This window comes from Alexandromys fortis, unplaced genomic scaffold (genome assembly GCF_014885135.2).
Source record: "Alexandromys fortis isolate MF-2015 unplaced genomic scaffold, M_Fortis_MF-2015_v1.1 scaffold_39, whole genome shotgun sequence".
Lineage (NCBI taxonomy): Eukaryota > Metazoa > Chordata > Mammalia > Rodentia > Cricetidae > Alexandromys > Alexandromys fortis.
In genome coordinates, this window is record NW_026067918.1 from 10947462 (window position 1) to 11018512 (window position 71051).

At 49.2% G+C, this 71051-nt stretch overlaps 2 protein-coding genes across 4 annotated transcripts in view; both read right to left on the reverse strand.

Moving 5' to 3' along the window:
* Positions 1-8235: 8235 nt before the first annotated feature.
* On the reverse strand, positions 8236-41046 carry Usp36 (ubiquitin specific peptidase 36). 3 transcript variants are annotated; one of them, XM_050140292.1, is made up of 21 exons: positions 40835-41046; positions 38795-38947; positions 36595-36856; positions 35705-35926; positions 31777-31887; positions 31245-31347; positions 26434-26501; positions 25937-26007; positions 25182-25264; positions 23960-24071; positions 22538-22678; positions 21855-21955; positions 21072-21210; positions 17786-18454; positions 16982-17112; positions 13822-14364; positions 12572-12768; positions 11853-11972; positions 11214-11329; positions 10696-10847; positions 8236-10277 (listed from the first exon to the last, which is right to left on the reverse strand). In XM_050140292.1, exons 3-20 carry the CDS (start codon positions 36845-36847, stop codon positions 10716-10718), a joined length of 3312 nt encoding a protein of 1103 aa, XP_049996249.1. In that variant the 5' UTR covers positions 36848-36856; positions 38795-38947; positions 40835-41046; the 3' UTR covers positions 8236-10277; positions 10696-10715. The 3 variants fall into 3 exon arrangements, with proteins under 3 accessions (XP_049996249.1, XP_049996251.1, XP_049996252.1); XM_050140294.1 differs by having other exon boundaries at positions 40750-41046; XM_050140295.1 differs by having other exon boundaries at positions 11853-11954; positions 40835-41044.
* Positions 41047-55364: 14318 nt separating this feature from the next.
* Positions 55365-71051, reverse strand: part of Timp2 (TIMP metallopeptidase inhibitor 2) — a 46879-nt gene continuing 31192 nt past the window's right edge. The window contains exons 2-5 of the mRNA XM_050140125.1: positions 66668-66768; positions 63786-63894; positions 57573-57697; positions 55365-55673 (exon numbers count right to left, since the gene is read on the reverse strand). Of these exons, the coding sequence (XP_049996082.1) occupies positions 55476-55673; positions 57573-57697; positions 63786-63894; positions 66668-66768 (533 nt within the window). The 3' untranslated portion in view covers positions 55365-55475. The remainder of the gene's footprint in view (positions 55674-57572; positions 57698-63785; positions 63895-66667; positions 66769-71051) is intronic.

The window sequence follows — 71051 nt, forward strand, 5'->3', positions numbered from 1 at the left end:
ATAACTCCAAATATCCTTGTGGGAAAGCATCCTTAGAGACAATCAACAGGGGACAAGCTGAATATGTTTGGATTGCTTTGTATACAGAGTGCTGGGAGCCTTCGAAAACACTGAGGCAGAGTCAGGGAGATGGCTCAGTGGGTCAAGGTGCCTGCTGCCATTCTGCCGGCCTGATTTCTGTCCCAGGGGCCCCAGAGGATGGAAGGAAAGAATCAGCTTCCACATGCTGTTCTCTGACCTCCACAGGAACACTGTAGCAACCACCCTGAAATAAATCAAAGTTTTAGTGTTTGCTTTTTGTTATTTTTGTTTGGCAGAGAAGAGAGTTGGAGACATGGCTTAACTGCCAAAAGCACTTGCTGCTCTTACAGAGGACCTGGTTCAGTTCCCAGCACCTGCATCAGACAGACCACACTCTAGAGTCAAGGGATCAGATACCTTCCTTTGGCCTCCTCTGACACCTCCTGTATGCACATGGTGCACAGACATACACTCAGAGACACACACATGCATATTAAATAAATACATATTTTTGAAGAGTAAGAGCATTAAATGGTTTTACTATGCTGTTATTTTTTGGAAAAAAAGATTGAGACAGATTTCTGTGTTTATGGATACAAGATGATTTTTAAGCTGTAGGAAGTGGGGAAAAATAAAAACAGAACAGCATGGAAATATTTATCATTATAATACACATTCAAAAATAAATAAAAGTTTAAAAAAAACCCACACATGCAAGTAACATACATTTGCCCTCGTACATCCAGTCAGTCCACATGCAGAGTTTCTGGGAAGCCCTGTGCTCTGAGTTCCCTAACAGAGCCTTTCTACACGGTCATGGCTTGAGTTGTGTCCCATAAAAGATGTGTTGATGCTCCAACCCCCGCTGCCTGCAAACACAACTATATCTGGGGACTACATCCTTGCCGTGTGATCAAGAGGATGTTATAGTAGACAGTGGGATGTTTAAGATGGTGGGCTGGACGCCGAAGCAGCCAAGAGAAGCCACGTGAAGAGGCACGGGCTGGCGTGACGCCCGCCCGAGATCACCTGGAACAATAATTGAAAGGCGGGAAGGATCCTTGCTCAGAACCTCTGGAGGGAACACAGCCCCGCAGGCCCACACCTGCCCTCCAGAACCTGAAACACATTCCTATTGTTTTAAACCAACCGGTTTTGGACACGCTCCCCATAGATTTCTGTGGTTTTATGACTTATTGAGGACTGGAAGGATGGATCGGTGGTTAAGAGCATTTGCTGCTCTCCCATCCAGAAGAACCACATTCGGTTCCCAGGACTCACATTGGGCTGCTCAGAACTGCCTGTAACTCTACGGAAATTCCCTGCCTGTAAATCCAGGGAATCTGACACAGGCTCCTGCACACTTGTCGTACACATAAACTCATGCAGGTATACACATATGGGAATAAACAAATATTTTAAATGTTTATTTTTTATTCTGTATGCAGAGATAGGTGCACATAAACGCAGGTGCCAGTGGAGGTCACACAAGGAAGCCAGATGGCTATGCTCACACAGTGTGACCAACACGGGCTACTGGGCAGGGGCCCAAGGAGGACTGACGCAGTTTTGGGAGAAGAATGACAAAGCCTGAGAAATCATCAAGAACCTGCTTCATGATCCAGTGAGCAAATGCCATACCTGACCCTGTCCGGAGTCCTCCATGCTCCCCAAGGAAGGAAGCAAACGAACCGAAGCAGAGCAAGCTCTCCCAGGGGCCAGCCTTGGGTCTCTCCCACCTAGGTGGAATGTGTGGGCATGCCTTTGATTCCGACCTGGAGGCCTTCGCGCTCAGGCAGGAGCCATCGTGGCCTGCACTTACCAGCTCTGGGCTTTGGAGAGCCTGGAGGCCTGGGAGTAGAGGGTGCTTACGCAGAAAAAGGCTGCACAGGCTCAGATGGGGCACTGTCTTGCTCTGTAAAGCCCCAGATTTTGTTTTGCTAAAGCGCGCAGTTTCTTCCGTGTGTGAATGGCACTTAAAACGTGTTTGTAATGGAACTTGATTGTATCCAGCTGTCACCAACTGTTCCTATGCCACCCAGAAGGCAGCTGGCCACGGGCCACATTGGGGCGTTCACTTCCAATAGAGGAATTACTGCTCTGGTTCCAGCTCGACTTCACCAAAATGTTTCCAAGCATGAAAAAGGCAAAGGGGGTGGGGTGGGGTCTCGGAAGGCACAGGAAAGCCAAGTGGGTAAGGAGGCTTTGGAGACCTAGCTTTGTGTGTGTTGGTGCTGGGGGGAGGGGCTGCCTGTTTCCTGAGCCGTCTAAATCATGGTCACAGTCATGCTTCTTCCCCAAGCTTTTCCAGTTCGTGCATTCAACAAATCCTACAAGGTAGCTAGGCCCTGGCTGAAGACAATGGGAATGATTTAACTGTAACAGCGTAGGACAGAAATGTCAAAAGAATACAGCAAGGTGTGGGGGAAGTACACTTAACGGGGTCACTTCTAACATCACAAGAACAGAAGGATCATATGCGGGGTGAGCCGGCTCTGAGCTCTATCCCTGGAATCCATACGGTAGAAGAGAACGGACTCCCACACTCGGTCTTCTAACCATAGTATGTGCCCACACCCCACAAAATAAATATAATCCAAGAATAAAAACCAAATCATCTAAGATATATCTTAAGAATGTCCACTCTTAGTATGAGGTGATGATGATTTAGATTCATCTGACAATACAGCTATTAGAGGCTGGAAAGATGGCTCAGCAGCTAAGAACCTTGGCTATGATTGCAGAGGACCTGGGTTTAATCCCCAGCACCCATACCGAAGCTCAAAACTGCCTGTAGGGGTCTGGAGAGATGGCTCAGTGGTTAAGAGCACTGCCTGCTCTTCCAGAGGTCCTGAGTTCAATTCCTAGCAACCACATGGTGGCTCACAGCCATCTGTAATAAGTAAGATCTGGCGCCCTCTTCTGGCAAGCAGGCATACATGGAGGCAGAATGTTGTATACATAATAAATAAATAATGAATCTTAAAAAAAAATAAAATTGCCTGTAACTTCAGTTCTGATAATCTGTAATCTTCAGATCTGATAACCCTCTTCTGGCCTCTGAGTTCCAAGCTAGCCAGGGTACACAGTAAGACACTGTCTCAAATAAATAAACAAAACAATAGTTAAAAAAATCTTGCTGAGAGTAAAATCCCACACATTTCACAGGTATTTGCTATCTACATTAGATGCTGTTAGAGGATACCCAACCATAGCAAGAAGCTACTCTGATTCCAATGCTTCTATTGGCGGCAGGGGCCGTCCTAAACGAAGGAGAAAAACACTGAAAACAAGTAGAAGATACCCCAGTCATAATGGTGTGGCTACACCCCTGCACTTTAGAGTAGAACACAGGTGACATCATTGGCAATGCTGACCAGTATAAGATCCCATCCCACCCTGATCTAGATTCCTGTCCTTCTGATTGGCAACCTCAGTCCAGCTGGGTAATGGTGACACACACCTTTAATCCCAGCTCGTAGGAGGCAGAGGCAGACAGAGGATCTCTGAGTCTGAGGCTAGTCTGGTCAAAGAGTGAGTTACAGGGCTATATAGACAAACTGTCTTTTTTTTTTTTTTTGAGACAGGGTTTCTCTGTAGCTTTGGAGCCTGTCCTGGAACTAGCTCTTGTAGACCAGGCTGGCCTCGAACTCCCAGAGATCCGCCTGCCTCTGCCTCCTGGGTGCTGGGATTAAAGGCGTGCGCCACCACGCCCGGCTAGACAAACTGTCTTGAAAAACTAAAAGGAAAAGAAAGAAACAAAATCTCAGTCCAACCTGACCTCAACCTTGGCAGAGCTGGAACAGGCGAAAGGAGGTATCCTTGAGGAAGTGTTGGGCCTAGGCAACTGCCTCCGGCTGGTCAGCAGGGAGGAGCCAGTGTCTGACCCAAGGCACCTGGTAGAGGTGGACCTTCCAGACAGGAGCTCCAAGGTCACTGGGACTACATCTGATCGTGTCCTCTCACAGGCAGCTTGTCCATCCCACCATTCAGGCAGGGGTTCCTGTTTTAGGAGACAGTGAAATTGGAGAACTAGAGGGGAGACCGAATCCAGGAGAAGGAACTGTGTTCATCAGGCATTTCAAGACAGCGGGCAGTTAGATCAGGTGTTTAAGATAGATGCGTGCATGTATACAGGTGCACAGAGGGGAGGAACTCCAGGCTAAAGTCAGAGATTCTAACCAATCTAACTACAGGAGTAAGCACAGATCAAGACGGGACTTGTGGGCATGGTGGAGAGCAGGAGGCACAGGAGGCAGACAGGGTATGAAGGCAGTAAGGTCCAACCCTGGATGAAAAAAAAGCGGAGGGCCCAGCTCAGCCAAAGGTACCTCTTCCTGAGGCTGCAGGCCACAGAGGATGGAGGGCAGCGGTGTCCATAGCTTCGTTTCATGCACACAATGGTTAATATTGCCAGCTTGACAGGGTCTAAAAGTCACCTAGGAGACACATCTCTGGGCAGGCCAGTGATGAAGTTTCTAGCCTGGGTTTACTGAGATGAGAAGATTCACTCTAACTGGGGGTGGTGGCACCATTCTATAGGCTGAGGACGAGTTGAGCACCAGCCCCCATCTGCTTCCTGAAAGCAGACACAGCGTGACAGCTGCCTCATGCTTCTGACACCATGACATCAGGAAGGGCCGTAGCTTGGTGGTCCAGAATAAACCATCCTTTCGCAAGTTACTTCTCGTTGGAGGAGCTCGCCTGTTGGTTCCCGGCTGCTCAGCCCCGAAATAATCACACACAAACCATATTATTTGCAATACTGTTATTGCCAATAGCTTAAGCGTATTTCTGATTAACTTATATTCTAAACTAACCCATCTCTATTAATCTGTGTATCACCACGTGGCTGTGGCTTACTGGGTAAAGTTCTGTCCAGTGGCTGTCTACAGTGGCAGAGCGGGGGCAGCGCTACATGGCTTCTTCCTGACTCAGTCTCCTTTCTCCCAGCATTCAGTTTAGTTTCCCTGGCTTATCTAAGTTCTGCCCTACCAACAGGCCAAGGCAGTTTCTTTATTCACCGATGGTATTCACAGCACATAGAGTGGAATCCCACATCGACTTCTGTTGGTACTTTGCCACAAGAAAAGTAAGCATTTAGCTCTGGGCTCCCAGTCTTCTTGGCCTCCCACAGGCCTGGTCATCCTTACTGTGTCCTCTGTACTCCACCCCTCTCCAGGTGTATAAGTTGTCAGCTCAGGTGTCTAAGAGGCCAGTCAGACCAGGTTAGCCAGTATCACCTGCCTAGATCACCTTTATCACTGCCTGAAGTCATCCCAGGAACCCAGCTGACCCCATGTCAACACTCTCACAACTATGCCTCCTTCAGGCACTTCCGGTAGACCCGGCCACACCTTCCTCCATCCTTGTGGTCTTTTTCCAAAAGTACTCATCCTACATTGGAACCACCAGTTCATCAACCACAAGTCATCGGCTTGGCTTCACATTCATGCCAGAGCCAGCCAGGCTTTGGCAAAGTGGCAATAAGAGGGTGATCCTAGTACCCTTGTCAGCACTGTGCCCCAGAAGTGTCAGCCTGGCTACTGAGAAGTCACTGCACGCTTCTCTGGTTTGTGGCCAGCAGTGACCGCACTCATTTCACCCATGCTTGCTTTTCTGTCCTCATATTGTCTGGATAAACAGCTGAGAACACTATGCCAAAGACCAAATCCCTGCGTCTATTAGACCAGAAACTTCCGGGTCTGAGCCACGGGTTCAGAAGGTTGGTTTTCCTGATTGGAACCCTCCTGCTCACAGGCAACTTTGGAGGGAACTGCCTGATCCCAACTTTCAGGACAGATGCTCTGCTGAGCAAAACCAGTGGGGTTGGGATGGCCATTTCCATAGACACCTAACAAAGTCCTGTGTCAATGGAAGAAACGCAGTCCACACAAAACACAAGTGTCTTCTCATCACGCCTCCAACCTGTGGCTGGGGAAGCTGCTGGGACATCGTGCCACTAGATCAGAAGGGACTATGCTGATATGAGCATTATGGTATTGTACAACACTATCCTTGGAATGTAACAGCCACTGTCAGAGCTGGGGCAACTTTTTTTTTTTGTTTGTTTGTTTTTCGAGACAGGGTTTCTCTGTGGTTTTGGAGCTTGTCCTGGAACTAGCTCTTGTAGACCAGGCTGGTCTCGAACTCACAGAGATCCGCCTGCCTCTGCCTCCCAAGTGCTGAGATTAAAGGCGTGCGCCACCACCGCCCAGCTCTGGGGCAACTTTTAAAAGACCCTCAGAATTGGGCAGTTGACAGTTGATATTCCTGCTAGATGGGCCGAGGAGCATCACCCCACTCTCATCTATCTCAGTCATGGTAGAGGCAATTCATTTGTATTTTTAATAAAGCTTGCCTGAAGTGCAGAAAGTAAAACAGCCACACTGACCAGCCTTACAGTAACACACACCTTTAATCCCCGTAGACACACTAGTTGCCATTGAAACCGGGCAGTGCATGCCTTTAATCCTAGAACTAGAGAGGATTGTAAAATGGGAGACAGCTCTCAGTCTCACACTGAAATTCCTGGAGGCAGGATCACCATTTTGGCCTCAGGTCAAGATTAAGAGCCAGTGGCTGGCTGTTTTGCTTTTCAGATCTTCAGGCTGAGCCCCAATTTCTGTTTTTATTAATCGTGTTTCAAGTCATCCTTTCAGGGCCTCCCAGACACCTGTAGGTAATTTTGCCATAACTGTATGTAAATGGAGACTGCATGTCTGTTTCCTGGCCGTCCAGGCCCGAATAGTCTCACAAAAACCATATTAATTACAACACTGTTTGGCCTATTAGCTCAGGCTTCTTATTAATTGACTTTTACATTTTAAGTTAACCCATATTATTAATCTATATATCGCCATGAGGTTGTGGCCTATTGGTAAGGCTCAGGTGTCCTATTTCCTTCAGCAGCTACATGGCATCTCTCTGACCCCCACATACTCTCTCTCTCTCTTCCAGCCTGGCTATATTCTGTCTGCTATAGGCCAAAGCAGCTTTATTCATTAACCAATAAGAGCAACACATCTGCAGAAGGACTTCCCACATCGATTGTGCATGAACCTGTCTCAGGACTTAGTTAGAGTATATGCCCTGTGCAGGGTTGGCAGAAGGGTGGGAAGTCACCATCCATGCCTGGGTGTGGTTCCCTTCTAGTCAATCAGATTCTGTAGGCAAACCCAATAACCTTTCTGGTCCCCAGAGTTGGGCTCCAGTGAAGTCTACAGTTTGTCTCTGGCACCCTATGAGGTGGTGGACATTTGTTTATGTCTCCCTAGAAAATGTCCCACACAACTGGTGACAACATTCTACACCTGACAATACACCTAGGGGAAACAACACTTCTCTGAGTTTCCTTTCTACGGTGTTCTTTAAAAACCACCCCCAAGGGCTGGAGAGATGGCTCAGTGGTTAAGAGCCCTGCCTGCTCTTCCAAAGGTCCTGAGTTCAATTCCCAGCAACCACATGGTGGTTCACAACCACCTGTAATGAGATCTGGTGCCCTCTTCTGGCCTGTATACTTAATAAATAAATAAACCTAAAAAGTAATTAAAAAAACCACCCCCAACATTTACAGAACCAGAAGTTGTCTTTTTTTATTTTCTTTTATGGATTTTTGAGACAGGGTTTTTCTGTATAACACCTCCGGCTGTTCTGGAACTCACTCAGTAGACCAGGCCGGCCTCGAACTCAGAGATCCACCTGCCTCTGTTCCCAAGTGCTGGGATTAAAGTAGTGTGCTGCCACTGTCCAGCCACCTTCATTCTTAAATTTAAACCAATACAATTATGGGATAAACTGAGGCTGGAGAGATGGCTCCGAGGTTAAGAGCACTGTCTGCTCTTCCAGAGGTCCTGAGTTCAATTCCCAGCAACCACATGGTGGCTCACAACCATCTGTACTGAGATCTGGCGCCCTCCTCTGGCATGCGGGCATACATCGAGGCAGAATGTTGTATACATAATAAATAAATCTTAAAAAAAATTATGGGATAAACTTAGATACATTTCTTTAAATCTTTTATTTAAAACCATTCTTTTTTCCCTGAGAAGGGGATCCCAGTACATTGTCCAAGATGGCCCATAACTCCTAGGCTCAAACGACGATCCGCTCTGATCCCAGCTGTGGATGGCCGCCTGAGAGTGCAGCATGGAGACACAGCCTGGCCATTGCTGGGGTGAGCTTTTTTAAAAAATGAAAAGACAGACACAGAGAGAACTCACAAAAATGCATTACTTTATTGCACCAAGATCTTGGCAATATCTGGGAGCTCTTGAGAGAGAGAGTGGAGAGTGTGGGGATACCTGTACACATACAGACGCAGCCACACAAGGATGTAGGGTAAGAACAGCCCCCAAACAGGCTGGTGAGCAAGAACAGAAACACCAGGGAGACAGCCCTCTGCACATGGGCCCAAACCATATCAACTGCCAGACACAAGGTTCAAACTGATATGATTTGATCCAACAAAATGGCTACTTTTAGAAAAGCCTCAGTTACTTATGTCAGGATATGTCGCCTAGAACTCTTGATGATTTTTCCAGGACCATTGTGTCCCGAGCCTGTTTCTAATGGCTTCTAAGGAAGGAAAGGACTTGCCTTCACTGATGTGACATATGCTGCCAGAGGTTAGGATGTCAGTTGGGGGATCATGACTATCCAAGAGGCAGTGGGTTACACCCCCTGGAAGAGATTTTACAACGGATAATCTAGCAGACAAAGGAAGGAACCAATGTAGAGGAAAACACAGGAGACAGATCAATTCTGTGCTGGCAGCTTCTATGACACTCAACTAGAGAATGTCATAGGAAAAAACAAATGTGGCCTAGAAGCAACTGATACAGGAACAAATGACAATTCCTGCCCATGAAGGTGGCTGCCTCCCTCCAAGACAACGCATGGAGTCCTCACCCTTCCTGGACACGGTGTCCAGAACTCAGTCCACACAAGACTAATTACATTCGGCTGGAAGACTCAGCCAGCAGACCCATCATGGAACTGCTGCTCCCCCCCTTTGGAAATAAAGGGAGGGACACAAACAGGAGGGAAACACCCACATGGAAACAAGACCTGACCTCCTCACACAGAGAACACAGCCTCTTCCACATCGCAACACCAAGGCCCTGACTGGGCAGCTGGATAAAACGCTACACGTGGAGTTGACAAGGCAGCCCCCACCCCTCCCAAGAGGCCCAGACTGAGGAGGCCAGTCCAGAGCAGCCTAGGACTTCGGGAAAGAGACGTGCCACATGAGCAAGAACCTTCTGGAAACTCCCATTTCCTGGGTACTGTCTTCCCTTGGAAATATGGCCCTCACTAGGGAGTCTTGTTAAACCAAAGTCTGCAGGGACAGCTTGAGCAAGACAGAAAAGGACTCTTTTTGAGTCATACAATCTTCTCAATTTCAAAGCACTCACAAAATTGAGCAAATGAAGCCAGTATTTGCATATCAGGGAACATATTGCTACAGGAAGCCACAGGCCTGGTCAAAAATAAATGCTTTATCATAAGTAGTAAAATAACGGAGAATTCATCTCTAAAGACCACCACCTTGACAGAGACCCGTAGGTTAGTGCAGATGCAGGAGAAGCTCGTCAAAGTTACCTCGGCAGGGATAGCAGCCTTAGAAGCAGAGGCGCTGGCACGTAGTTCAAGGCTCTCCTTTGCCTAGAAGCTGCTGATTTCTAGAAGGTACGGAGGCCTTTCGGCCTTTCGAGGAGATGCACTTGGGGGTGGGGGGCAGTGCAGTCACCAGGGGTTCTGCAGCTGACAGTCAGTCATACAGAGGCCCTTTTGAGGATAGGGCCACAATACAGCTCCAGCAGGAGAGTAAAGGAGGGCTCACCAGAAGAGGCACTAACATGCCGCCATCCTGAGTGAAGGACATGCTGGGAGATGCTGGCCCCAGTCTTGTCTCTGACAACCCCAGACCAGGAACAGAGGGGTTTCCTACCTAGACCCCAGGGTCTATAAGGATGCTCAGCCTTTGCAGATGTCTCCTGCATTACTGTCGGCATGACACCACAGGCAAGTCTTTCTCTTGCGAGGTTCGTTATGAATGCCACCAGAGGCCCTGAGCTAAAGCCCCAGGGCTTCTACGTTAGATCATCTGTGAACAGTGGCACCAGGAGCCTCCACCATGGCAGGCTCACAGTGCAGTGGAGTCTGCACAAGGCCCCTCCTCCAAATCAAGTGGACAGTTCCCAGGATGTGATGTGACAGCTTTGGGATGAAGTGGCACAGGTGCACTGGTCTTCCTGGTGAGAAGAGAGACCATGACAATCTTATGACATCCCTGGGTCCTTCAAAAGACAGGTCGGCCACATCTACAAACAAACATAAGACACACACACCACAAACTCATGCACCAGGCAGACACACTACACACATACACCAAATGGTCACAGACACCATATATACCACAGGTCACACATGCCACGTACATACCAGCCATACATACCATACACACGCTGCAGACACATAGCACACCCCCCCACAGATAAACATACACACAACAGATTATACACCAGAGACTACACACGCTACACACATACCAGACATACAATCAGCTACAAGAGACAGATGTACAAAATAGAAGTACACACTGACACGCACACCATATGACTAGACATACAGAGCACCACGCACAGCAGACAGGCACACACCCAGGCTGACCTCTAACAAGCACAGCGAGCTCAGCGGCGATAGCTGAGACTGGCGACCTTAGCCGGGTGAGTCACAGACCAAAAGTTCCGTCTGCTCTGAAGCTTCTGGAAGGCATTGAAGTTTCTCTTCTTTTCTCTCTTCAACTTTTTAATTTTCTTTTCCTACATTAAGAACCACAGTGTCACACAGTTCCCAGAGAGGGCTCCTCCAAGCCTCAGAGACTTCTTGCTGCATACACGGCATATGCTTCCTAGACACACGTGCAGTTACCGCACATGGATGGCCTCTGAGGGAGGCTCTTGCCACCCTCGTCTTCCTGAGGATGAGACAGAAGGAAGAGACCCACACCTGCCCAGAGTACTGGATGCACGGAGAAACAGTTCAGCGGGAGGGAACCCAGGAGGCCGACTCCAGCCTTGCCCAGCTGCTCTGTGCACACACAACTGCACCAGAAACTGCTCTCAGTGCTCACGCTGAACCGTGCCCACCTGCAGCCCCAAGCCTATGGTCACAGCCGCACACCATACCTTTCCTCGATCAAACTCCTCATCCCAGTCATCAAGCACGGTCTGGGTCCGGGCCAACCTGCTGTCTTTGATGGCATCCTGACTGACTGCTGAAGGCTCACCATCCCAGGTCAGAACTGTACAAGACACATCCTGTCACCATCCATCTGTTCTAACCACTGTAGGGTTCTGACTGCCTCTCAACACAAGAAACATGGAAGGGGAGGTGGGTGTGATCGGTGTGAGCTCCAATTCCAACTGCAAACTTCTCTCTAACCTGGGCTCTCACTTCAGAAAAAGGGTTCATGCTCCAAGTCTGCTTTGTAAAACAGGGCCAAAGTCAGTACTGCCAACACGAGGGCTGGAAGGCTTCATCCCTTCCAGCTCTTCTGAACTGGGGACCGGATATTCTACTCAGGTGGCCCAGGGTTTATGCTCCTCACTTTGCCCTGCTCTTGGGTCTCAGATCTTTCGGATCCAGGGAGAGAATCTGCCTTTCTGCCACAGCAGAGGTCGTGTTAAAGTATATTCAACAACTGTTGAAGTTTTATAAACCTGAGCAGTGTGGTCTCCACATCTCATAGCACACCAAGACCCACCTCACCCCCTCCCACAACCCAAATCAGTCAGTCCCTAGGAAGCCCTGCCCCAGACCCGTACCTTTTTTCCCATAAGCCTTATCAGATGAGTCCTGGAGCAACACCTGGACCACATCGGGCTCTTGATCTCTGTTCCAGCCAACAAGAGGTGCTTGTCCCAGTCCTGTAATCAGAGGACATACTAAAACAAATCACAGAAGAAACAATCACACATCCTTGTAATGGCACCAACAGACAACTTTCTAGTGATAATCCTACCTCACTGTCCAAGTCCATTTGTGAGAAAACAACAAAAAGCCAGCACTGAGATCTCTGTCCTCAGCTGACAGAACCACTTCCAAGTGCAATCTAACTACCCAGCCACAAAGGGCCTGCTGCAGGTAGGACCTTCAAGTGTCCCACAAGCCCATGCCCTGTTGCGGGAAGTGTTTCAGGGCACTGGGTGCTTGCCCTCCCCAGGAGGAGTAGGTTCACAGTCACCCTTTTGCTCTCTGGCTTCCTGACCGTCAGTGAGCAGCTCTGCTCTGCATGTGCCACAGTGATGAGCTGCACCACAGGCCCAGAACTACAAGATGCCCAGAACCTAGACTAGAGCTCTGCTCCTGCCTCCCTCCTGAGCTGTTGGATTACATGCTCATGGCTATGCTAGCCATGCCTTTTCTCTGAAATGACTGAGAGATTAGCTGCTGACAGAAAGATGGCATGTGGTGAGAGCTCCCAGTTGCCTGCAATAAGGAATAGTGAGAGGCCACCTTTGTGGCTATCAGCAGCAGTCCTCACCCAGGCGGTCACTACAAAGATGGCCATTCACGCTCAACTCAGGGACTGGGGTGACACTGGGCCTCGGGCTCCTCTGGCCTTCTGGGTGCTGGCTTTCTTCCTCTTCCTGCTGTGAGGCATGTGTCCTTTTTCTCCTCTTCTTCTTCCTCTGCAACTCTGTCCTGGCCTCAGGCTCACAGTCGTCTGCAGGGCAGCAGCTGTGGGGAGCCAGAGGAGGGGGACAGTCAGCCCTGCAGGCACACCACAGGCAAGAGTGAACCTCCTTGATGGCACCACAGCTCCACCTCATGGGCCTGAGAAACAACTCAGCCTGCTGACCCGAGTTTGATTCCTATTCCCTCAAGTTGTCCACTACACATGTGCCATAGTGTGTGCGAGCATGCTCACATGCACACACACACACACACACACACACGTGTAAACAAGTAAATATAATGCTTAAAAAAAGTTGTTGATATGGCTCAGTGGGTAAATGTGCTTGCTACCAAGGCTGACAACTTGAGTTTGATCCCCAGAACCTACATGGTAGAAGGTGAGAATTAACACCTGCAAGCTGTCCTGACCTCCATGTACATGCATGTGCACGCACACACAACACACACACATACACAAATTAAATTAAATTCATTTAATTACAAGGGGAAGGGGGCCTTAGAAAGAAACCAAAGCAGGGCTGAAGAGATGGCTTAGAATTTAAGAGCACTGGCTGTTCTTCCACAGGACCAAGGTTCAACTCCCAGCACCCACATGGCACATCATAACCACCTGTACCTCTAGTTCTAGGGGCTCTGAAACCCCTCTATCAATGCACATAAAACAAACAAATAAATAATAAAACCCCTGAAAGCTCCACCCCAACACTCCTGAGACCGCTGGCAATGCCGTGCAGATGGGAGTTTACTCCACACCGAGCTCACTCCACCCTGTGTGAGGCTCGCTGTCCACAATGACAGTCAGCATGATGCTGAAGATAACACACAATCCTTGCTTTATCTGGGGCACGTATACTGCATCCACAGGATGTTGTTGCAACCTCATCTAAACACACAGCCTGGCCTGGGGCCACATGACCCTGTAATTCTTGGCCCTTCTTATGCACAGTGATATCCACGGCCTGGATGTGGCTATCTTCTTTCAGCCTTTGGCATAAACTCACACAGGACACTTTCCACCCCACGTCAAGGCCAGCACTGTACTGTTAGCCCACACCACCCGGGAAGGCTATGGATACATCCCAGCCATGCTCTTACCCATGCTGTAGAAGACTCTGGGAGAGGATGGCTTCCTGGCTAAGTCTCTCTGATCTCTTCCTCTTCCTCCTTTTCCTGCTGCTTACATGGTGACTGTCCAGGATGTGACTCACTTGATGGTCATTTACCTGGGGCTGTGTACCCTCTTCCTTCTGGTCCTGAGACTGGCCTTTCTGCTGGGGAGCCGTGGTAGCCATATCCTCCACGCACTTCTTCTTCTTCCTCTTCTTGCGTACTGCTGCAGGTGCTCCCCCGAGGCACTGTGGGAGATGTGTGTCTATACCCAGTCTCTGGGGATCTCCATTAGGGGTCTTTTTCCTCTTTCTGGAGGGGCTGTGCGGGGCCTCGCTGGCCTCTGGCAGCTGGTGTAAGTGGGACTTGAAGTGCCCGTTGACCTGAGGCAGGGGCATCCAGGCAGAGGAGCGGCAGCTCTGTGGCTCTGATGTCCCTAAGGGCTTGGCGCTACTACTGGACAGTGATGCAGAGTGGGGGTGGATGGAATGCTTCGGGAGGGTAGATGGTCGGGGAGCAGGTGCAACAGCCCTGTAGACAGTGTACAGGGAAAGTCACTGTAGAAGACCTGCACAAGTCATTCCTCTGCCAACCCTCACCCCAGCTCCCTTCACGTGTTAGGGTTTGAGACGAGATCTCTCTATGTAGTTCGGGCTGGTCCAGAACTGGCTAAGCAGACCGGGCTGTTCTCGAACTCACAGAGATCTGCTCGCCTCTGCCTCCTGAGTGCCTGGGTTAAAGGTGAGTGCCACCCTATCCAGCTCACCCTGGAATTTTAAAAGGTTATTCTGTCTCTGATTCTTAGATACACATGCAAATTCCATAGCTTTTAAAAGCAGGCTAACAAAATTCAATCTATGTGCCGGGCGGTGGTGGCGCACGCCTTTAATCCCAGCACTCGGGAGGCAGAGGCAGGCGGATCTCTGGGAGTTCGAGGCCAGCCTGGCCTACAAGAGCTAGTTCCAGGACCGGCACCAAAAGCTACAGAGAAACCCTGTCTCGAAAAACCAAAAAAAAAAAAATTCAATCTATGTAAAATCAAAGTTAGTCCATGTCACAGTTTCTTGTTACAAAGTTTTTTGGTTTTTTTTTTTTTTTTTTGGTAGGTTGAAAACTTAACAGGAACCTTGGGCATGCCAAGCAAGCACTGTACCCCTGGGCTACAAGCAGAGCACAGATCTGAGCATTATACATTCTATTCTTTTTAAATCCAGGCATGGTGGCACATACCTGCAATCATAGTACTTAGGAGGTTGAGGCAAGAAGACCAGACAGTCGAGGGCAGCCTTTACCACTTAGTAAGTTGAAGAGCAGCCTGTGCCATTTGACAGCCTTTCTTCAAACAGACTGATAAATGATACAAGTGAGTGTGTCGACACTTGCTGTGACCCAGAACTTAGGGAATAGAGGCTGGAGGGTCATAAGTTCAAGGTCATCCTCCAACAATCTTCAAATCTGAGTTATGCAAAGGCTACAGCAAGCAAGATCAGCTGGGCAGCTCAACATAAGCCTCAGTCACAGCTCGTGGGAGGCAGAGACAGGTGAGCTCCTGGCCAGCCAGGGCTATGTAAGTGAGATTCTGTCTCAAAACCAAACCCCCAAACCCTCCCTTCAAACAACAAAAGCTAAAAGCAAAACAAAGGAACCAAATCCTTACGTTTCCAAGTTTTCAACTCAAATGTGTTAAGAGCTAAAATAAACAAAACATCCTGTCCAGGTTGATTTTCCAATCTCCAGAGGCCACAATGGTTCCCTTGGGGACTGAGCATTCCAAGAGCAGCAAAACAAGCTATGCACCATCCACAGTTATGTTCCTTTGGATCTGGGCTGGGGACTGGGGACCCAATTTCATAGAGGCAACTATTGTAAGAGGAATAAAGTAGGGACTGAGTATGTGAGGCATGCCTGTGTGGGCACTTCAAAGGCTGAGTGGATTCGTGGAGGCTGCACTTGTTATCACCCAAGTGGAAGACTAGCTGTGCCACCCAAATTAGTGTCACTCTCAGTGTCTGCTGGAGCTTTAAGAAAACATTTACACTGAGGCTGGAGAGACGGCTCCGCACTTAAGAGCACTCGTTGCTCTTGTAGGTTCAGTTTCCAGCACCCAAATGGTAGGTAGCTCACATTCACTTTAACTCCAGCTCCTCTCTTCCAACCTGTGGGCACCAGGCACACATGCATGGTGCGGATATACATGCAAGCAAAACATCCATACACTGAAGCCTAAAAAAAAACAATTAAAACAAAATAGCTTGTTAGCTTGTGCCAAGTGTGGTGACGCAGCTTTAATCCCAGCATGGAGGAGGCAGAGGCAGGAGGATCTGAGTCTGGGGCCAGCCTGGACTATATAGGAAGACCCCATCTCACACAAAATCCTGACAAGGAAGGAACAACTCCCCCCAGCGCCTCAACATTTGGGAACCTTAATATTTAAGAACACACCAACAATGTCATGCTAGAGACAGGACGTATGCACACTCAGGGTGGGGGTGGAGGCAGCAACAGATGTAACGGCCTCCTGGAATTGGAGGAGCCCAGCAGTGACCCAGGACCTCACTCTTGCCCTCTCTGTTCCTATCTCCCAGCTGCTTAGGCATTTGGGTCCCTGTGAACCCAGATAACCATAAATCTTCACATCATACCACTCAATACTCCTAAGGGACACCAGTACCATGTGTTCCTGCACCGCACTGGATCACAAAGATCGTCTACAGATGAGATTAAAGGGCTCTGAAGAATCCTAAAGCACTTAAGGTCTCCCTGTCCAGCCTGACATGCAGCTGGCAGCCTGGATGCTTTACAGAGCTAAGGAATGGAAGCACTGTTGGAGACCAAGTCATGACCCTGGCAGGAAAGATGTCCCTACAGGGGTTCACAAGCCTCTGGACTCACAGGGTCTAACTTCTTGAGGAGGTACAGGTCAACATAGTGCCCAGCACTCCAGGTTACAACGTGCTGTGGCAGGCAGGTGAAAACTTAAGACTTGGAACTATGAAGACGATCAACTCTGATCAACTGAGGTTCTTTTACCAGACAGGGATGATAAGAGGGGCGTCTGTCCTCGATGACCCATGGCTCTTCACTAGCCAAGTACACGTACCCACAGGAAGGAAGGAGTCGGCACCCCGGGGCCTGTGCCCAAGCTCACCTGGTTTTACTGACAGGCCCAGAGGAGGCAACGACGGGGTGGGTGGCTTTCATGGGGTAGGTGAGGTCGGAGAATGCTGAGGGGGGAGGTGAACGGATGTCATTGCCGGTCGCCCTCCGCAGGGTGCTGGCCTGCAGTTATTGACATAAATAAAAACTTGGTGGTCTAAAAAAGGTTTCCGTGAGTGAAGAGGGAAAATAAAATTGAAAAATAAATAAAAATAAAATAAAAGAGCCCAGAAAGATGAATAAAGGGATAGAAGAAAAAAAAAAGGAGGAGGGGGTAGGTGGAGAAAGGGGATGGCAGAAGAAGAACCAGAGAGTGTTGTTGGTTAGAAATAAAAAGGAAAAAGGGAGGAATTTAAACAAGCACCCAGCACAGTTCCCACCTATCACTCACTGCCCACGCAAGCTCTGAACGGGAAACTCCTTCCCAGTCCCCTACGTCCCTCCCGCCACCATGGCTCAGCTGTCCTTCCCACCCTGAGCAGTCCAAGAGCCCACAGTCCTTCCTCTGTGGCTCAACTAGCAGACTCCGTTTACAGAGAACTGGTTAGTACTCTTAGCATAGACTCCTCAGACACCTGTGGTGGTAAGTAACTGGTGTCCCCTCAAACCACCACCTCCACCCTAGACAACCTGCTCTCAATTGGCAAAAGGCTGGGAACGCCAACAGACACTCTTCCTCTGGATGAAAGGAGAGGAGGCCACAGTTCTTTGTGATGTTCTATCTTCCTATGCCCACATCGAGTCCCAAGTGACATTTTACAAGTTACTTCCAGAGAGGAGACCCCCACAGACCCACCTTCTTGGCCGACAGGGCCAGTTTTTTGGCTGGTGGAGGAGACATGAGGCTTGTGGGCTCAGAGGCGGTGCTGCTCAGGGCAGGGGACTTCAGCTTCACTATCTTGGGATCTGCTCCATTCAGCAGTGCTTTGGAATGGCCAGTGGTGGGACAGTCTGTTCCCTGAGAATCACAGAAATGCGTAGCTCTGCCCTCTGCGGTCTGCGGAGCCTTGGCAGGGTCACTGCTGGCAGAGTGCTCAGGGCTTGAGCCGCTCGAAGCCCCCTTCTCCAGGTCCACATCACTGCCTTCCCCCTTCAGCCTATGCCCGTTAGCAAAGGCTTTGACCAGGAACTTTGGGGAGGTAGAGAAGATGGTGTCCCTGCTTGCCCAGGACCCAGGTCGCTGACTCCTGGATTCGCTGGTCCCAGGAGAGCCGTGAGAAGTAGTGGGGGATGCGGTGAGAGACTGTGGGGGAGCTGACTTCTTCACCTTCTTTCCAGGCTCATCCAGAATTGTAGGCATGTGTGTGGGTGTAGGGGTGAGTCTTGGGGAAGGAGACCCAGCAGATGTCTTTGCAGGAACACATCCATTCTGTAACTTCAGGGCTGGGAGGGAGCCATTCCTGGATACAGGCACACCAACCTCCTCAGGGGCCTGTGGCTTTTTCATCATCACAGAGTCTTGTCGCTAAAGAAGAGCAAGAAAGGAAGCCTTCAGAGTCCAAGAGAGCACTGCCCAAGGAATACAGCCAAACCAAAGCAGGCATCCCAATCAAGGGTAGCTTCTGGGAGCCAACTGGATTAGAACGGCTAATGGTAAATACTTCAGGACATGTATACAAAACAAGCCGCACTTTAGGACTGCCTTCCTATAAAAGCAACAAGGTTTCACCAAGATCTGAGAGAATACACAAGGAAAGAATGTAGCAAGGCTCCATCATGTAAACATTGTCTTCCACTGAGTGTCCTCTGTATCCATTTCATCATAGTGCCACAAGCTATAAGGCTCCTCACAGGATAGGCCCAGTCTTCAGTGTCTCACTAGCAGCCATGTATCTCTTCATGGCTTATACTATTCCCTATACCTTGACTAAAACAAGCAAACAAAACATTTGATAGTTTAGAAGTCATTTTAGAAGTCCAAGAGATCAATCTAAAATTCCTGGAGGTTTGGGGGGAGGGGGAGGGAAATGGGAGGCTGGGAGGAGGCGAAACTTTTTTTTCCCTATTCTCAATAAAAAAAAAAAAAGAATTTTGTATTTAAAAAAATAAATAAATAAAATAAAATTCCTGGAGGTCAATGGGAACTAGTTTTGGGGACTGGTGGGACGGCTCAGTGGTTAAGAGCACACTGGCTGTACTTCTAGAAGACCTGGGTTCAATTCCCAGCATATGCAGGTGGCTTCTGGATTCTGTGAGCACTGCATGTACATGGTGCACAGATATACTTGCAAGCAGAGTAAGCACCCACACACAGAAAATTAAAATACATCTTTAAAAAAGGGAGTCATTTTCTTCTGCTACCTCTTTTTTTTTTTTTTTTTTTTTTTTTNTTTTTTTTTTTTTTTGGTTTTTCGAGACAGGGTTTCTCTGTGGTTTTGGAGCCTGTCCTGGAACTAGCTCTTGGCACAGAGATCCGCCTGCCTCTGCCTCCCGAGTGCTGGGATTAAAGGCGTGCGCCACCACCGCCCGGCACTTCTGCTACCTCTTAAAGAACTGAGGCCCCCATTGCACCACGGCAGCCCTCCAGTGAAGTTTTCCTTCACCGCCCTTGGCCCCACCTCACTACAGTCAAGCAGGACAGAAGAGGGCACCAGATCTCACTGCAGATGGTTGTGAGCCATCATGTGGGTGCTGGAAATTGAACTCAGGGCCTCCGGATCTTAACCACTGAACCATCTCTCCAGCCCCTCAGTTTTTCTTTTTCTTCTTCTTTTTTTTAAAGATTTATTTATTTATTATGTATACAACATTCTGCCTCGATGTATGCCTGCACGCCAGAGGAGGGTGCCAGATCTCATTACAGATAGTTGTGAGCCACCATGTGGTTGCTGGGAATTGAACTCAGGACCTCTGGAAGAGCAGCCAGTGCTCTTAACCTCTGAGCCATCTCTCCAGCCCCCGCCCCTCAGTTTTTCAAGACAGGGTTTCTCTGTGTAACTGACCTGGCTGTCCTGGAACTCACTATCTAGAGGCTGGCCTCAAATTCAGATCCACCTGTCTCTGCCTCCTGAGTGCTGGGATTAAAGGTGTGAGCCAACATCACCTGGCAATTTTTATATTTATTTTATTTTGCATACAAAACTTTACATTTTACTTTAGCCAATAGCTATGTTTCTTATCAATTAAAAAGTTACAAAGCCGCCTTTCAGGTTTAATTACTTCTGTCTTCTGAGTTTTTGGCCTACATGTTATGATAACTTACTCATACAAAGGCTATTTCCTGACATCTCTCTCTGCAAAATCAAGTCATTTGTTGTATATTACATCTGCAAGTGACTTCAAGTGAAATGATACCAGGTGTGAGAGCTCGCATCTGTAATCGTTACATCCCAGCACCCAGCAGGCACAGGTGGAAGGAGCACTCCAAATTCAAGGCCAGCCTGGGACACAGAGGAAGACCTGGCCTCCTCCTCCAAAGGCGGCTTTACAAATGTGCAGTATAGGAGCGTGTGTGCTGAACTGGATCATGCAAGTAAAGCAGCCTTTTCCTCGTGGCTGTACCTGCCACTGCTTCTGCATGCCCAGGTTTGCCTCCTTCAACCAGGGACACCTCTGCAAGCGAGGCTGCCAGCTTCCCAAATGGCTGCAATGACTTCCAACTCTGCAGTTAAATCATGTAGATTAAAATTCAGAAGTCCACAGCTGACTAAGTTTTATTACTGTGTATATGTGGGTATATGTTTGTGTGTATATAGACATATCCATGCTTTTACTCTGAACCATTTGAATAAATGCAGACTTCGCATCCTTTTACCCACAGGTATGCCTGTATCTAGCATCAAAGAATTATAAAGAAACAAGGCCATGACTACAACCAGGATACCAGCATTAACAGAAAACAGCGGGTGTTTCCCTGGGAGTCTGTCTAGCGCTCTGGGCAGCAGCTGAGTCCTATAGTCCTATCTTTCCCTTCCCAGGGCAGCTGCTAACCACCTGAAGAAATAACATTGTTGGTACAGTGCCACAGCCTACAGCTTCCTCTCACCATGGCAAGGTCCCTGAGAGAAGACCCCTAGACTTCTGCAATGTTCAAAGCAGGAACCAGAAGAGCAGCCAGGCAAGTTCTTCCACTTACACAGTACCTTTGCCATCAGTGGGGAAGAAACGACCCCATTGCCAGGGCTCTTCTTGGGGTGATCTGGAATGATACTGGGACGACTGGGAAGAGTGGAGCCCACCCTGGAGACAGGGCCCTCAGGACTTTTCTTAGAGCCTGGAATTCTGCAGGGGGAAGAAAGGGATTGGGGTTTCCTTACTTGTGCCAAGAAAGCAATGCAAGGAGCAGCAGAGGCCCTAGTGTCTCAGCAGTCTTCTAGAACCCCCGCCGCGCCCTCTGCATTCTAAGGCTTGACAGAAGCCTCGGACAGAGCCCTTCTAGAGCAGATTCTCAGGAGCCAGAAAACCAAAGAGCCCCAAATCTGCCAGACGTGGCAGTGTGGCACCAAGTGACAAGAACACCTCAGGGATAGCCAGTCTCTGCTGGTGCCTTCTTAAGATCTGCTGCATGCCTATCCCCAGTGTGAAATGGGTCACTTCACTGGAGGAAGTTGCCCAGGCTACTGTCACACCAAGGCAAAGGCCTCATTAAGGTAACAGCATAAGTGACAATTACCTACCCACTGCTGTAGGCAGTCAGAACCCTCCCGCACTGTCATCCAGTTTTCACCCACCCACTAGCAGGGCTTGGTTGAAAGGTCCTTCCCAGGACACAAGCTCCCTACATGTGTCTAGAGATGGTCTGTTCAAGCATTCCCCCTCCAGCCAATCCCCAGGAGCTTACAGACAGGAAAGCGCTGCCGAGAACCCTGGCTCAAGCAGAACACGCTCTAGAGCAGGACAATCCAGGGAGGGTGGAGGCTACTCACCGCAGGTAGAAGAGCACGTAGGCCTGCTGGTTCAGAACCACCTTGACATTGCTGGAATGGACCAAGGAGTCATTCATCTGGTACCACTGTCCATTGCTAGCCTGAGCAGCAGTGGGAGGGGATGGTTATAGAAAACAGCAGTCAACAGATGGGCCACAAGCACACTTCTCTTCAAGTGTAAGGCAGAGCCGCACAGTGTTTTCAGTTGAGCTCAAACTCTCAACCTTCCAGAATACTGGAATTACAAAGGCATGGTTTACCATACCCACTAATGAACCTTAAAAAAACCTCCTAAAATTCACATTTATTTATTTATTGGGGGGGGCATGTGCACATGCCATGCAAGTGTGGATGGAAGTCAGAGGACAACTTGAAGGAGGTCAATCTGTTCTCCCGCTCTGGGGGTTCCTGGGATGGAACTCAGGCTTGGCAGTGAGCAATTTTCCTGCTGAGCCATTTTGCTGGCGGCAGGACCATGGTGTAAAACTCATTTTTTCTATACATTCACGAAATGGAGGAACAAAACACAGATGCAAAGGACTGCTGTTTCCCAGAAAAAAAAAAAAAAAAAAAAAACCAAAAAGTACAATGGCCTTGTTTAGATTTTATGGGCACTGGTCACTTGCCCCAGAGGGTGGCACAAGTTCACCTGCCCACAGCTGCGCTCAGGCGTCAACACTCACCTTCACATAGCAGTAGTAGTGCCCAGCGTGGCAGCTGTAGCCTGAGTGCACCAGGACAGCATAGAGCCCATACATGACAGGGTCACCACTGCTCTGCGACATGTATGGGCGGATGTTCAGGAACTCGGGATAGCCAACATCCTGGTTTAAAAAAAGAAAAGCTAAGTAACACGCAGCAGAATACGGGTTATTTATATCCATAGCCTCAGAAATGTTTGCTTTGACCAATCTTTACTGTGTGTCCGAGGAGAGACTCCAACTCCCTATGTCTGGCTGCCCGTGAACTCGCAGCCCTTCCATCTCCACATCCCAGGTGCTGGGGATGACAGGCAAGGGCTGCCAGACCCAGTTTTTTTCTATGTCTTTCTATGACAAAATTTCATAAGCCAATATGTAAACAATGGGCTCATAGCCCTGACCTAACTTTGTTATAATACAGTCTTCAGATTCAAACAAACTGAACTTCTCCGAACTACTGCCAAAAAGGGCTCACAGGAAACCTAAGTTCCTCAGGACACCGCCATGGCATTTTCCCCACCAACCATATCTGCACTACCCAGCTCAGGAGGTTACGTTTAGTTCTTTCCATTACATTTTATCTATGTGGGTATGTATGTATACATGTATACACACGCACACACACATACATATGGGTATATGTATATGGCATGGCAAGTTTCAGGAGTCAGTTCTCTCTTTATACCAAGCAGGTCCCAGGAATCAAGTCCAGGTCATCAGTCTTAGTGGTAGGTGCCTTTACACACTGAACCATCTCACCAACCCTAGACAATTCTTTATAATAAATCCTCTTAGAGATTCAAGACTTGATACAACTTCTATAGCTAGGCAATGTCACATGCCTTTAATACCAGCACTTTAAATACCAGAGGTAGGTGGATCTCTGAGTCTGAGGACAGCTACAGAGAAACCTTGTATTAAAAAAAGGAAAAAAAAAAAGGGTCTAGGGACTGGAGAGATGACTCGCAGTTAAGAGCACTGGCTGTTCTTAGAGGACCCAGGTTTAATTCCCTGCATCACAGGAGGCTCACAAATGTCTGTAACTACATTTCCAAGGGAATCTAACACCTCCTTCTGGCCTCTGAGGGCACCAAGCTTACAAGTGATATACAAGGAGGCAAAAACACTCATACACATAGAATAAACTAAAATAAAATTTAAGCCCGGCGGTGGTGGCACACGCCTTTAAACCCTGCACTCAGGAGGCAGGACAGGTGGATCTCTGTGAGTTTGAGAACAGAGCGGTCTACAAGAGCAAGTGCCAGGACAGGCTCTAAAGCTACAGAGAAACCCTGTCTCGAGAAACCAAAATAAATAAATAATTAAAAAATGTAAAAGACAGACAGGCAGATCCCTAGACCTGTTCTTCTCAAGAGCAACCTGGACATCAACGGGGTGTCTCACCTTGGTGATCTTCCCCCCACTGAAATTGGCAAAGCGCTTGAGGGACAGAGTTAGGACATTGGATGTTCTATGGATGGTGAAGCGCTTGCTGGCTGGAACCTTCTTCTTACACCTACAAGAGCAAATAGAAAAGCTATTGGTGTGCTCGGCAGGTGTCCTGCTGCCTTAGTAGCAGGAAGGCCTGTGCCAACAGGCATCTGAAGCTAAACCCACACACTCTAGACAATCACAAGTCCCAAAGCAAGAAGACCCCTCAACCAGGAGCCTAAATGAGAGGTGAGACTCTGTGAAACATGGGAAGCACACAGGGCCAGCATGGAGGCACAACACAGCCAGATGAGAAACGGGCAGAAAACTGAGATGAAAGACAATCTCATCCCAAGCCAGGGGAAGCAAATTTAAAGAGGGATAAAAGCAAAAAAAATCCTAAAAACCCCAATGTGGCCGGACATGGTGGCTCAGGACTTTAATCCCCAGCACTCAGGAAGCAGAGAAGTGGATCTCTGTGAATGAGGCTAGCCTGGTCTACAGAGAGTTCCAGGACAGCCAGAGCTACATGGTGAGACCTGGTCTCAAAACAAAAATGAAAGCCCAATGCAATGTTGCTAGCCTTCAATCCCAGTACTCAGGGGGTGGGGCAGGTGGATCTGTGAGTATGAAGTCAGTCAGGGCTACAGAGGGAGATCCTGCCCAAGTCAAAAACAAAACAAAATTCCAAACTACCCCCCAAACAAACCAGTGCTGTGACCAACTGAAAATTGGAGTGAAGGGACTTTGGGTGGTTGCAGCTTTAAAATGACCCCCGTGCCAGCTCCCCCAGGGTGTGCTCATGAGGACAACTGTTCGTGCTGAGACAGAGGATAACCCGACCCCTAAAAACAGAAGCTGCACACAGGTCTCATTGAAGATCAAGAGAGCAGGGTGGAGGGTTCTCCACTGCATCCACTGAGGGGGACTACGGATCAGACCCTTTGCCTCTCTGACGCAGTTTCCACGGTAGACACAGGGAAAACAGCGCACTATTCTTCAACACACTAATACATGTCACAAGGACAGGCGCTGGGTGAGCAGCAGTTATGGGTCTCAGGCTGCTGCTGGGCTGCATCCATAAGCCAGATGAAGGCCACTCAGGAAATGTGAGCAGTGGTCATCCCTGAGGAGGGTTAGGCAGCTATTTATAGTGTTCCGGACAGTCACTTTCTTATAAGCAGATGACACTTACTTAGCACACATATAGGCGTTCTCTCCACTCAGCACATCTGGTTTCACGAAAAGTTCCAGAGCACGCACAATATTTGCAGCTTGCTGAGGAGGACGAAAACAGAACAGAATGAGCAGCAAGAGAAAAAGCCTGACTCGCGAAGTCCCAGATTTAAGGTCTTTTCAGGCCGAGGCAGCAAGTGATAAAACCTGACTTGCATAAATATTGGCCTTGCTAACTCATCCCCACCCCCAGCAGATGAGCAAGGAGCGGACAGTGCCCTTCTCTAGAGGTGACAGGTGACAGCCATGTGAGATCATGAGTCAGGCACTTTCACTGTGACTGCAGCTGGGGTGGCTCAAAAACTCAAGGTCCCTGCAAAGGCAAGGATAGGCTGACAGCAAAGAGGCGTTCTCTCCTCAAGCCCCAGTGTGAGGCACTGCCACTATTGATGCCTCAGAACACAAAACTAAGTTTTACTTTTTATTCTTTAAGGAAGGAATTTACATAGACAAAGGCAAGACCCACCCCCCAAACAAAACAGTACTGTGACCAGAGAAAGCTGAAAAATGGAGCGAAGGAACTTTGGGTCACAAATGTTGGCTTATTCGTGCTATGTGCAGCAGAGGCAACCACCCTGCTGCAAACAGAGGACACAGGGGAGCCGAGTGCCCTTATTCCCATCTATTCTGACCCACACCTTTCTTGCTGTTGATCCCTCTGGCCTCCCTCTCACCCTCGTCACCCCCAGGAACACAGATCACTGCCAAGCATACCCGAATCTCCAGCGCTATGTCCAAGTAGGGATCGTATGTGTCTGAGACGCTCTTGCACACAGAGCATTTCACTGCAACAGAACACAGAGGCAGTGGGCAGCTGGGACCCACCAGAGCACCACCCAGAACCACAGGTCTACAACATTAAATTCAGCTCTCACGAAAGGAGACTGTCCCTTAACTGGAGACACAGATACAGATCATGCCAGGTTCTTTTATCAGGCCTTGCCTGCCTGGCTACTCCCACAGGCCAGTGGACAAGCCCTCTGCAGCAGAACACAGGCCTCACCCCAAGGACTGAGAGCGATGAAAGAACTCATCACGTCACACACTGCTTCTCCAACTCCCTCAGGGGACAGTCCCACGGTGGGCAAGGGTGGCCAGTCAGAAAGACAAGGCCTGGGACCTCCAGCTCACGCTCTTGCAGCTAGGGGTACACCCCACCTGTCTGGGAATGCTGAGGACTTCCTGGCTCAAAGTTCAGATCATCTGCTTACCTCGGGACCTGAGATACCCTCCAAAGATCTGATGCACCAGGGTAGTAGCCTGCGTCTGCCGATCCAACCTAAAAGGAAGCCACAACCATGACAAAGACAGCACAGCACAGCCAGGCATGCTATTCACAGCCAGCATCCCACCCTCGTCAGCACCGGCTGACAGATGACGCCCTACTCCACTCCAGCCCCCAGCAGCATTCCTAAACTCTTCATCAGACCTCTGTCTCCTTGGGCCCCCACCCCACAACAGCACCTTCAATTTTCACAACCACTTGACCACTCCACAGAACACCCCGGTGTTGCAGGAGGTCCTTCCGCCCCTCCAACCAATAGCTGCTGTGATACCAGCCCATTGGGGCGTGGTCTCTCTCCCTTTAAAAAAGCAGCTATTTCCTCTGCTCGCTCTCTTCACTTCCTGCTCTACCGACTGAGCTAGCTGGGCCTGGCACACAGGTTATACCATGAAAGACCTAATTAACGTCGCCCCCATTCAGCAGGAAGCAGTTTGGAGAGAAAAAACTGCGCCCATGTTCCCAAATATGGTTTATAAATGTTCTTTTACATTTAAAGGGGGAGATGATATAGGTATGAATAATTTACATTGATATGGATTTTGCTTTAGTGATTTAAATTTAAGGTTAATTTTGTAATGTATATAGGTTGTTAATGAATAATCATTAATAATAGTTAAGTTTGTAGTTATGTTAGTTAAGATTTTCTAGATATGCATAGATATATTTTAGATAGGCATTCTTCATATTTTTCAAAGATTATAGAATATGGCATTTTAAATGTTTTAATAACTTAGGACTTTTTATGACAATGAGACACTCTGCTCCTGGCAGCACAAATCTACTTCAAGAGGAAGATGGGCATCGAAGAGGATCCTTATGGAGTTTGATAGCCATTTGGGCAAGAAACTGCTCTTGCCTGGACTATTGCATAAACTGGACACAGAGAACCCGCAGAGAGAGGACTGCTGAACTTGCCTAAAGGTGAGATGATCTTTCGGGGTTCCTGATTCATGAGAGAGCCTGCAAGACATTCTTCAGGACAAGCAGATAGTGACTGCCTTTGAAATTTCCTGCTTTGTGGAAATGTCTGCTGGAAACTATGGGCCTGTAGGCCGAAGGTGGATGCCCCAACGGTACAGAGGAACTTTGGGTGACTGTCCAGGCAGCGAGATGTCTCTGTCATTTCTAGAGTTTGAGAGTTTGCTTATTTCTTATTTGCTTAGGTAATATTGTATCTTTCTGGACTGTTTGATGGAGTTAAGAATAGTTAGCTATAGTTATAGTTTTCCTTAGTTATGATATATATTATTGTAATTTTTACTTGATAACTGTTTTGTTATATGTAATTTTGCTATGTAAAGTTAAAGCCTTCTTTTTTTTTGTTTAAACAGAAAAAGGGGAAGTGATGTGGGAGTGTCATATCAATCTGTTGATTTCATTGGCTGAGCAATAAAGAAACTGCTGGCCCTGATAGGTTAAAAGATAGGTGGGCGGAATAAACAGAATAGAATTCTGGGCGGAAGAGGAAGTGAGGTCAGACTCTGCTCTGCTCCCGGAGACTCAACAGCTCTGCTCTCTGGAGCAGAGACACCATGATGGACGGAGGCTAGAATCTTCCCGGTAAGCGCACCTTGGGGTGCTTACACACATCATTAGAAATGGGCTAGTCCAGGTGCGAGAATTAGCCTGTAAGGGTTAGAGTTCATGGGCCAAGCAGTTCTTAAATGAATACAGTTTGTGTGTTGTTATTTCGGGCATGAGCTAGCCAAGCGGCCGGGGTGTTGGGGACGCAGCCCCGCCGCTTCCTATTTCAACACCCCAGCATCTTCATCCAATAGTATCCCTGCTTTCCACTCTCTATAGAAGGACCCAAGCCTTGACTGGGAGGCAGGTCCAGTCCTAGGACCCATGGCATTGGCCCTTGCCATGTCTTCCACTGGGCTGTGGAGGCTAAAGCTGCAGGTTCAGTAATATTTCTTGACTGGCTGTGAACAGAGGAGGGCCACCATGCCCTTCCTTTTTCCTGATACCTGGGCAGCGCTAAACCACACTGACTGGCCAGGCACAGTTCCTCTACCTCAGTACTCTACTTGGCTGGCCTGCCACAGCCACCCTCCCACACTAGGGGTAGGCCTGGAGTATTCTCCAGAAGACGACACCAATAGGAGAGTGTGGCCAGCTCTCAGCTGCTCGCTGACTCCCCCAGGTTCTATTCTCGGCCAGAGGTTACATCCTCAGCCACTACCACTGAGTGGGCACGAAGTGTGGAGATCTCCCAAGGCCATCTCCTGTGGCCGACAGCACCTGGCCAGAGTCCATGCTGCACAGTTCACTGCCCTCTGAATGGATGATGTACAAGGCTTTCCTGTGAACTTTTAAACACTTATCACCAAAACTTTTGGAAAACAATTTTTTTTTTGTGCAATGATAGGCAATGAAAAAATATAAACTACAACTATTAATCAAAAAAAAGGGATAATCAACTGCCCATATTAGTAGGTCCACAGCCCTTCAGTCGGAAGCAGCTACTGCTCAGGGGCTGGAGAAGAGAGTCAAATGCAGCTCCACCCTGGCCCAGGACAGGGGCTGTGAGAACTGAAGGACGTGGAGGCAGCAGGCTCCAAAACCACTTGAAGAAGGCCAAGCGACAGACAGCATCTTGACACTGGAGGGCAGGGACATATACGCCACTCCAAAAAAAAAAAAAAAAATCAATGCAAGAAGGTGCACTGCACACTGCCCAGTGCAGGCCAAAGACAGATGGGCTCTGGAGTAAAGAATCATAGGCAACTTCAATCTATACATAGGCGTTCTGCAGGCAACTCTGTCTGTCAGTAAAAACCATCCCCAGGCCAAAGGAGAAAAGTGACAACAGGGTCTAAAGGGACCAAAACAGCCTGAGACACTCAAGAGACAGAAGAAACATCCTAAAGAGAAGACTTTAAATAAACAAACACACGCTAAAAACAAAATAAGATAGAACATAGATCTCATTTGGGGTTGGAGAAAAGGCTCAGTGGTTAAGAAAGATTAGCTACTCTTGCAGAGGACCCTGGCTCAGTTCCCAGCACCCATGCCATGTGGCTCACGACTGCCTGTAACTCCAGCTCCAGAGGATCTGACATACTCCTCTGGCCTCCATGGGAACCCACACATGATACTCACTCACAGAGATATACATCCACAGACACACTCATAAAATGATAAAAATAAATTAAAAATAAAAGGTGGAACTGCACACCCCAATTCCAGTACTTGGGTGGCAGAGGCAAAAGGATCAAGAGTTCAAGGGTTACTCACCACCCAGTCTCAAAGGAAAAAAAAGAACTGGGCGGTGGTGGCGCACACCTTTAATCCTATCACTTGGGAGGCAGAGGCAGGCAGATTTCTGAGTTCAAGGCCAACCTAGTCTACAAAAATGAAAACCAAACTCCAAATCAAATTAAAAAAAAAAAAAGAAAGAAAGAAAACAAACAATAAAGGAACAGCCTTTCTGAGTGGAGACTGCAGAGAGAACCTGTCCAAGTGAAAGTGGACCTGGGCCTAAAGACAGAAAACCACCAGAGACCAGACTGTGTGGTAAATGTCACAGAACGAACTACAGACCCTCCAAAGCTAAGTCAGCAACACAGAACTGCAGCACAGGAGACCACAGCAAACAACGTCACAGGTGAGAGCCACTTCTGTAGCACAGATCACCTTCCACAGATATTCCAGAAAGATGCAGTTACAAAGCCGGGTCTTAGGCTAATGCCACCTTCTATGAATGAGAAACTGGGCAGCCATGGAGTACCTGCTGCACAGAGTAACCAGCTGTGTTCCACGCTCTCACACGTGGAAAACAGTGAAGTGAGGCGCTACACTTCTGGACTCCTGCTCTGGGAAATGAGGCAGCAGGACCAAGAGCGTGAGGCCAGTTTAGGCGACACAGTTAGACCCTGACTAAAACACTGAAAAAAAAGAGAAAACAATCTAGCATCAAACAGAATAAGATCTTTAAGAATTATAACTTTTCAGCTGGGTGGTGGTGCACAGCTTTAAACCTAGCACTCAGGAGGCAGAGGCAGATTGATCTCTGTGAGTTCAAGGCCAGCCTGGTCTACAGAGTGAGTTCTAGGACAGGCTCCAAAGCTACACAGAGAAAATTTGTCTCAACCCCCTCCCCGCCCCCCCCAAAAGAATTATAGCTTTCCACATGCTATGTTTTCCTCCATGTTTTTGCATTTTCATGGAAGTGAGTCCCCCATTCCTTCCCCACGTGTGAAGCCCCTGCTTCCTTCTCTAAGTGTGAGTTCCCTCATTTCTAAGTGTGATCTCCCTACCTTCTTTCTCTAAGTGTGAGCCCCCACTTCCTTCTCTATTTCAAAGTAAAGACGTAGTTTTAGAGAGGCTGAACAAGTTCATGGCTACAGGTCAACTTTTGAAGCTTTTTTTTTTTTTTTTTTTTTTGAGACAGGGTTTCTCTGTGAAACAGTCCTGGCTATCCTGGAGCCCACTTTGTAGACCAGGCTGGATTTGAACTCATTGAGATCTGCCTGCCTCTGCCTCCCAAGTGCTGGAATTAAAGGCGTATGCCACCACCGCCCAGCTTCAAGAAATTTTCTAGAGCAGCTCCCTCCAACAGAGCTTAATGGCCCAGGCTGCAGAGCACCAGGTAGTCAGACCTGGGCAACAACACAAACACCTCAGAGGATGGCTAGAGGGAGGTTGGCTGTGTTCACAAGGATGCTGCGCTGCCCCCAAAATAAAGAAGGTGTCCTCAGCCAAGTAGCACGTGTAGGGAAGTGAGACACATACTTAGCATAGCCGTTCAAGCAGGCCTTCTGCATGGCATCGATGGTGTACCGCAGGAATTCGTGTGCGTCCTCTTGGTTCCCGAAGCGGAAGTGCCGGGCGATCTCTGGAGGAAGAAGAGAAAGATGCAAAAGGATCTTGAGTGTTGGAGGCCACTACTTTCACAGAACCCAGCATCATGTCAGAGTGCCATGTGACTAGAAGACAGGGTCTCGACAGCGCACATCAGTGCACATCTCCCTCACCCCACCCCTCTCCCAGCTTTCATGCTCACCTGTGTCTTAATTTCAGACACAGCCCTCCCACCTGGCTAAAAGCCTAACTATTCTTCCAAGCAGTGCCCAGAGAAAGCCTTCCTTCAGTGAAACACTGAGCACACGTATGCATACTAACTACCATGCTGGGGTCTGCACCATTATGTGGGACCTTCCATACATAAGGATTCCTGAGACTTCATCCATGGTTTTTCTCCTCCTTCCTCCAACCACAGAGCCAGTACTTGGCAGACAGATACTCAACCAAAATCCTTTCTTACTTTTCAGGTCTCTGATGAAGGAAACGGGCTTGATGGCATTGCCGCTGTTGGCAAAGGCCTGGACCATGTGGTTCTGCATGACACACAGCATGCAGAAGCTTCCTTGGTGACCTACAGTGGGCAAGAAGCAACTTTAGGGTAAGTAATTTCCAGACAACCCATAATGACATCCTCACTTCACGTGCAGGGTGAACGCAACACAGGCTACGTATGACAGCCTAGAAGTTCAACAGAAGCTACTGACCAGCAAGCCTGATGCTTATATAAATGGACTAGTTTCTCATTAAACACTGCACTAGAACAGGATACACTCCTGCCTTGAAACTGACTTTTAAAATAGATGTAGAAAGAACATGACCCCACCCTGCTTCAACGGTCTTGGGGGGCTATAAGTGAAACGCTGATTATCATAGTCCAACTCCCCACAATCCTTCCCCCACAGGTACCTTGACCCAATACAGTTCCTGCTCACTGTAACACACGAATGGTACCATCACGGCCACAAGTCAACAGGCTCACGGAGGTGTGCCGGCTATGCCATACACCTGCAATTTGCTTTCCTGACATCCATGCTGCCCACCCAGCTCTTTCCCCTGGTTCTACAGCTGGAACATTCCACAAATGGACAGACAGATCTACTTATGGTATCCACCCCAACAAACTCCACTTTTTCACATCTACCACCACTGCAATGAATGGACCTGCCATTTTTCTCCTTATGCACTAAGGAATACACCTAGAAGAGAAATTTCTGTAACAAAAGAAGCTGTCAGCTTTGTGAAGACTGAGGTCACTTACACCTCTGAACCTTGGCTGCCTGCCACAGGCTAGCTGCCTGCTGTGCTGGCAGGTACACCTTCAATTCTATGAGACAAACCCTGAACATGATGCTTCAGGCCAATCTTGTCACACGAAATCCAACCCAAACCAATTAGTGCTACTCTCAGTAGCTGAGACCAGTGTACTGACCCCTCACCAGCAGCACTGGCTGCTCCTGGATAGGTAGTTGCTGCTCACAGTCAGGTGACCCACACAGAGGATACAGACCACAGCTGTGGTACTCCATGCCTGCCGAACCACACTGCAGCTAACCAGGCAACCAGGATTCACTTATATCACCGCTTAACTGAATCAACCCACAAAGCTGAAAAATGGTTCAAAAGACCCCTGTGGAGCGACCGAAAAATGGAGGACTCTAAAGGGAAAGAGCGGACAAGAAAAGAACAGAAGAAAGCACTTATATAAGGCTCGGTAGGAGGATCTGACTGCCAAGGCCGTGAGGTCAAGACGACAGTCTGAACACTCCCAGCCCTTCCTCTCCGAGCTGTGAGTATTTCTGGCAGCAGCGGAGATTAAACCCTGACCCTGTACAGCATGAACAAGGGTGCTACCCCAGACACACTCACTCCTTTAAGTAACAGAAGGCTCTTGAGCTCATCGCGCAGCTCAACGTTACGTTAACGCCACTCCTCCTATCCCATCCATCTGCCTCTGGATCCAGCCTGATCTGACTCCTAACTTTAGCCACCACCCTCCCACCTGTGACTTTTTATTTTCTCTCTTCCTAAGTGAAAACAGGGATTCTCTGTGTAGCCCTGGCTATCCTGGAACTTGCTCATGCGCCACCACTGTCTGGCCATTGTTTTCTTTAAAGTCTCATTATCTATGAGCTGGGGACAGGCTTAGTAGGGAGAGTGCTTCCTTTGAAAGCAAGAGGACATGATTTCAAAGCTCCAACACTCATGCTGGGCATGGCCACCTAGGCCTGAAATCCCAGCCTTGCAGAAGGGCACTGAGACAGGCAGACTGATCCTGGGAGTTTGCTAACCCATCCTAGCCCAGTGAGATCCTGGTTTAGTGAGCAATCCTCCTCAAAAAAACAAGGTAGAAAGTGATGAACATTCAATGTACTTCTGTTCCTCTGCATCTGCTTGCGCATGTGAACTGACAAACACACACACCCCTTATGTGTTTTCTGTGACTTTCCTGCCCACTGGACATTATGTTACTAAGATTTGTTCAGAAGATAAAATATACTTATGTACACTGTTTTTTAAAAAGATTTGTTTTTTATTTTATGTTTAATGAGCATTTGGCCCATGTGTATGTCTGTATATCGTCTGTATGCCTGCTACCTTTGGATGACAGAAGAGGGTGTCAGGTAACTGGAGTTACAAATGGTTGTGAGCCACCATGTAGGTGCAGGGGATTGAACCCAGGTCCTCTGCAAGAGCCACTGAGTCACTTTATATGAGACTAATTCACTCCAGCTAAGGTTGGGTTCTTGGAGTTGGTTTTGGATACAAAAGTTTTTCTTTCAAAAAAAAATACATACACGTATGTGGGTTTAGTGACTTATGCAGAAACACTTTTTTTTCCATTTATTTTATTTTATTTTATTTTATTTTATTTTATTTTATGTGTATTGGTGTTTTGCCTGTATGTATGTCTGTGTGAGGGTGTCAGATCCTGGAGTTACTGATAGTTGTGAGCTGCCATGTGGGTGCTGAGACTTGAACCCAGGTCCCCTGTGCTCTTAACCGCTAAGCTGTATCTCTCCAGCCCCCTTTCTTTCTTTTCTTTTCTGAGACAGAACTTCACTATGTAGCCCGGGCTGGCCTGGAACTCTGTGTAGACCAGGTTGCCCTTGCCTCTGCCTATCAAGAGCTGAAATTAAAGGCATGAGCCGCTGTGTCTGACTAGAATACTGTTTTTAGAGCACTTTCCTTTTCTTTTCTTTTCTTTTCTTTTTTTTTTTTTTTTTTTTTTTTTTTTTTTGAGACAGGGTTTCTCTGTGGCTTTGGAGCCTGTCCTGGAACTAGCTCGGTAGACCAGGCTGGTCTCCAACTCACAGAGATCCGCCTGCCTCTGCCTCCTGAGTGCTGGGATTAAAGGCGTGCGCTTTCCTTTTCTAGCAGTCTTACAGAGTGGCAATGTGGTCACCCACGTTTGACTGTACCTTACAGTACATACTTACAAGGTCACTACCTAGGATAATGCTCAGCCGCCTTCTGTGAACTATCAGAAGGGAAAGGCCCTTCTACTACTCTAAGAGGGTTTGTTATCACCGTCAAGTTTTCCAGGCAAGCATCCTCTCTCACTCCACTAATATAGCGACTACCTGACCACCTAGACACCCACAGCACACCCTCTGTGCCAAGTGATATAAGACCAAGCCTTTGATAGAATTCATTTCATCCTTACAATTCTGTATGAAAGCCAGTATTCTTCTGTAAAGCAGGGACAGGGGGCAGAAGAAAGCCAAAGAACATTCTAAAGATCCAACTAAGTTTAGCGGCAGAACTGGGGCACAGATAGGCAGAGGCTCTCGCAGCATGCTGAGCATCTGTGGGAGGCTTTCCTACAGGATGCCTGTACTCTCAGGAGGAACCCCAGTTCTCCAGATGATTTCAAGCTGCCCAAGATGCTTTCGTATTAGCTAACACGTTTAGAGTGTTCATCAGTAAGGCAGGACAGGTTTTGCTTCTCCAGGTTTAAGAACCCCTCAGCATAAGCTAGTGTTCACTAGAAGGGCTACTGAAGGAGTAACATGAGCTAGCTCTGGTAAATCTCACCACTCCAGCTTCTTCACCCGATTTTAATTTCTACTTTGGGGCATGTTTGGTTCCCAAAATTGGTTTAGCATACACACAAGATAGTTGAACAGACGCTGTGAGGAGGCATCTTTCAAAAACCCTTCTCTCTAAAGAGCATGACCCTGCCTGAGTGAGACCCACACATGGCCTATACAATAGCAGACGAAATTCCCCTCACTGTGTCAACCACCATGTCCCATTAGCTTCACTCTAACTGTCAGACAGACAGAACGACAGCCCCTCATACACAGGGGTCTAGCTAGCTGGTGTTAAAGTGAGGGACTGCCTGGTTCAGGTGACTCACACCGAAGCCCACTGTAAGCCCCACTCACAGCTCCGTGCGTGCTCTTTGGAGAGCAGGTAGTTGGCCAGAGGCGGCGTGTAGGTCAAGCACTGAATGGTGGAGTTCAGGAAGCAGGTGTTACCCAGGTTGTGCAGCCCTGCGCCAACGCGGAAAACGCGCTCCCACCTCAGCGACAGTCTCTCCATAGGGAAGAGCACTTTCTGTGGGGCAGGGACTCCGTCGCCTCCACTTCCAGACACACGCTCGGTGCCTAGAAGAGAAAAAGATGAGACCAGGTCATCCCAGGGACCTTCCAAGCTCAGTTCAGAGCTCAAGGCCCCTGTGATGAGAAGAAGCAGTGGGTCCCAGCTCTGCGCCATACTGTGCGCCAAGGAACCCACCCGACATCTGTATTTTCATCCCCCACGTTCTCTCCCCCCTGAAACTGTGTGTAGGTATACATGAGAGTAAGATGGCGTGTGTGTCGGGGTCAGAGGACAACTTTTAGGATTCGACTCTCCACCTTCCCCCACACTGAGGCAGAGTGTCTCCAATTGTTTCTCCCTCACACGCACACTCCAAGTGAGCTGTCCATGAGCTTCCTGCTGATCCTCAGGTCTCCTCCCCTCTCTCTGCAGGGGTGCTGGGGTGACAGGCATACCAGAGCACTCAATCCAGCCATTTCTGTGGGCTTGAGCTGCAGACTCACACAGCTAACGCTTTCATTGGCTGAGCCATTCCTTAGCCCCTTGGACCTGCTTTCTGACCTCACTAAAGAAGGAGGTCACATTCAAGGAATGGGTAAGTACACAGATATCCTTCCCGGTCACCCTGTATCATGACAGCTATTATGACAGACCACTGACTCCTGGAAGCCCAAAACTACTCCAGCTGCCAACTCAGGGCTACTCACTTGGGCCAAAACACAGCCCCCAGTACCTTGTTTCCTGGGCTGTAGCTCATCTCCACTCTTGTGGCGACTCGCTCCGTCGGCCCTGGAGTTCAGCAGCACATACTTGCTCTTCAAGGACTCTAGCTGGTAGGAGAAGCTCTTGGTGGCAGGTTCAAACTCAATCCTCTGCAAAAGGACCTTCTTGGCAGAGGCGGCCAGCAGCTTGCCCAGGTCCCCATCCTCTGCTGAGTCCTTGCGGCCAGGCTTAAGAGCCTCCTTCAGCTTATCTACTATTGGCATGGTGCATTCCTGTGGGGTGGAAAGAACCCCAGACCCATAAACAGCTACATCCCAGAGCAAGTACACGACTTCTGCCTGCTCCTTCTACTCAGCAGCCATCAGGACAGCTACAGGCACAGGGGCAGCTAAAGGCAGAGCAAGCAGCGCTGCATATGACCACTGGCATTATTTCCTGAAACTATTTAAAAACCAGTGGACGGCATATTCTCACACGCTCTGGTTTCAGGCAGCAAATGTGAAAAACGAATTGGAGGGGGGTTGTAGAGATGACTTAGTGCATGCACCGCTCTTGAAGAGGACCAAGTGCAGTTCCCAGCACTCAGGCCAAGCAGCTCACAACCACGTATAGCCAGATCCAGGGCGTCCAATACCCTCTTCTAGAATTCACAAGCACTTGCATTCACATGTACACCAACAACTATGTATAATTAAGAATAAATATTAAAAAAAGAAATGTTGGCTGGGAATAGTCCACAAACCTTTAATCCCAGAACTTGGAAGGCAAATCCTTGTGGATCTCAGTGAATTGGAGATCAGCCTGCTTTACACAGAGTTCCAGGCCAGCCAGGGTTACACAGTGAGAGTGTGTCTGTCTGTCTCTCTCAAGATTTATTTTATTTTACATATATGGGTATCTTGCCTGCCTACACAAATAAGTGCAACACATGCATGCCTGGTACAACAGATCCCCTGGAACTGGAGTTACAGTTATGAACTGTCATGTTGGTGGTGGGAATTGAACCCAGTTCTCTCTAGAAGAACAGCCAAAGCTCCTAACCAGAGACATCTCCAGCCCCAGAGAACCTCTCAAAACAAAAACCAAGCATATGTGCACACTCACACAAGAATCAACATAAGACAGATGGCCAGACTTTTCTGCACAGGCCTCTCTGTGCTCTTCTACAGAGGTCAGGGGCCACATTCGATACCAAGCATGTGGACAGCCTGGTCCAGGCCGAGAGCTATGGGAGTCACCATCAGGTTTCCATGGTTTACTTTAAGAAAACGACACATGGCATCTCCATCTCTCACCTGGTACATGTTGAAATGTCATTATCTTACATAGCCTGATTCAAATAAAATATATTACAAAAATCAATTTTACCTTTCTTATTTTTCTCATGTAGCTGCTGTGAACTTTGACCTTGCATTTAGCCATTCTATTTCCATGGTGCAGCATACATACAGATCTGCTCTCTCAGCTGGGCATGCTGCTCAGTGCTGCCTTACTCCCAGCACTTGGGAGGTTGAAGCAGAAGGACTACTGTGACTTCTAGCCCGGCATGGGCTACAGACTATGACCATGTCTCAACCAGATGAGACAGACAGGCAGGCAGGCAGGCAGGCAGGCAGGCAGGCAGACAGACAGACAGACAGACAGACAGACACACACACACACACACACACACACACACACACACTCTATCTGTTGCCGACTGAAGAGCTTGAGAAGTAAAGCTAAGTGGGCAACAGGGACCCAGGCTCCACAAGGGCAGACCTGTGTATTTTATCTCCACGTGGGCCCAGGCTCAGATGGTTAACTGGGAGGTGGCTACAAGGATTAGCCAGGAAGCCTGCTGCACAGCGGCTCCTAACAGGCACAGGCACAGTCAGCCAGGACAACAGCAGACACGGCAACAAAGATGAGCCCCGTCATCATCAGACTGTCGCCCGCACCCCATCCTGCCCGCCATTAGCTACTCGAGCCACACTTACAAACATACAGACCTGGAACTGCTCATTCACATCAGACACATGACACCCACTACCCGACTATCCAGGAGTCAGCTACACGGGTAGACCCCAAAACAAATAACAAAAACAAAGCAAGCACCAGTCCTAAAGCCTTCTGTGGTGGGGACTCACAAAGACCTTCACCCACAGGCCAGCCACTGCCAGGTTCGGGTCACTGGAAGAAATAAAGACGAGGCAGCGTCCAGGGCTTACCTGGGGTGTCTGTGCCGGCTGCTGCTTTTCTCTGCAGCAGGGAATCAGGCTCTCAAGGGAGGGACGGAGCTGACCCAGCAGGTGCCTTCCTGGACTTCAGCCTGCTCAGTCACCAACACTGCCAAGTGTAGAGTCCAGAATGGGTGCCAGCACCTGGAGGATGAGCAGCGAGACTGTCACCCATGACTGGCTTCTCCCGCGGGCCCCGTAAACCGCTTTCTTGTGTGAACTATGTATGACCTTCTACCAGGAAAGCGGCATCACTAAGGTGAAAGGAAGCCAGGCACAGAGATGCATGTCCATAACCCCAACATTCAAGAAACAGAAGCAAGGGGATCAAACATTTAAGGCTAGCCTGGGCTACGGAGCAAGACTTAAGAAGCTCTGAATTCAGAGTCCAAGGACAACTGTACTAGCACACCACTAAATCCACAACCTGGCTGCCCTGTCCTCCACTCTACATCACCATCGTCACGCTTCTCAAACCTACGGGGCAACTCCAGTCCGAAGATCATGTCCACAGACGACGAGACAATAGGAATGATGGATGAAAACCTCAAACTTTTTTGATTTCATTAGCCAGGTATTTTCTTTTTAAGAAAATAGTCATGAAATTTTACTTTAACTATAAACCTTTTCTTCCATTTCCACACAGTCAACTTGATCATATAAAGGCATTTTCCATCTGTTCAAACACACGCAAATCCAAAGGACAGCACAGTCAGCACAATGCACCACGGATGGGCTTGATGACTGCTCAGTCTTGGTTCCCCTCCCCATGCCAGGTTCTCATGCAGCATGCCTCAGAATGTCCCTTCCATCTAGCCAATACCCCCACAGAACGTCCTCAAGCTGCAGAAGGAGGACAGCCTGACTTCTGAAAGTTCCGTTGACATCACTTCCAAAATCCGACCTTCCCACGGGGAGGTGAGACCTTTGTCCTGGCCTACTGTGGTCCAAGGATGACCAAATGGGAACGTTAAAAAAGTCATTTGCCAGAAGCACCTTCTGGTTCACTTGGTCAGGATAATGTGAAGAAATGGCAGAAAGCTGCGTGATATAGGAACCAAGAAAAATGCTCTGGTGATTCCCTGCAAGCCCTCCGCCGTGCACGCGCAGCAAGTGTGGCTGAGGCTGAGGGATGCGCTCACCTACCCAGATCTCTTAAGGGCTAGGCTACGCTGTGCCCTCAATATGCATACCCAGTTCTGAGCTCAAGCCTGGCCCCTCCATTCAGACAGGCAGCATTTAAACAGAGCCTCTCTCTCTTTAAAACGTTTTCCAAGAAAACCTCCCTTAAGACTTATGGGGTCAATTACATGCTGGAGGAGAAGGGAGACAGGGCTGGGGCCGCCCCGGTTCCCCACCGCAGAGCATGCCGAGCCAGGCACAGGTGAACTACATGTCTCTTGGGCATCCACTTCTAAGCCAGACTATGCAGATGCCGGGGTATGTCTGTTTTAAGATTCTATTCCACCATCTCCATCCCTGAGGGATGCGCCAGACGCAGGCAGGCACGCGCGCGCACACACACACTCACAAGCAGCAAGGAGCATTTGGGTTCGAACGCGGTCCTGCCATTACAACAATTCGGTACGGATCCCGCGCTACAGAGCTGTCACCGCCCTAGGCTACAAGCTCGGCTTTGGCTCTGCCTGGCTACCCTGAGGTCTGCAGCCCCGGGAAGATTCTGAGGAACCACCCGCACCGAGAGCGCAACCTCGGGGTCACCCAGAACCATACGACCCCAAGTTCCGGAAGAACCCCGGGATGCAGAGCGACTGATGCAATTCCCTGGCCACTCCGGGGTTCGCAGGCGCCCCTCGCCATCACCGGTCCCGTCCTCCCTCCTTCCTCCACGCTCCTCACGCGCCATCCCTCCTCAGTGTTCCCTACGCCGCTCGCATCCCCCGTCCTCCTCCCCGCGGCCCCGGACACCGTCGCCGGCCACGCACCTGTCAGCCTTCGCCGGAGTCCCCAAGACCCGCGGGTACGGCGCGCACCTCCCGCCCGCCCTCGTCCCTAGCCGCGCGGACGCACCTGCTCTCCGCCGGGCTCAACCTCCGCCTCACAGGCCTCTCAGGGGCCCGCGGAAGGCCGGCGCAGCGAGAGCGTCCGCTCCGGGCCAGGCCCGCACGCACACCATCCGGGCCTCCAGAGCCTCACACACGTGTCACCACGGCCTTTAAAGGAGCCGCACCGCGGGCGCGCTCTGAGGCCGCGTGGAGAGGTCCCGCTAGCTTTAAGAGGCGGGGCTAACGCCGAACACTCTTCTCTTCGACCCGCCCACCTCTCTCGTCACGACTCATACGTCACCCCTCCGTCCCGCAGCCCAGCCAGTCTACGTGATGACTCAAGCGCGTACAGCTCAAAGTTCCGGAAGCGCCCGGCAGCCTAGAGGCTCTGCCGCGGCCTGGCATGGTTCCCGCGGAGTAGGTGCGGTGGCGTCACTTCCGGCTGCGTGCCCGACACCGCGAGTGCGCAGGCCCAGTGGGCTGGACCGGGGAAAGGGCGGAAGCTGGATGCCGGCTCCGCTGCGTGCTGAGGGCTCTGCGGAGTGGCGCTGGCGACCGAGTCTTTGACGATTTCACCATTGCTTGGTGTCCTTGTGAAAAAGCTAGCAAGGGCTTGGGATGAGGCCGCAAGGTTTCACTCGTCACTGCAAGAACCAGGCGTGGTGGCACGAAAATTCAGTTTAACTGCAGTTCCGAGGCGGGGGTGATGAGGACTTAGACGTCGCCCCGGGGATACAGGATGAATATCTCCCTGTAGATAAATAATAAACCAGAATTAGTCCATCCTTTTTTAAGTGGCCGAGATTGGAGGATCATGGAGAATGTGTTATCCTGGACCACATAGGAGAACCTTGTCACTAAGAAAAAAAAAATCCTGCCAGGCGGTGGTGGCGCACGCCTTTAATCCCAGCAGAGGCAGGGGAAATCTCTGTGAGTTCTCGAGGCCAGCCTGGTCTATAGAGCGAGTTCCAGGACAGGCTCCAAAAATACACAGAGAAACCCTGTTTCGAAAAACAAACAAAAAAGTCCTATTAGCCTATGCCTAGTTATAAAAATGCCCCCTTTAAGAGCTAGAGAGATGGATCAGAGGTTAAGAGGGCTTGTTCTTGCTCAGGATTTCCCAGCGCCCACACAGAGGTTCACAACCTCCGCAGGATCTTTTGACCTCTAAGGTAAAGAAAAAAGTTCTCTTAATTTTTTTCCGAGACAGTGTTTCTTTGTGTAACCACCCTGACTGTCCTGAAACATTGTATCCCAGGGTGATATCCGTCTGCCTCTGCCTCCCAAGTGCTGGGATTAAAGGTGTTTGTCACCACTGGTTTCTTAAATTTTTGAAGCTTTATTTTTATTATTTTAAATTATGTCTATTTCTATGTGAGTGTAGTTGCCCGTGGAGGTCGGAGGTCCCATCCCCTTTTAGCACTGGAATTACAGGCAGCTCTTAGGTTGTGAGCTGCCTATTGTGAGTGCTGGGGACCACACTCTGGGACTCTAAGAAAAGTATGGGCTGTTAACTGCTGAGCATTCGCTCCAGCCCCAGAATCCTCCCTTTCTTTAGACTGATTTCTTTTGTCCTCTGACCACGCTTTGTCCCCTGGCTGGAGGTTACTCTAAACCCACTGTTCTAGGCTGGATACAATAAATCGCTACTTTTGCTGTCCCAAGCCTGTTACTAGCCCTGGGTGTACCATCACTGCTTCCCTGTGCTTCCTGTGTGGGAGCTGGCACCTGGCATGAGATCTAGGTTTTTATCCTTTCTTTGCCCTAATTACCCTATTACTTCAGATATTTCTCTTACTCGAGGCTTGATTTCCCATCTGTGTTGGGGAGGATGTGGGGGGAAACAATACCTAGTTCTGCAACCCAGTTCCTCTTGGTGGTGACTGTCGATTGTAAATTATTTTTATTGATACTTCATAACAGTAATTTTGCTACTGTTGTAAATATCTGATATGTGGGATACCTAATATGCAACCCCTGTGAAAGGGTCGTTCGACCCCCCCCCCACATGACCCACAGGTTGAGGACCACTGACCTAGAGGCAGAGTCAACAGCTCAGTTGACAGGTAGTGAATTCAATCCCCAGAAATCCCCCCCCAAAAAAAAAGCCTGGCATAGTAGTGTTACATACATGACATGAGAAGTCACGCTGAACAGTTAGAGATCCGTAAAGGAAAAGTTCTTTACCTGCAACCAGATACGGTGCTGCCCAAGGGTGCCAGCCTCGGATAGAAGGTTTTACTACCTCACATCCATGTTAGGCTGGTGCATCTTGTATACACCATCCCCCTCAAATATCTCTCAGGTCCAGACCCCGATTACATCTTGAACTTACTAAGTAAAGATGGGAAACTCCAGTCTGAGCACCTGGGCAGATGGGAGATTGTAGGGCCAAGACGTTGTCAGAATTATTTAAGTACCTCAGTGTTGTCCTTGAAGACTTGGTACCCAGGGTCATCCTGTCCACCTGGCAGAGTTATGCTTTTCCTGATGAGAGCACAAAGGGACTTAGTGGCAGACCAGGACTGTAGTAGTTATGGCCCTGCACAGGCTCCTTGAGCTTCCTCATAAGGCGTGTTCTTTGGGGATGGGGCTAATGGCTGGTCAGTACTGGTGAACATTGCAAGTTCTGCTTCTTTCTTTCTTTTTTCTTTAGGGGGCGATAGGTTAGAAACAGGGTTTCTCTGTGTAACCTTGGCCGTTCTGGAACGATCTCTGTAGACCAGGCTGGCCTCGAACTCACAGAAATCCTCCTGCCTCTGCCTCCCAAGTGCTGGGATTAAAGAATTACACTGCCACTGCCCAGTAAATTTTGCTTATTTCTTTTTTTAATAATTTGGTTTTTTATTTTGTATGCATTGGTATTTTGCCTGCATGTATGTCTGTATGAGGGTGTCAGGTCTCCTAGAACTGAAGTTACAGCCATGGGGTGTTGGGAATTGAACCCAGGTCCTCTGGAAGAGCAGCCCGAGGTCTTTAACTACTGAGCCATCTCTCCAGCACCTAATTTTGCTTATTTCTCAATAGGCCTGGTTAGCATACTACTTACCTTTGGATATTTTGGAGGCAGCACTCCCTTAGCTAAATTCTGCTTTGTGTGATTTAATGTATCCCAGGCAAGTCATTACTAAATCCTTCACGCCCTCAATTCTATCTGTGCAGTGTGTACTTGTACAGTGCATAGAAACTTCCTCCGTCCTCTGTGTTCCTGTCCTTCCTTCAAGAATGGTGCGGCAGACAGCTAAGGGCACAAATGGGAGCTACTTTACTGTTGATTCAGGATTAAAATAAGTTAAAACAGATGGCCTGTCTACCCCAACAGTAATCCCGGTGTTTGATGGCAAAGACAGGTAGATCCCTGTGGCTGACTGGCCAGCTGGCTTAGCCTCCTTGGCAGGTTCAGGCCAGTGGGAGACCTTGTTTTTTTTTTTTTTTTTTTTTTTTTATTTTTTTTTTTTTATTTTAAGTGGCATTTGAGGAATGACACCTGAGGTTTTTGTTTTTGTTTTTTGTTTTTTTTTTTTTTCTGTCCTCCACATTCACTGCATACACACAAACACCAACTGCTGAAGTTATACTAAGTAGCAAATACTAAGCTGGCCACAGTTAAATCCCCAGAGCAGCCCACAAAAAATATACATGTACACTGAGCATGCAAAATCCCAGAGTCTGGACTGGTGACATGGTTCACAGGGTAAAAGCACCAGACTTGATGGCCTGAGGTTGGAAAGTGGTTCTGCCCTTCCCACCCCACCTCATCTTTGAAATTGGGGCCAGTACCTGCTAGCCGCTGGATAGCTGCCCTTGAGTGCTTCCCTGGGCACCTCAAAGTTCTCATGTCCTGAAATGGACACATCTCCACCTCCTCTGAAGGGTAGCAGAAGCACCCTGTTGTCTATTTAAACTGGTGGAGCAACACTCAGACTCCAGTCATAGGTGACTTTGCCAGGCTCCTCCCTCTCCCCTTTGGGATCTAGCAGCTGCCTATCCACCTGTGACTCTTCTCCTTTGACTCTGACACCACCTGTTCTTCCAATCAAAGTGGTGATGCTAATTCCCTGTGTGTTTGGCCACTGCTCCCTTGTTGCATCTCTGGTGTTCTTTGATGAGAACATGACCAGTTCCTGATGTGGGATTCCCCTCTGCATGCTGTTAATATGTTTTATTACCATTGGTTAATAAAGAAGCTATTTGGCCTATGGCAGGGAAGAATATAGCTAGGAAGGAAATCCAAGCAGAGATAGAAGGCAGAGTCAAGAGAAACATGAGCAGCCACAGGAGAAGCAAGATGTGAGATAACAAGCCATGAGCCTCATGGTAAAATTTGGAATAATGGAAATGGGTTAAGTTGTAAGAGCTAGTTAATAATAAGCCTGAGCTAATAGGCCAAACAGTTTGTAATTAATGTAAGTTTTTGTGTGATTGCTCGGGACTGAGCAGCCAGGAAATGAAAATGCAATCTCCAGTTGTAAGTACCTGCATCTCTGATCACAGATACATTCTGGTTATTTTAGTTGAGACCATAGTTATAACCCTATACTTACAGCTGCCCTATGTCCTAGGTTCCCCTCTCTATAGTAACTCGCCAGCCTGTTGTGGTATAGGTCAGTTGGTAAGTGCTTGCTTAGCATGCATGAAGTCTTGGGTCTAGTCTCTAACACCTCATAAACTGGGAGTGGTGGCATACACCTGTAATCCCAGGTAGATCAGACGTTTAGGGTCATACTTAACTACGTAGTGAGAAGTTAGGCTCAGATATAGAAGATCCTGTCTCCAAAAACTAACCTATCAAGTTTGTTCAGTTTACCACTCAAATGTTTCTCAAGACACATTCCTCCCATTCAGTTGTTTAAGAAGGAGCTTTTGCCTGGGACTGGAGAGGTGGCTTTTGCAGAAGACTTGGGTTCAATTCCCAGCACCACCACATGGCAGCTAGCAACTGTAACTCCAGTTCCAGGGCATCTGATGCCCTCTTCTCATCCCTTCTGGTACACAGGAAAAATGCCCATACCCATGAAATAAAAATAAATACCTCTTACAAAAGAAAAGTATCTCACCATCTACATCAATATTAGTGAAACAGTCAAATATGCCGCTCAGGTGCCAAATAGAATCACATATTTAAGCAGGGTGTGGTGGTATCAGATTCCTTAATCCCTATGCCCAAGAGGTAGAAGCAGGAGGATCGGGAGTTCAGGGTCATCCTCCTCTATGTACCTAACCCTCGGCCAGCCTGGTACATGACCTATAATTATGCATTCAAAGCTCACCCTTGAATGTGTGTATAACTCCCCTGACTGAGGAGCTGAGCAAGCCTATCAGCTGTCTCCTGCCTCAAGGCACTTCCAGCTCTGGATTCTTCACAGGCAAATCCAAATTCTCCATCTCCACCCCAATCTGATGTCTCTGCTCTGGGCTCACACTAGTCTTTGGCCAGGAATTCCCTTTCACACCTGCCCCTCAACCCTTGGCTGAGGCACTGACTACTTCAGAAGTCTCCCTGGAATTCTGATGTGGGATGTCCTTCTGTGTATGTGTTGCTTTTATTGGATAATGAATAAAGCTGTTTCAGTCGACTATGCAGAGTAAAACCAGGTGGGAAATCCGAATAGAGATATAGAGAGAGAGTAGGCAAAGTCGGGGAGAAGCCTTGTAGCTGCCGAAGGAGAAAGATGCCAGCCAGAACCGTACTTGGTAAGCCACAGCCTCGTGGCGATACACAGATTAATAGAAATGTGCTAATTCAAGATATAAGAGCTAGCTAAAAATACACCTAAGCTGTTGGCCAAACAGTACTGTAATTAATATAGTTTCTGTATAATTATTTGGGTCTGGGTGGCTGGGAGATGGAAGAGCAGTCTCTGCCTACAGATTCCCTCCTCCCCTGCCATTCTTTTGCAGTATTCTGTGGACATCTCTGTCTCTACCACGGCTCCCAAGAGCCAGAGATCACGGGGTCTCTGGAACTTGTGTGTTGTAGGCTTACTGTGGACAAATGTTTTTGAAGAGACAAAATTGCAAAGCAAGATGCTTTTGGCGAGGCAACTGAACAGTCTCAGAATCCTAAAAGAGAAGACCAGAGAGACACTGGAAAAGGAAGGAAAGCTGATGCTTTTCTTCCTCTGTAGACCACGATGACCTTGAACTCACAAAGATCTGCCTGCCTCACCCAGCAGGACAAGTTTGCTTTAACAGCTTTGGTAAAAAGGAATGTTGATGGGGGTAGTAATGTTGCTCAAAAGTTACTTGGTCAGCTCCTGCCCTGAAGGTCACAGCAAAGTGGATTCAGTTCTCCCCCAACTTCAGGGCCCATAGTTGTTGGAAGAAGTCTCCAAGATCGGAACTGGGGCCATGGACCAGTGGATAGAATGCTTACCGGGGTACATTGCTGGGTGCTTGCTGGGGTGACGGGGTGATGGCTCAACAAGTAAAGTGCCTGCTGGGTAAGCAGGAGAACCTGATTGCAGCTCTCCAAGCTCCCATACAAAACCTAGATGTGTGGTGCACGACCAGCTATAGCCCCAGCACAGGGGAGGGGAAGCTGGCAGATCCCAGGGGCTCCCTGCTGTCAGCCAATCTAAAGGAAATGCAAGCTCCAGGTTCAGAGAGAGAGAGAGAGAGAGATGGGGGGAATGAAGTGGAGCTTCCTCCTGAACACCCTGGTCTCAAGTACAAGCAAGGTAGAGAAGTCACTGAGGAAGATACCCTGTCAACCCTGTCAGGTGTCAACCTCTGGCCCTCACAGGTGAGTGCTCGCCCATGCCATTCCCGATGAGTTCTTTTCTATGCCTCCTGTCTGTGGATCAGATACAAGCTCTCAGCTACATCTCCAACACTGTGCTTGCTTGACTGCTGCGTTACATGGTAACGGACTCTGACCCTCCAGAACACGAGTTCTCAAATTCAATACTTTGTCTCTTCATGGCAGTAGAAAAGTAACTAAGTCACACCACCCCCCATGCTGAACGCTACTGGTGGTGCCTCTCTGTGTGTGTTAGGCAGTTATCCCAAATTACATTAACTTTGCCAGCTTAGTTGCAGGCCCCCTGCAGTTCCAGCAAGCTAAGGGGCACCTTGTCCCTGAGTTGCCATAGCAACAGACTTTTCTAGTAAGCAGAAGCGTCACTTGATCTTCCATTGCCATGAGGTTGTCATTGGTAGACAAAGTGACCCAGGCACAGGCTGCTCTCTGCTGAGAGTGGAACTCACCTCTGTTGAATTTATGTTCTACCCCTGAATGCCACTCAATCCCCGTGCCCATTTAGACGGAGATGTCAGCCCAGAGCCTGTCCCCTCTAGCACCCTGGCATGACATCTACTGACAGCCTTGGCCACTGGCCTCTGACATGGACGCTTCGCTTTGTTTGCACAGTCCTCAGAGCTCCAGGTCCTTAGGGACAAGGGTGGTACACGCCGTCCTCCCGACCCATGCAAGCAGGACCAGGGATCAAGGTGGTTGTTGCTATCAGTGTTGTTCCAGAAACCTGACTAATGCAAACAAAAGCACGGCTGGGCCTAGCCACTTGGGGAAACCGTTTCTTATGCCATTGTCACTTATTGGTCGCTGCAGTGAAGGCCTCACTCAGGCATTTGGCAATCTTGTAACAACAACAACACAATGCAGGGAACTGACTTTCCTAAATGACAGTATTTCTCAGCAAGGCAGGCAGAGGCCAGGACAGGGTCCCTGAGAACCTCAGCAAGCTTAGGGACCGCTGTGGGACAGGACAGGGTTGTTCACGGTTTTATGTTGTTTGGAGCCAACAGTGTGTGTTTGTGTAATGTGCTTCCCCCAGCATGGTTAGGAATCCTAGCACCGTTCCTTTGGAGCACCCTTTCTTTCTGGGGTACATCTGTCCACCCCAGGGCTCAACGAGACTCCGAGTTGCCAGTTTTTAAAACAGGAAACCCCTGGGCTCCTAGGTCCTTACATCTGTCCCTTGGGACTGCCCTGGGGCCCTGGCCAGCTTGTGCCCAGGTTGGAGGGTCTTTCCCCTGAAGGGTGCTGGGCAGGATCCAGTCTCTTCATATGTATGTTGGTCTCAGGGATTGCCGCTGCCCAGACCTCCACATGCTCACTTCCTGCCATATTTCCGGAATCCATACGTCACACATCCACCCGGTATCCACAGCCACATGCTCATGTTGCATGCATTCATTTCTTTCCACTCTGAGCACACACACAGTCATGTGGTTCCTATACCACGCTCATGCCCACTCATGCCTTACACATAACAACCCTTCCCATCCCTGGTGTCCACCCCCCATGCGGCCGTGACCTTGCTCCCGGTCTTTTTGTTTTCTCCTTGAGACGGAGTCTTCTAAGTTACAAGGGCCAGTTTTGAATTTTCTATCCTCCTGTCTCAGCCTCTCAAGTAGCTAAGGTTACAGTCCTGGCCAAGTCCTGTGCTCTTTTTCCCTTATATACCTCTTCTCTGCACTCCAACATTTATCCTCAGTAGGATGAAGGTGCTTTGGGAAGTTTCCTGAGAGGACCCTGATCCTGAGCTTAGGAGCCTATTCCCTTCCTCAGAAGGTCCCAGACCTTCGACACACAGCCTTCCCACTATCCTGAGGTTACACCTCTTCCCAGTAGTCCCAACCATGGCACTAAGCCACGCCCCTTCCCAAAATGACCCCACCCACAGGACTAAGCCACACCCCCTCCCAATGACCTCACCCCTGGCACTGAGCTCTTTTCTTGTTTTCCACATTCCAGGACTGGTCACTCCTACATCCTCCACACGGGACTGAACTGCATTCCAGTAACATGGAATGATTCATCGTTCATAATAAGTCTGACAGGTGACATCCACACCTCAGCCTGACCTTCTTCAAGTGTGACACTTACCATGAGAACTTGAGCCAGGAATGAGAAGGGCAAGGGCCAGGAGGTGAGCACAGGAAGAATGTTCCAGAGGGAGTGTCCAACAGAGGCCCAGGTCCAGGACAGAATGGGTGAGCTCCTCCTGAACTCCAAGAGAAGGCCGTAAGGACACTGAGCGGGTGGAGCAGGTGTGTATCCCCACAGCTTGTCTGAGGTTCTCCTGAGACCTTCACAAATGTGTATGCCATGCAGTGGTGGTGCACACTTTTAATCCCAGCATTAGGGAGGCTGAGGCAGATGTATCTCTGTGAGTTCAAGGCCAGCCTGGTTTACCAAAGAGTTCCGGGTCAGTCAGGGCTGTTACGTAGAGAAACCCTGTCTTGAACTCCTCTCCCCCAAAAAACAAAAAAGAAATGTGTATGCAAGATGGCTTATGATTCATGGTTTTCAATCTGATTGGGATGATATATATATGTATACATATATATATACATATATATACATATATATATTGATTATGTGCACATGTGGGGGAGATACTCATACCTGTACACATGCCAAGGCCAGAGGAGAGTCAGGTCTCCTCTTTGGCTCTCCACCTTCTTTCTTTAAAAAGTATTTTTTTTAATATTTATTTATGTGTGTCTGTCTAAGTGTATGCCTTGTGCATAGAGGTATCCTTGGGGACCAGAGATGGCCAACCCCCTAGAACTGGAGTTACAGATAGTTATGAGCCACCATGTAGGTGCTGGGAATTGAACCCAGGTCCTCTGGAAGAGCAGCCAGCGTGCTGAACCACTGAACCATCTCTCCAGTCACAGCACGTACCATATGTCTTTGAGGCAGGGCCTCCCCTGTACCTGGAACTAGAGTGTTTTGCTAGCCTGGCAGCTGGCAAGCCACAGAGAGCATCCTGTCCTTTCCCTGCACAGCACTGGGGTCACACACACACAAGACCCCATCAGGTGCTGGGATTTGAACTCATGTCCTTCGGGTCACACAGTAAGCACTTCCAACCACGGGGCCACTCCCTGGTTCTGGGCTTGTTGTTTTCTGTTTTTGAGACAAGATCTCACTGTAGTCTTGACTCACCTGGCACTCACTACTCAGATGAGGCTAGCCTCAACCTCAAAACTCCACCAGCTTCCGCCTCCTGAGCGCTGGGATGAAAACAAGGCCATCATGGCACAGTGGGTCTACTTTCTTGATCTAACTTTAAGATGACCTTATAACTGAATTTAGAAAGTTGGGAATACTTGCTGGGCAGAGGGAGACTGTAGACTGGACACCGTATTACCTGGAAGAGCGATTGCCTGTCATGGTTTTGCAGGGGTGGGGGCTGTATTTAAGAGCTCATTGCTGGGACATTAGGACTATCCCACTGACTCTGTACAGCTATTTCCTCTGAGCTGACATGTTCGTCCTGGAGCTAGGAGATGGCTCAGAAGCCTCAGTCACAAGATTCACAAGACCGCTTCCTCCCTGGGTTATGTAAGAAGTGATAGCTGGGAGAGGAGAATTGGGGTGGTGCTGCCTTCAAGCTGAGCAGGGGTTCCTAGGGGTATGGTATCAGCTATGCTGGGGCGCCCTTTCTGGCGATGCAGATGCCTTTGGTCACCCGTGCCCCTGTAAATAACCCCAAAAGCCCTTTGGGTCATCAAGTGAGATTGATGGGCATTTGTTGTTGAGAAAAAGTCTTGTGTAGCCCAGGCTAGCCTGGAACGCTATGCAGCTGAGGCTGGCTTTGAGTTCCTGGTCTTCATGTCTTTACCTTCTGAATCCCAGGACCACAGTCATGTGGTAGTGCATTCCATGCTGGATGTCCAATCCAGGGCTTCATGCATGTGGGGCAGGCAAGCCAGCCCCCAGCGTCTATCGTGGTGGATTTGGGTAGGCTGTTTCTCTGGCTTGTCACTGTATTCTGTCCAGAGCAAATACACATCTGTTCACGTCGACCCAGGAAGTCCCACAGCACACTCCCCTTGGACAGGACTTTTGGAACATCGAGCCTGGCTTCCCTGTGACTTCCCTTAAATGGGGCAAAATGAGACACAATGGTCCATGTAGATGGAGCAGCAGGCAGGCCTGCTTTTCGTCCTTCCCGGCTCCCACACGGCTAGCTTAGCCCCGGAAATAACAACACAGAAATTGTATTCATTTAAACACTGCTTGGCCCATTAGTTCCAGCCTCTTAATGGCTAATTCTCACATCTTGATCAACCCATCTCAATAACCTGTGCACCACGAGGTGGTGGCTTACTGGGAAAGATTTAGCATGTCTGACCTGGCAGCTGGCTCCTTTGCATCTGACTTCACTTTCCTTCTTCCCAGCATTCTATTCTGTCTACTCCACCCACCTATGCTCTGACCTATTAGGCCAAGCAGTTTCTTTATTAATTAACCAATGAAAGCAACAGATAGACATATGACCTTCCCACATCAGGTCGGCCTACACACAGAACTTAGCAGTCAGTTTTGTTTCTAGGCAATGCCTGTAGAAGTGCTCCTGTACCCATAGCCCGCACTCCATCTTTCTGCAGGTTTAGATTTGTCTGTGTAGTCCAACCTACCCCCCAATTCACGGTCCTCCTGCTTCAGCCTCTCAAGAGCAGGATTCTATGCTTGCCACCATGCCAGTTTCACATTTTAAAGATTAAAGTCATGTTTATTTGTGTGTTTGCACACTCACACGTGTGTATGTGGAGGTCAGAGGGCAGCTTGTAGGGGTAGGTTTTTGCCTTTACCAAGCGGGTTTCAGGGACCCTGACTTGGGTCACCAGGCTTGGCAGCAAACGTCTACCTGTGGAGTCATTTCTTCTGCCCTGCGGAACACTTCTTTTGTGGCCATTTTTAGCGGGCAGGCACGTTCCTCTTGTTTATTACCAGACATGTAGGGGCTGAAGAGGCAGCTCAGCAGTTAAGAGCACTGACTGCTCTTCTGAGGACTCAGGTTTGGTTCCCAGAACTCATGAGGCTCACAGCTGTCTCTAATCCCAGTCCCAAGGCATCGGATGCCTGCTTCTTTCGTCCAGTTCCCTCAGGGACCCCCACCCCTCTAGCTGGCAGAGGCTTGGTTCCCATCCCTCAGCTGGAAGACAGCAGGAACAGCCACACAGGGACTCAACCTTCTCTTTGATAATATGGTTTATTGTCCATTGACAGAGCAATCATTCAAAAAAATAAAAATAAAAACTGATACAAAGCATCAGAGACACGCGCGGTCGGCTTGCTGACTTTCAACAACTCTCGGGTGCTGCCAGCATGAGGCGTGGGGGGGCTCCTCTCAGACTTCATACTCCAGCATGAACACGGTGCTTCCCCCCCACAACAACCAAGAGTTCAAACGGAAACAAAATCAGCAAAGCTTTAAATTATGCGGCGAGCTCACAGATATGTTTTAATATGTATCAAGCAGAGATCTGGAAATAACTGCCATGTAAACGTCATCTGAAATACTTCGAGTTGCTGGCATGACGGAAACAGAGGGAGGAAAGCCAGTGCTTCGAACACAACAGAAGTTAACGCCAAGTGGAGATTCTCCTTAAACTATATATGGCCGCAGCTGAGTGGCTGTTACTCAGCGGCCGTCTGACACGCTGTCCCAATAGTTCGCTTGTTCCTTGTCTCTCACCTGCCTGGTGTGGCTAGAAAAGCCAATGTGAGTAGGAAACATAAAGGCCATCCTATAGAATCAATCTACTTAGAGAGTCCTTCCTTCGTGATTATTTGAACCAGGCACAAAAGATAGGGAGACCGGAAATTCAGATATTCAGAGAACTCAAAGATGGGAAGGGTTCCCCGGTCCCAGGCCGGCTACCATGCCATGCTTTCCACTCTGGGTCAAATGCTTCCTCGATGCCGAAACATTTTTGTTTTCTTGTTTTTAAAAAGTGCAAAGTCTAATGCTACCAAGGGCATAAACACAGCACAGGAATGCTCACAGCGAACATCAGAAACAAACCAGAACATGTCAAGAAGTCAGCAGAAATGGCATTGTTACATATGATACCACTGCACAGGAAGCAAACAGTCAGGGCGGGATAGACTGCAGGGTCTTGTGGGCTGGTCCATGACAGCATCCTAAGAAGAACATCACTGCACAACATGAAAACGCCCTCGGGCAGGGCAGGCTGATTCCCGGGCATTCTCCCAGTCTGTCTTAAAAGGGAGTTCTGAGCTGGCCAGGTCCTGATGTGGGGGCATGGCTAGGGAGTGTCCTGGGGGTGGATTGTAACAGTTGCTTTGGGGTTTCTGATGGTTAGGAAAGGGCTGGGGAATAGAGGGCCTTGGAAGCATTTTACCAAAGGACCGCTCACAGGCTGCCAGACTTCAGAGTCTGTTTCTGCATGAGCACATTGTGCATGTTTGGATAATATACATGTGTGTCCTTGGGACAGCTTATTTTTAAGACTTGGGTAGGAGGAAGAGCGACTATCTGTATTGTCAGTGACAAAATTGTGCCTCTCTTAACCCCTATCCTATTGGCATCAGAAAAATCAAATTTTCCTTAGGGATCAAGTAGGTGCCCCTGTTCCCTATAAGGGCCTGAAGTGGGTAGCCTCTGCGACATTAAGAGACAGAAGCAGAACTGAGTACACTTGCCTCTCAGCCTCATATGGTATCTGAAAAATCACCTTTAGGAGAACGAGATGGCTTTAAGAACAAGTCGCAGCATCCTGGGAGCTTGGTAAGACGGCTGCCTGCCTCTCAGGCTCCTTTGCTGTCCCTGCATGGATTCGTGTGCTTGCTTAGTAACACTTACAGAAATTTACACGCGAGTAACGGCAGCCAGTCTGGCAGGGAGATTTCACTCAAATTTTTCTCTTGGGGCCTTACAGGCCTGGCCTCTTACATCTTCGGTTTGTGCAAAAAAGGGGATGCTACCAGCATCCCAACAGCGACAGGGCGTGATGCTGCAGAAAGCAGAGCCGTGCTGCTCAACCCAGACACCTGAAGCCATTCGGGAAGGGGTTAAGAACAGCTCAGGAGGCTCTACAGTGACTAGAGGACAGCCAAGCATCCCTCACCACAGATGATCGCCCCCAGCGGGAGACCGCACAGGTCCCCACTGGGGGGATGGGTGGAGATGGGGGAAGGGGAGGACAGAAATGACTTGGCTGAAGCCAGAAACACGGCTCAGGGAGGGCTCCCATTCCCACGAGCCCGAGGGCATGCCACTGAAGTCTGTGGATTCATGGGGCTGACTGGGACTCCTAGACAAATGAACCACTGGTTAGAGGGCTACTCTTGGACTTGAGCGGGGATCCTGGTGCTCGGAGTCTACACCAGGTGCAGAGGAGGACAGGGGTGGGGGGGGGGAACTTGCAAGGGCGAGAGACTACTACCTTGGGCCAGAGGAGTGGCCGCTGCAGAAAACGAGGGACATGTCCCTCTCAGGATGAAAAGGACCTGGTAGGCCGGCTACACAGTCTTACAACAACCTTCAAGAGTTTCTGCAAAATACACATTCCCAGGCTCGGCCCCAACAGGGCCAGGGGGACCTTAAATGTCGCCTGTCAGCTGTATGTGACAGTGCCAAGGAGACCTGGCAAAATGTCTGTTTTCCACTCCTGCCTGTACCCAAGGATCAAAGACTGAGACACACAGTGCTCAGCCTGGCAGATGGAGGGGGTATGGCAGGGACTCTGGCCCTCCTGCCCCTCCAGACCCACAACCACATTTAGGGAAAATTGGGGGGGGGTGCAGAATCACACTAGCGTGAACCCACTTGGATGATTGATGTTTTATTCATGCTGTTTCCAGGAAGGGATGTCAGAGCTGGACCAGTCTAAACCCTCAGAGGCTTTTCAGATGGCCACAGGGGCTCTTGTCAGCCTGTTTACGGGTCCTCGATGTCAAGGAACTCCTGCTTGGGGGGTGCCGCCCCGCGGTACCACGCGCAAGAGCCATCGCTTCTCTTGATGCAGGCAAAGAACTTGGCCTGGTGCCCGTTGATGCTCTTCTCCGTGACCCAGTCCATCCAGAGGCACTCATCCGGCGAGGAGATGTAGCATGGGATCATGGGGCAGCGTGTGATCTGGGGGACCACAGGCAGGCAGATTTAGTTAGGACCAAAGAACAGTTGTGGTCAAGGGCACTTGATGCACCTCCAGAACACAACCTGTTGAAGGTGCTTAAGGACAGTAGTCCTGCCTATTCCTGGGTCTCCTGGTCTCTGCTCTCGGGTTCCTACTTTGGCTTTCCCATGTGGAGAGACTACGACCTTGAACACTGAGTTCCACTAAACCCTTTCTCCTCTCAGCTGCTTTCCGTCAGGGTATTTTGGCAGGCCTGTAGCTGAGGACAGGCCTGGAGGAAACCTGTGCATGCAATGGCTTCTACACCCACCTACTTATGTAATCCTAGTGTGCAGGTGCGCGTCTGCTTTTAGCCATCTGGTCTACCTTTTTGATGGTTTCTGCTTAGGTCCTTTTACAGCTACAGCTACAGCTATGACAAAGGGCTTAGACTGGAGATGGGTTAGAGCCAAATAAGATTTCCTATGCTTGTTTTAAAGCACCTGCTTGGGTCAATGGGTCACTAGCTTTTTGACAAAAGATTACGGAGCTACGAGAGTATCCAACTCTGGCCACACAGAGATGAAGAAAGAGAGTTTGAATTTCATTTGTTTGTTCTTGAAACAGTCTCATGTGTCCTAGGCTGACCTAGAAATTTCTCTGTAGCATAGGATAACCTTGAACTCGGGATCTCCTGCTCTTACCTCCTGAACTCTGAGATTACAGAAATGGGCCTCCACACCTGGTTTACGTGGTGCTGGAGATTAAACCCAGGGCTTTTTTTTTTTCTGAGACAGAATCTCACCCTGCAGCCTGGGCTGGCATGGAACTCACCCTACAGCACAGGTTGATTTCAGACTCAGCAATCCTCCTGTCTCCCCCTCCCAAGTGTGGTGAATAAGCATGCCCAACTAGAATTTGCTTTGATGTGCTAGGCACAAGGAGCCAAGCTTGGCCCGGATTTGGTTGGACAGCTGGGCATAGAATGACATCTTTGATAACCAAGTGATGGGAAGCACCATGAAAAAGTGGCAACTGGCATAAGCCCATACAGGACTGGCATAGGTCAGGACTCTGCTGGCACCTCTCAGTCCCAGACTCACTCCTGGTGACATGAAGGAATGCTGGCTACCCGGTACTGGTGAGGGGAAAGGCATGGGGGCCATGAACACTGTTGTTCCTTGGAGGTGACATAATCCCAAATCTGGGAATGGATCTCACCCTTTTTATTTTTATTTTTTATTTTATTTTATTTTATTTTTTTTTGGTTTTTCGAGACAGGGTTTCTCTGTAGCTTTGGAGCCTGTCCTGGAACTAGCTCTGTAGACCAGGCTGGCCTGGAACTCACAAAGATCTGCCTGCCTCTGCCTCCCAAGTGCTGGGATTAAAGGCATGCGCCACCAACGCCCGGCCAGATCTCACCCTTTTCCATCACGTCTAAGCATGTGTGCATCTGTTTAGTGCCATTTCTGGGCAGAGTCACAGAGACCCATGCACAGAAGTCTAAAATGTTAGGAGCAATACCTAGGCTCTTGGACACACAATGTTTGCACATATACCCAGGTAGAAAAATATTTCCAGGACCGCGTTCTCCCTACAAAATCTCCTTCCCTTTGAGCTTTTCTTCTTAGAAGTTGCCAGTCATGTGTACCAATTTATGTGCTTTGTCACACCCCCAGATCCCCTTATCTTCCAAATATTCCTTGCCAAGGACACAGCTCAAGGTTCTCCGAGGCCTGGGACCAAAGGCTTTGTCTCTAACTAGACAGTCTTGCTTTCTTATCTTCCCAGAGTTTGTTCAAAAATCAGGACTCCCCGTCCTGAGGGTCTGGAAAGCCAAGAAACCTGTCCCCAGCTGTCCACCTGGAGACCCTGTGATGGCAAAGCAGGGGAGGGGTCAGGACACAGATCTGGCTTACCTTGCACTCGCAGCCCATCTGGTACCTGTGGTTCAGGCTCTTCTTCTGGGTGGTGCTCAGGGTGTCCCAGGGCACAATGAAGTCACAGAGGGTAATGTGCATCTTGCCATCTCCTTCTGCCTTTCCTGCGGGGAGAGTCACCAGGGTCAGGGTGAGGGTCAAGTTTCCCCCTTCAGACTTCCTCCTGCATCCGGGTACAGCTCTGGGTGTTGAGGGTCAGTTCTAACAATATCGTGGTTGGACTACTGAGTTTTAAAATAACTCATGTTGGAGCTAGAGAGATGGCCAGTGGTTAAGAGTGTTTGCTGATCTTCCAGGTGACCAGAGTTCAGTTCCCAGCATCTATGTCAGGCAGATGACAACAGCCTGTAACTCCAGCTTCTGTGGAGATGACACCCTCTTCAAGCCTCTGTGGACACTGTACCCCCGACATATATCCCCCATCATGTAAAATAAAACGAAAATACACCCCCAAATTTTTGGTTATTTGAGACAGGGTTTTTCTGTGTAATAGCCCCAACTGTCCTGGAACTCACTTTGCAGACCATGTGGCTTCAAACTCACTGAGATACACCTGCCTCTGCCTCCTGAGTACTGGGATTAAATGTGTGCATCAATTAAAACAAATGCATGTTTGAGCCTGGTATGGTTGGGTACAAAGAAGTAAAAGCAAGAGAATCAGGAATTGAAGGACGTTGGCTACATAGTGAGTTTGAGGCCAGCCTGGGCTATATAAATCCCTGTCTGAAAATAAAAACAAAGGGGGAAAAATGCATGTTTATGATGGCTAGCTTTAATTGCAACTTGACATAACCTAGAATCACTTGGGAAGACAGTCTCAATGAAGGATTATCTGCCTTGGGTTGGCAGGTGGATAGGTCTATGGGGAACTGTCTTATTTAATCCGTGTGGAAAGCCCACTGCGGGTGGCACCATTCCCTAGGCAGGGGTCCTGAACTATGTATGAATGGAGAAATTGAGCTGAACGCTAGCAACCAAGCAGGTGAGCATGTAGGCACGTATTCCCTCTCTGCTCCTGACTAATTGCTTTGTGTTTCTGCCTTGGCTTTCCCACACAGACAGACTATAACCTCAAACACTGTGTTCCAGGAAACCCTTTCTCCTCAAACTTGCTTCTTGTCTGGGTATTTTTTTAATCACAGAAACAGAAATGAAGCGAAAATAATGCTCAGTGTAGAGAATTTAGGAGTAACAATGAAGGAGAAGGGGGATCCCCAATCCCTCATCTGCAGCTGCCACACCCCTCCACCTATGAGACCACTATGAGCACTGGGATCTGAACTCAGATCCTCGTGGTTGCACAGCAAGCCCTTAACCACTGAGCCATCTCTCTGGCCCCAGATCAAAGTACAGCATACAGATGTATGACAATGTCATAATGATTCTTATCTAAATATTGATTGCATGTATGATGTTTATGTGTGTGAGAGCACTCCTACACATCATAGCATGCGTGTGGGAGTCAGGGGAAAAGTTTATATTGTCTTTCCTTTCCTTCTACTTTTACATGGGTTCGGGGGTTGAACAAATGTCAAGCTTCTTTGGCAAGCACCCTTACTGGCTGAGCCATTGGAAGGCCTGCTATTATTTGTATAGTTAGCGAACACGAATATAAAACAAGAAGTCCCGTTAGCACCATCACACTGGGCTCCCGTGGGACAGTCAAGCATTGCAACATTTTAACTCGGGAAACTGCAAAGCACGAGGCTTGGGCAAAGAAGAACAGGGATTGAGTAAAACGAGCAGCTGAGGGTTTTGTGTTTACTTTTCCTTTCAGGAGAGAGAAACTTAAAAGAAAATTACAGGGAGAAATCTATCCAAGTCCACATGCGAAGCTGAATCATAGGTCTCCATAGCCAGCTGGCTGGGCAGTGTGCTGGGCCATGTGATTTCTGGGTAGTCCCTGGTTAAGGGGCCTGTCCCGACTCTAAAGAACGGGAAACAGATTCTGTTGTGCCTTGGGCAGTAAGGATTCATCTAATCTGAAGCCACCTGACCAAGCCCAAAGAGAGGAAGATTAGAGAGGCTTTTCAGACAGTGTGCCTTAGGCCTTGTTCCTCTCCCAAGAGAAGAGTGAGTGGGGTGTGTATCCTGATTGGCAGAGCAGCTGACTTATGGGCAGGCACAGTGAGTTATCACTGAGTTGTGCCAAAGAATAGTTCTCCTGGGGAGGCCAGAGAGGCACAGAGAAAGACATCTCTGGCTGTCCTAAGCAGCGCACTGGTCATCGTCGGTATTCTAAGGGTGTATGTGTGTGTGCTGTGGCATAACCGTGTGGACATGTCAGATGTTCTCATATATGTGGTATATGCATATGTGGGAGTGGCATGACCATGTGTACATGTTCATACATGTTTGTGTATGTGGTATATGCATGTGTGTGGGAGTGTGGTATAACCATGTGGACATGTTCAGATGTGCTTGTATATGTGGTATATGTGTGTATATGGTATAAGCATGTGTACATGTTCATACGTGTTTGTGTATGTGAGGTATCTGGGGGTTGGAGGTCATGTTGGGTGTGTTTCCCAATCGCTCACATCTTATTTTTGAGGCAAAGTCTCTCACTGAACTTATTTTACCAATTCAGGGAGCTCTAGGGAGTCCCATCTCTAGGGTTATGGGCACATGCTACCATGCCCAGCTTTCATGGGGGGCCTGGAGATTAACTTAAGCATTTCACTGATGGACCCACCTGCCCAGTGCCCAGTCCTCTGAGGGTGACTTCCTACTGAGGTCCTCTGCAGATCCTTCTCATGTGTCCTGCCCTGCAGGTAACCTGCTCATAGCCCAGAGTGCACGTCACTCATTGGCCCACATTAGGTGTGACACACAGGTGCCCGCCACCTTGCACTTTTGAAACAGTTATTTGTGAACATGGAGCAGGCCCAGGCCAAGGTGCCTGGAGTCTCTCTGCCATCTCTCACTTCCACGTGGCAACTGCCCCGCACTGGCTTGTCAGGGGTCAGCCATCAGCTCAAACCCAATCAGGTGTATTTGCAGAGGCAGCGCCTAGGCACACGTGGGCCACTTGTCACCTTTTCTGCCAGCTTGTTCTCCTTGGACAAAACACAGTGACTTCTCGGCATCTTTAATTCCCCTCCATTGGGCAAATGAGATGGCACTTGGTGCCAAACCTGTCGACCTGAGTTCAGTCCCTGGGATCTGCACTGTAGGAGAGTGCTGGCTCCCTCAAATTGTCCTCTGACCTCCACTCATGTGTCATCATATGCGCACATGTATACAGCTGCATATGTGTGTGTATGAAAATAGGAAATCACTTGTCAAATTCAATGGAAAAGATTATAACATTTAAAAATTTACACATAGTACTAGAGCCCTGACATAGCATGTCTAAGGCCTTGGGTTCCATCCCAGCACCACCAAATACATGTGCGTGTGTATGTGTGTGATGTATGTATGTGTATGCATGTATGTTGTGCATGTGTGTGCACATGTATATATGCATGTATATGTACATATGTATGTGCATGTGTATATACACATGTATACGTGTGTATATGTATTTATATGTATGTGTGTATGTATCTAGGTAGGTAGGTGTGTGTTCACATACACATAAAAAGGGAGGCAAGTCTCACACCTGCTATTGCATGGACAGAACCTGACATCATACTCAGTAGAGTAAGCTGCCACAAAAGGATATCTATCTTTCTGGGCAGTGGTAGTGCATACCTTTAATCTCAGCACTCAGATGGCAGAGGCAGGCGGAATCTCTGTGAGTTCGAGGCCAGTCTGGTCTACAGAGTGAGTTCCAGAACAGGCTCCAAAGCTACACAGAGAAACCCTGTCTCAAAAAAAAGAAAAAAAGAAAAGAAAGAAAAGGATATCAAAAAGAAAGAAAGAACGAAAAGAAAGAAAGAAAGAAAGAAAGAAAGAAAGAAAGAAAGGAAAAGAAAAGAAGAGAAAAGAAAAGGATATCTACCTTGTCAGAACCGTGAGCTCCCTAGAATAGGCAAGTTCACAGAAACTAAAGTAGAATGTGGGGGCCGGGACCCACGACCTGGGGAAAGACAAGGTGAGATGCTGTGGCAGTGGCCAGAGATGCAGTTTGGGAAGATGGCACAGTCCTGGCACAGAGAGCAATATTATCCGCTACTGTGACTATATACAGAGCCACTGAATCCTGTGTCCAGGCATAGACACGAAGGCAATTCTACCATATGTATTTTCTGCAGGATTTCTTCCATTCATTCATTTTGTGTGTGTAGGGGTAAGTGGGTACATGCGTGTGTGCATGTGTATGGAGGTCAGGTGACAATAAAGTGTCGTTTTTCTTCTTCTACCATGTCGGTCATGGGGATCAAACTCGGGCTTCATGGCCCATGACTTTACCTACCAAGCTATCTAGCTGGTCTAGATACTGCAGGAGTTTTGTGGCTCCTTTTAAGACAAGGTCTCACTGTGTAGGCTCACAGAGACCTGCCACCTCTGTCTCCCAAGTGTCACCATGCCCAGCTACACTAGTGCGGTTTTTAAAAGAGCGTGCTGCAAGCATACTTAAAGGTGTCCTTTATTAATGTTGGAACTGAACTGTGCCCATGTGTTTGGGGCAGTAAGTGTGACGTAGTCTAAGATGACAGGCACACGCTGACTACGTGGCTTTGGGGATTTCCAGTCTGCACGGCACCTGGAGCTACAGCGGGTTAGGGTCTTACAAACCTAGGAAACGAGACCTAGGAAAAGAGAGAGGAGGAGTGAACATACATAGGCGTAGTAGGGCAGCACAGAACAGAGGGGGCAGGTGGGAAACCTCTGATGGTCAGTGTGAAAGACTGGGGTTCAGCACGACAGACACTGAGGTCCATATGCAGTCTCTGAAATAATCTGGCCTCCTGTGTGGACTGACTCCCCAGACTTTATGTGGACCTGGAGCCCGGTTCGCACAGAAGAGGGGCAGAGCCAGAGAGGATGCCCCAAGATGCTCCAAGTACACAAAACAGAGCAGCTCCCAGCAATGCTCATCACACTGCTGCCCTGTAGGACTCCACCCTCCCCCTTTGCTCAGGCGTCTTCAGCCTCCTCGTGCTACCCGGGAACTAAGCAGGGCACGGAGGAGTTCGAGCCTGTTGTAGCAGCCATGGTGTGTCATGGCTCCTGATAGCAAGGCGTGGCTCACCGATTTGTAAGTTGCCTACACAGAAGCCCCTTACTGGCCTGGTGGGCTGGTTTCCATCCCACGGAACAGAAAGCAGTGTCCATGATTGGGATATCCAAACAGGAAGCAGGTCTGACTGACAGGTCTGGCCCCAGGAGGTCAAAAATGGAGTTCGTGCACGGGAGATGGCCGTGCTTGACTACTGAGGTGCATCCCTCCCAGTGGGCACTAACCAGCTATTGGCAACTTCTGGCCTTTGTCAGGGAAGGTTCTGGTTAGAAACTGGATGTTAGCCCTGATCACACACGGGCTCACCAAAAGGACAAACTCCAGCCACACATTCTCCTTGACTTGCACTAGATACAGCCTGGGCGCCTGGTGTGTCACAGGCTGTGGGGAATCCCAGTGGGTCGTGAAGCAGGCAAAACACTCATACACATAAAAATAAATCCACTTTTTAAAAAAAAAGAAGGACCGCATAGAGTCAGCAGGGATGCTGCAGGACTATGCTGAGGAACCTAGGAGGAGAAGCCTCTCTCTGCATTAGCTGAAGCTTTCTGTGCCAGAAATGACCCCATGCTGGCTGCCAATGTGACACCAATCGGCTCAGAGTGTTGCAAGTGGACCCCATGTTAATCCCTGTGCTTGAGGCAAACCTTCATCTGCACTGGGGGATCACGGGTACACCTTATAACAGGAAGGCAAAGGATTTATGCAATCTCCATAGAAAGAAATGGGAAATCCCCTACCTCCCAGCCAGTGCCCAGAGGAGGAGCTGCTGCTTGGGCTTCCCAGGACTGCGGCCCACTAGAGAGGCCACTAGTACAGACAGCTTCTGTACAGGCAAGGACCTGGGGGGTGCCTCTGGGAGTAAGTGCTAGCAAGGCAAAGGCAGCTTCAACAGAGTCTCCTAGACCTGGGCTATAAGCAGTACCTGTGCCAATGCAGATTGGCTGGTTCGCCCCTAGAGGGCAGTGTGGGAAGCTTGTTCCTTAGGGACCAGGACATAGGAATGCAGAATTAATTCTGTCAGGGTACCACGACCTAGTACTCAAGGCTGAGCTTCTACATACCTGCAATTAGATATTCCTTCTTCCCTCCAACGTCCAGCGTGACCCCGCATACTGCTGAGGAGGGGGCCGTGTAGATAAACTCAATGTCTTTGTCAGGTCCTTTGAACATCTGAAAAACACAGTAGGGCAGGAGTGAGCACAGTAGGGCAGGAGTGAGCACAGTAGGCAGGAGTGAGCACAGTAGGGCAGGAGTGAGCACAGTAGGGCAGGAGTGAGCACAGTAGGGCAGGAGTACACCCGGTAGGACAGACGTAGGCACGGTAGGGCAGGGGTAAGCCCAGACAGGTTCCCAGTCAGAAAATGAGAGGAACAAGAGTCCAGGGCTGTGCCCAGATGTGCCCCTTCCCCCCAAGACGCCAGAAGGTAAACAGGCTTGTCATTGAGCTTCACAATCTCTACTGCTTTTGCAAAGGTGCTCAGAGTCACATATCCCCTTGGGACTGTAGGTAGACCCCAGCTGGCCAGCACAGCCTGTCATGGGCAGGACATTTCTGAGCACGAAGTCATAATTTCCGAACCCCCGTAGAAATCTAGAGTCTCACTTGCCACAGAGGGTCACATCTGTCTGTTCCCAGGGACTGGGTTAATTTGCTTGCTTAACTAAAAACAAAACAAACCAGGGCTACACAGAGAAACCCTGTCCTGAAAAACAAACAAGACAAAACAAGACAAAAAACAAAAACAAACCAAAGTGTGTGTTGTGTGTGTGTGTGGGGGGGGGGGTGTTTAATCCCAGCACTCAGGAAGCAGAGGCAGTCAGAACTCTATAAGTTTCAGGACAACTAAGGCTACACAGAGAACCTTGTCTCGAAAAACCAAAAGTCAAAAACAAACAAGCAAACGAATAAAAAACAAAAAATCCTCCCCCCCACACACACAAAAAATAAACAAAAAGATTTTTTATATATTCCTTTTCTTTTGACTTTCACTTTTTCCCTACCCCTGTCCCCCTGTTCTGGATTAAACCTGTGGCCTTGAGCCCAATAATTTACACCCCAGCCCTATTTCCAGATTTTTTTTTTCCTGAGACAAAAGTCTCACTTTGTAGCCAAGCCTGGACTCGAACTCTCCGTTCTCTCGCCTCAGCCAGGATGCTGGGTTTACAGACTTGCACTACAACACATTGTTTTTTTTCCGGGGACCTTGGTGAAGCACTGGCTACCTAATGACAACCAAGCGGGGAAAGGTGCTCTCTGGGAGGAGAACATAACCTCCGAGTCAGGGGAGGGCTGGGTTTCTCAGGTCTGACTTGCTTCGGCTCTTCAGGACTGCACCTGCTGCCCCATGAGGAAGACATTGCCCAGCACCTAGATGGGTGTGTGTGTGGGTAGGTGAGGGTGTGTGGGGGTGAGGGGAGAGGCTCACCCGCTCTCCCTTTTGCTCATACCCTCCCTAACACTCCAGAAGACATTTTTCATTTGTCTTTTCCTCCCTTCCTTCTTCCTCTCATTTCTTCAAGTTTTAAAGATGTATTTTTATTTCTATTCCTGCGGTGTGTTTGTGCCTGTGTGCCTGCTGCCATGTGTGTGCAGGTGCCCTCAGAATCCCATCTCCAGATCCCCTCGAGCTGCCTGACATGGGCACTGGTGCGTGCTCTTACCCACTGAGCCCTGGGACTCCAGTCCCTCTCAAGGACAAACCAGCTTAGGGAGCTTCACTCTAACCCTGTAGAAAGGAAGGTTGCCAGGGCAACAGTCTCCTTCTGCATCTCAGATGATGCCAAGGGGTCAGTGTTGCTTCCTTGGCGTTAAGCCACGAGGAGCTTATGGAAATCCACCTGCTGTCTGCCTCATAGAGGGACTTTGGTATTGAGAGGTCGGTCAGTCGTCCCCTTGAGGTGGCATCTGTAATTGAGGACGTGCTCGCTCCTCTGGCCCATTGATAACATTTATTTTCAGTTTCGGTAAATAAGAATGGCTACGGTCACTACTGCGTGACAAGCTTTCCCTAACACTGGAGGAGCCAGCCAGCTGTCTTTCTTTGAACCCCGAGTTAGTAAATGTCAACTCTCAGAGCAGGCAGGCACCACCCTACTTAGTTCTGCAGTGCCGGGATCAAATCTGGGACTTCCTGCATGCTAGGCAAGCATCCTACCAATTGAGCCACATCCCCAGCTCTTCCCATTCACCCCTGACATGGACAGAACTCTGAAAACATCAGCAGACACCACCACAGCCACCACTGCTACCATCTGCGTCCCCTCCACCCCTACCACAGTCCTGTCCTCCCAATGGGACACCATAAGCTAGTTCTCAGTAAGGGATCCATCACAGTCGGGAAGCTGCCCTGGGCACACCTGCCTACCAGACTCATCCGGTATGACGTGATAATCACCGGGTTATCAGCCGGTAAAATCAAGCTAGCCTGTTTCGGGGATTAGGGTGACGTGAAGGTTTGAATGAGAATGGTCCCATTGGTTCAAATATGTAAATGCTTGCTCCCCAGCTGGCCGAACTGTCTGGGAAAGATTAGGAGGTATGGCCTTGTTGAAAGATGTCTGTCACTGGGGGTGTGGGCTTGGAGGTTCCGGAAGTCCACCTGCTGCCTTCGAGACAGGATGGAAAGCTCTCAACTACTGCCCCAGCGCCATGCCTGTCTTCTCCCCACCTTGATGACCACAGACTCAGCTTCTGAAACTGTAAGCAAGCCCCCATTTAATATGATTTCTTTTTCAAGACTGCCTTGGTCCCGGCGTCTCTTCCCAGCATAGGACAGTGACTGAGACCTTTGAAAACCTAAAATCTCTGCCAACTTTTCATGTTCCTGTGGCTTAAGGAGAACTGAGCTTCTCTGTGGCTTTGACGACTCAGCTTTCTGGCTTACGCTGGCTTGGAGACGTTCCAGGGCCCCACCTCTGCTTCCCCCACAAAGTCAGGGGCTACCTTTATCTGCTTGATCTCATACTGAATCCTCTTGATGGGGTTGCCATAGATGTCGTTCCCGGAATCCACCTCCTTCTCGCTCACGGCTTTGGCCCTGATCACTGCAAAACACAGAGACACAGATGAAGGGGTGGCTGAGGATCAGGATCCAGGCTCTGTTCAGGGGAGGAAAGTGTGCCTCCCGACGGGAGGTACTAAGGGCAGTGGGCCTATTGTCCACCTGAGGGGTCACAGGAGTCTGACCTGGCACAGGTAAAGGGAGGAGGATCAGCAAGAGTCCTTTGCTGTGGGAAGTGGCTCAGTTGACAGAGAGCTTGGCTAGCATGTACAAAAGCCTGTGTTCAGTCTCTAGCACCTAGCACTACATGAACATGGGCACAGTGATACACACCTTTAGCCCCAGCCCTTAGGAGGTAGAGCAGGAAGGGCAGAACTTCAGGGCCAGCCCGGGCTGCTAAAACCATCTCACCAGGTGGTGTGCATGTGTGTGTGTGTGTGTGGTGGTACATGCCTTTAATCCCAGCAGAGGCAGGTAGATTTCTGAGTTTGAGTATAGCCTGGTCTACAGAGCAAGTTCCAGGACAGCCAAGGCTACACAGAGAAACCCTATCTCAAAAAATACAAAAAACAAAACAACAACCACAAACCTGACTCAAAAGACAAAATCAAAAGCCAAAAAACTGGGTGTGATGGCACACACTTTTAACTCTAGCACTTGGGGCAGAGGCAGGCAGATCTCTGTAAGTTCAAGGCCAGCCTGGTCAGCCTAGTAATTTCAGGACAGCCAGGGCTACAAAGTGAGACCCTGTCTCAAAGAAAACAACCCAAACCAAAACCCAAAGGAACAGATCCCCAGATGAGCCCTTTGTTGACAAGGGCGCCAAATGGCTCTGTTGAACAGGCTGTGGCCATGAGTCTAGACTGGAGAAACAGAAGGCAAGTGGCCTAGCATGCAGTGCCCTAGCCTAGCATGCAGTGGCCTAGCGTGCCAGTGGCCTAGCTTGCCAGTGGCCTAGTGTGCAGTAGTCTAACGTGCAGTGGCCTAACGTGCAGTGGCCTAGCGTGCAGTGGTCTAACGTGCAGCGGCCTAGCGTGCAGTGGTCTAGTGCGCAGTGGTCTAACGTGCAGCGGCCTAGCGTGCAGTGGCCTAGCATGTAGTGGTCTAACATGCAGCGGCCTAGCGTGCAGTGGTCTAACGTGCAGCGGCCTAGCGTGCAGTGGCCTAGCATGTAGTGGTCTAACATGCAGCGGCCTAGCATGCAGTGGTCTAACGTGCAGTGGCCTAGCGTGCAGTGGTCTAGCATGCAGTCCTGCTCCTGCAAGCAGGACTGGTGGAAAGCCAGGGCGATGGCTCTGACGTTCCAGCACCCCACCATCAAACAGGCTTTGGGGACTGGAGCAGAAGGGTAGTCATCCACCCCAAAGGAGATGGTTTATTCAGATTTGAGGTCTCCACTGTGTAGCACGAATTCTAATTGGTCTTAATAATAAAAACTCGGCCAGTCGCTAGAGTTCTTTCTTTTTCTTTTTTAGATTTATTTATTTATTATGTGTACGGTACAGTGTTCTGTCTTATATTCCTCTCTCCACCCAGCCATATCACTCCTGTCTCCACCTCCCTAGTGCTGGGATTAGAGGCCTGTGATCCCAAGTCCTGGGACCACCTTTGTGTGAGCTGTTTCTCTTTTAGACAGATTCAATCTTGTGAAGCCCAGGGTGACCCTGAACTCACAAAGATCCATCTGCCTCTTCTCCCAAATGCTGGGATTAAAGGTGTGTGCCACCACTGCCCAGCCTCTATGGCTAACTAGTGCTTAGCTCCGTACTCTGATCTTCAGGCCAGCTTTATTTATGAAAACACACACAAAATATCACCACACCACTGCGGTACTAGGGTACAACTCAGAACGGAGCACCAGCCTAGCATGCAAGAGGGCCCGAGTTCCCTCCCTAGTGATACAGAAGAGAGAAGCTTCCATGTGAAATGTCCTATGAGACATGCGTGTGAAGGTCAGAGGACAACCTCATGTATCATCTCTCAGGTGCCATCTGCCTCGTTTTTGTTTTGCATTTTTATTTCATGGGGGTGGGCGGGGTTTGCACACTGCATGATGCAACCAACATGTCAAAGCCAGAGGACAATTTATGGGACCAACAGCTCTCCACCATGTGGGCTCCAGGGATCAAATTCAGGTCAGCAGGTGTAATGCCAAAAACCTTTACACACCGAGTCACGTCGCTGACTCTCCACCTTGCTTTTGGAGACAGGGTCTCTCACTGGGCTCTCTCCCTGGCCTGAGAGTCTCTCATTAACCTGAGGGTCTCCCACCAGCCTGAGGGTATCCCACCGGCCTGAGAGTCTCTCATTGGCCTGAGGGTCTCCCACCAGCCTGAGGGTCTCTCACCGGCCCTAGGGTCTCTCACTGGCCTGGAGCTCACCAGCTGGCTCACCAGCGAGCCTCTGGGTTCTTCCTGTGTCTTCCTTCCCAGTGCTGGGATTACGAGCACACGCCACAGCAAACATGGCTTTGTGGGACATTCTTTAGAGTAACCCGCATTCTATGGGAAGGTTGACAGACATGGAGTTGGAAAGCCTGTTATGCAGGCTATGGATCTGGCCAGTAACGTTAGTGTGGCTCTCAAATGTTAGACACAGACGGTCCCATGGGAAGTGTGTCCAGGACAACGATCAAAAGAAGGAAAGTTCCAGAATGTTCTGGAGTCTGGTTGCGTCTAACATGGGTTTTCTATTAGGAACTAAGCCCCTGGTCCCTCCCTGGACACCCTACGACTGAAGCTCAGCAGATCCTGCCACAGGCAGAGGCCTCCTTTTCTTTACTTGGAGGTTGTTAGCTGGGTCAGGGTCTGTTTTAATGGCTTTAAAAGCGTTGCCCTTCAAAAGGCAGCAGTGCGGGGTCACTCTGGGCAAGCATTCTGTCACTGTGCACATGAGTTCAACGGAGACAAGGGGCAGACAGTGCCGGCTCAGAGTCTCCAGCGGTCAGCTTGAGTCTTGGAAACTTCTGGCCAGGACTGCTTCCCACAGAGGCAGGGAGGTCCGGGCACGTGGGAGTGCCATCTGCTCTTCAGACCCCAGCAATGCACTCTAGATCCTTCCTCACCAAATCTTACACCACAGCCCAGGCCCCACCCAGCTCCAAGGCCCATTTACATTGGTCCTTCTGTACCTCTGAGTCACCACTGGCCTGGCCACAGGTTCCTGTTTCCCAGCCCAAAGCAGGCCTCACTTCAAACAGTTACAACCTGGGAAAAAAAAAAAAGCTACCTGGCAGGCCACCCCAGAGCAGAGGGTTCTCTTGGTCTGTGCCTTTCTCATAAACATTTCTTGCAAAATGCCTTCACTGAAAATTTGAGCCAGGAGTAATGGTATACACCTTTAACCCAAGCACAGGGAGGGAGCAAAGGCAGGAGGAGCTCTGAGTTTGAGGCCAGTCTGGTCTACAGAGCAAGTTCCAGGACAGCCAGGGCTGCACCTTCTGCAATCCCACTTAATCCTTGCTCTGTCCTAATCCATCCTGCTCCCCTGTCCCTCACATGCCAGGATATCCAGATATGTCCCACCTTGGACCAGGGAAGCTCTTCTACCCAAAATGTCACCTCCAGGTCCCTGCCTGGAGAACTTGTATTCAGCCTTGAGAGACAGTCCCCTGCCCTTCCTGTCTTCTTCCGCAGCGATGGGCGTTTCGCTCATCTCTCGCACACTCTGCTGTGCACGTCTGTGCACCTGTCCGCTGAGAGGTCCTGACGAGTAGAGGCCGTGCTACGGAATGGCTGGGGCTCAGAAAGCAACTACCAGATGGAGCTGGGCTGACAATGACAGCGTTGGGAAGACAGCATAGGCGCGCTGGTCCTCGGTCCCCTCTGTGTACCCTATAAATCCGCCACTGTAATGCTAATGCAAATGTGTAAGCATGCCAGGTAAACACTGCCATGTGTTTGTTCTTTGTCTGAGCACAATCATCAGCTCAGAAACAAGAGCGGGTAGGGGGTCCCAAAGGAAGTCGGTATACCTCGCTCTACCGGCCTAGAGCACTTGGTAGCCTTGCTTCTCAGTAGCGGTCCACTACACTGCACAATGCTTAACGCTCGCTGGAATATTAAGGGCTGGGACTGTAGCTCAGTTGTAGCTCAGTTGATGGAGGGCTTATATAGCAATCACAAAGCCCTCAGTTCAAGTCCCAACACATACAGCCGGACACAGCACATATTTGGAATCTCAGCATTCCCTTGAACTGTTATAGAGTTTGAGGCTACCCTGGGCTACGAGAATGCACCGCCCACCTGCCAATCAGAAAATAAGCCCAGTGACTTCTCATTCTGTCCCACAGCACTGAGGACCCAATAACTGCTGCCTTAGGGGATC

What these genes read in the sequence shown, in the direction of transcription:
- Usp36 (XM_050140292.1), bottom strand. Translation starts at nt 36,847, where the DNA reads ATGCCAATAGTAGATAAGCTGAAGGAGGCTCTTAAGCCTGGCCGCAAG. An exon ending in ACATAGCGCTGGAGATTCGG is followed by an intron (nt 25,265 to 25,936) that starts GTATGCTTGGCA and finishes CGTCCTCCTCAG; the next exon opens with CAAGCTGCAAATATTGTGCG. An exon ending in GGGCCTGTCAGTAAAACCAG is followed by an intron (nt 14,365 to 16,981) that starts GTGAGCTTGGGC and finishes CACTGTCTACAG; the next exon opens with GGCTGTTGCACCTGCTCCCC.